The sequence below is a fragment of the Hydra vulgaris genome, chromosome 02 (genome assembly GCF_038396675.1).
Source record: "Hydra vulgaris chromosome 02, alternate assembly HydraT2T_AEP".
In the NCBI taxonomy this organism is placed as follows: domain Eukaryota; kingdom Metazoa; phylum Cnidaria; class Hydrozoa; order Anthoathecata; family Hydridae; genus Hydra; species Hydra vulgaris.
In genome coordinates, this window is record NC_088921.1 from 71,970,295 (window position 1) to 72,042,383 (window position 72,089).

At 27.0% G+C, this 72,089-nt stretch overlaps 2 protein-coding genes across 3 annotated transcripts; both read left to right on the forward strand.

Moving 5' to 3' along the window:
* The first annotated feature begins 5,464 nt into the window (after positions 1 to 5,464).
* On the forward strand, positions 5,465 to 58,100 carry LOC100206065 (phosphatidylserine lipase ABHD16A). Of its 2 annotated transcripts, XM_065791866.1 has the most exons (21): positions 5,465 to 5,606; positions 17,136 to 17,192; positions 17,282 to 17,348; positions 22,108 to 22,197; positions 27,880 to 27,959; positions 28,153 to 28,313; positions 29,053 to 29,126; positions 36,040 to 36,080; positions 37,390 to 37,485; positions 37,572 to 37,635; positions 39,893 to 39,942; positions 44,731 to 44,895; positions 44,979 to 45,042; positions 49,992 to 50,055; positions 51,885 to 51,941; positions 52,099 to 52,158; positions 52,597 to 52,673; positions 52,879 to 52,974; positions 53,289 to 53,335; positions 55,963 to 56,060; positions 57,010 to 58,100. In XM_065791866.1, exons 1-20 carry the CDS (start codon positions 5,511 to 5,513, stop codon positions 56,053 to 56,055), a joined length of 1,599 nt encoding a protein of 532 aa, XP_065647938.1. In that variant the 5' UTR covers positions 5,465 to 5,510; the 3' UTR covers positions 56,056 to 56,060; positions 57,010 to 58,100. The 2 variants fall into 2 exon arrangements, with proteins under 2 accessions (XP_065647938.1, XP_065647937.1); XM_065791865.1 differs by lacking the exon at positions 57,010 to 58,100 and having other exon boundaries at positions 5,481 to 5,606; positions 55,963 to 56,256.
* LOC100209600 (methylmalonic aciduria type A protein, mitochondrial) lies at positions 57,019 to 58,119 on the forward strand. Its single transcript, XM_065789770.1, has one exon. The coding sequence runs from the start codon at positions 57,019 to 57,021 to the stop codon at positions 58,117 to 58,119; it is 1,101 nt and encodes a 366-aa protein (XP_065645842.1).
* The last annotated feature ends 13,970 nt before the right edge of the window (positions 58,120 to 72,089 follow it).

Below are 72,089 nucleotides of genomic sequence, written 5' to 3' on the forward strand. Positions count from 1 at the left end.
GGATTTCCATTTAGTACAAAAGCTGTACTAAAAAGATTTTCTTCACTTTTAAGTTCTATACTTGTGTTGATTGTCTCGTATTTCTGTTTATAAATACTTTGGCTTGATGCTCCATCAAAACCAATCTTTTCATATAAAACTCCAAATATTTTGTTACCTTGACCACAATTAGGCATATCAATCATTTCAGTTATTCTACTCACAGTGTCAGTAGAATAACTGAAATGAGTAGAATAAATGAAATCTAACGTGCTTTGAAGTGTATTTACACTGAGAATATACACTTTGCAGAAATTTCAGAAAAGTGTATATTCTCAGGATAGCATTTTAATTTTTCCTCAAAAATATCGTGCAAGGTAGGATAAATATGTACATTGTGTAGAAGAGCTGAGTTTTTGATCATTTGATATTGTTTATCGCTGAGATCAACGTTCATTTTTAACGCAAGAGCTTCCTCTACACTCATATTAATGGGAAAGGTTTTATACAAAGTTTCATCAACTTTTTCTATCTCTAAAACATTAGAAATATATTGTTTTTTAAAAATAGAGGCTTTTTTTTTTCTCTAGCAACATTTTTACTTTTTGCAGAAGCTAAAAGTAGAGCTTCATGATGTTTAGTGGCTAGTTCTTTTATTTTTTTTCCTTTTGCTTTGCTCTCCAAGAACATTCCATTTTTTATGGGGCCTTCCAGAACCAAAATGGTTATTTTTCTTGTTCATAAGATTTCTTTGAAGCCAACGATTTTCTTTTTGTATAAATGTATCATAATTCGTCCACATTGTTTTAGTTTTTTTTCACCTTTGAAATAAATATTACCAAAGCAATCTTTACTTTATTTAAGTTTTCTTTGCGAATTTCTTCAGTATTCAGTATTAAATTCAGCTTTTAAACTATAACTATATGTTAATACAATGCTTTTTGACCAACTTTTTTTTTAGTAATGATTAAAAGTTTACATTAAAATATATAATTTCTAAAAAAACCTCGCCATAAAGCATAATTTCATTGCGATAATTAAACTTTTTTAGCTTTTAGTTCAGTGACGCAACGTAATTTTTGCAGACGTGTATGTGACAAAAAAACACTTGAATTATTTTTAAAGAGTAAAAGTTTTTTTACTCATGACATATATGTAATCTCAAAGATTCTTTCTAAAAAAAATATGGATATGTTTTGTTTAAAATATTGCAATAACTCGCCCTCAAATTTTACTCACTTTTTCAAATAATAAAAAGAACAAACAGTTGCTTACATTCATCAAATTTATCTACTCGGTTCAAATATTTTCTACTCAAAATTTATTTTAACAATAATTTTAAGGTGTTTAAACTATAATTAAAGAAATAAAACCTTTTGAAAAAAGAAATTTTTTAACACGAAATTTATCTCTTCCATCGTGGAAATAGCCATATATATATATATATATATATATATATATATATATATATATATATATATATATATATATATATATATATATATATATATATATATATATATATTGGGAGAAAAATAAATCTATGCATACCTGCTTACATTGGATCCATAAGTTAGTTTACGGTCACTCAGATATCAGAGGCAATTTTTAAGGCAAATTTTTTTCAAATGTGCTGTGACCATTCCAATGCTAATTAGTTATATATTATATTTGTGCCATACAAGTAAAAAAGAGTTAAAATTATGGTTAAACTATATGTGCTGGGCTACCCTCCAATTTTGAAACATGCTTTTTTTCTAACATTTTGTTTTTGTTTTGTTTTGTATATTATTAAGGTACACCATAATTTCTTTTTTCTAATTCAATAGATAAATGTTTATACTTTTAAAAGAGTCTTTTAACACTTGCTTTCTGTTAATACATTTGTACAATCTATTTTTTCCTAAAGTGTCCGGGTCTACCCAACATTCCCCTAACAGAAATAATATGCTATGACAAATTTATTTCACACAATGATTTTTCTCATTTCTAAATACTCCAAAATAACGTATACTAGTTTTTTGTTGTAGATGTAATTGAAATATCATACAACGTTAATGTCAACGAAATTACTTATTGAGAGTTTTTTTTTTTATTTAATTATTCAAATGCTCAGAGTTTTGGTAACTAAGGCATTTAATATAAATAAAACATCAATAAACTTATTGTAATATATATAGATACTAAAGTTAAATAAGTCTTTAGGTAAGACAACTTAAATTTTTCTTATTTAGTCTAGCTACTGTGGGACACCACTTAGGGTTATTCCTAACCCTAAGTGCTGTGGGTACCACTGCACTCTGGAACGGCCTTGCATGCTACTATTATAATTAAACTTCCTTATATTGGAAAAATATCTAATTTTAATGAACGCAATCTATAATTAAAAAAATTTATCTATATGCAAAAGAATAGTTGCAAATAGAAGTTGAAAAAAGTAAAATAGTGTAGAACAGTGTAGAATAGTGTAGAATATATATATATATATATATATATATATATATATATATATATATATATATATATATAATTATATATATATATATATATATATATATATATATATATATATATATATATATGTATATATATATATATATATATATATATATATATATATATATATATATATATATATATATAAATATATATATATATATATAGGAAAGGAATCTTTTGCGGAAAAAAATTTTGAAATTTTAAATGAAGTAATAAGCAATCTCACGGTGACCGATTTACAATATCTTTTAAAGATTGCGTTCATTAAAATCAGATATTTTTCCAATATAAGGAAGTTTAAAAGTATTGATAAACTTCCTTAGTCATGATATTAACGATCTTTTTAAAGTTTGAAAACTTTAAAAAGATCGTTAATATCATGACTAAGACTGAGACTAGTGTTGTTTATTTTATAAGCTTTATCAATTAAACATTTATCCAGATTAAATTTGTTTGAAAATGAAGTAGAACTAAAAAAGTTTTTGTAGAGTCCCGAGAAAGTTTTCTTATAAAAAACAGTGGTCAGTGGTGTATAATAATGATTACTGAAAGTAATGATTTACAGTAATGATTATCTTTTAAAGTAATCGCAAAGTAATGATTACTTGGTTTGTGGCAAGTAATGGAAAATGTAAGCATTACTTTTTTTGGAAAGTAATGAGTAATGGTAATATTAAGCAACTATTACTTTTGTTTTTTCCCCTTTTTTTGGAATCCTAACTCTGGTTAACATATTCCTCATATTATCATTAATAATCCTGATCCAACGACCATTTGGTTTACATTAAGATCGTGATAGCTAAAGCGATATAAAGTATTTAAATATATTTAGTAAATAAGTATTATAGCAAAGACAGTTTCATCGAGTGGTTATGATAAAGAAGATAGATCATGGCATACTAAGGCCATATTTGCCTGTTTTGAATTTATTTTATCGTCTACGCTTAAAGCAACAGACAATGTTGTTGGAATATGCAAGCTATGTCAAAAACATCTAAAAGATCTGGTTGAGTAGCAGTGTCATCCCGTGTTAGTAATAGTTACATCGTGTTAAAGTTATAATTTTTATTAACTAAAACTATCAAAATTAAAAATTTGTGAGTTTTTTGTGTACATATTTTTATTTAATATTAATAATTTAATAATTTTTTTAATACTTGCAGTTTAACTAAAATGTGAGACTTGAATTAATGTGTATTAATTATTGACGGCTTTTGTTTAATTGTAGACTGCACATCCATCGAAGTTGTCTGAATTGAAAATTGATCTGAAAATAAAACAAACAGAAGATTCAAGCAGAGGTACTATCAACAACCCAGCAAAACAATGTCGTCAAACAGATTTCGGCAAACCAACAGTAAAACATGTTTCGCAACAAACAGCTAACAAACTCATTCAGGATTTTATAGTTGTAGAAATAAAACCTCTCCGTACTGTCATATGTCTTTCTTTCAAAGCGCTGGTTACTGGGTAGTGTCCATCTGGAACTGTGCCATTTAGAGTTACGTTGACAGAAAGCATAAAGTCCGATTATGACACGATGTTTCTTGCAATCAAGGAACATCTCTGCAGTATTGATTATGTCTGTACTACTGCTGATATCTAAAGCATTCATAACTGAAGTTTTCTAGGAATGACATGCCACTGGATAAATCCTGTCACTTTGGAGCGAAAATATGTTGCTTTGGGTTGTTTGCGATTTAAAGGAGAACATTCGTTTGATGTAATTGCATCAGAGATACATCAAGTGCATCCACGTTATGCTGTTGAACAAAAAGTTGTGAAGACGTGCATGGATAATGCATCAAATATGATAAAAGCATTTCGTATCTTCCAGAGTGTCGATGTTGGTGAGAAAAACGAGGATCCGGCACCTGGGAAATCAGTTTTGAACTTGAACGGAGACTCAGAATCAGAGAATGACAACGAGGATACTGATTTAAGTGAGGCAACTGCATGCTTTTACAGTGCATCCAATTTAATTCTTAGCTCAACATACGACACTGATGTAACATTGTCCCCACACATGAGATGCTGCACACATTCTTTAAATCTGGTGTCAACCACTGATGCTGCAAAAGCATTAACAGGTAAAACTTATTAGCGAAAGCAACAACTCTATGGAACTTAACAAGTAGAAGTACAAAGACTGCAGACTTAGCATGTGATCTGTTTCAATTCCTGTTCAATGTGCCTTGTGTAACAAGATGGAATTATAAAGCCGACAACTGCTATTATAATTTTACAAGGTTATAACAACTTTAAACCCAATTGCTACTTGGCATACGTACTTCTAACAATCCAGTCAGTTCGAACAAAGCTCCAAAATGCAGAGATCAGATATAGGGGACCACTAAAAGAAGCTCTTCCACAAGGAATTGCAAATCGCTTTAATGATTACTTTGATAATCCACAATATTTCCTGGCTACAGTCTCACATCCAAAATTCAAATTAGCCTGAACAGAAAATATAGCCGTAAAGGAAAGAACTATGCATCAATTGAATGCAAAGGCTACAAAATTTGAAGAAAAAGAACGTTCTGACCAAAGATGGTCAGAACGTTCCAACTAAAAATAACGAAGATAATTTCCTTAAAAGTGAATCTTTTTAACTTTGAATATTTTGCTTTCCTTTGTAAGATTTTAGAAGTATTTTTAAGGTTTTCACGATCATAAGGATAGATAAACATTTCTAATTAATACGATAGTAACATGAATGAGATCAAAGTTGTGAAACGTTTTATGTTAATTAATATTCATACAAATTTGTATTATATGCTTCGCAGCCTTTGTACATGATAGAGAAATGAGTTGTGATTAGCGCCTTACGCTTTAATATGGATAGGTTCACGGATTTCAACCTGAAATCATAAAGAATTTTCATTTTTTAAGCGCAAAAGCGTCTTAAAGGATCTTTTTTTTAATTTTTTTAAATATTTTTATTATTATTTAATTTTATATTTTCATTTGATTCTGCATGCCTCAGTAATTTTATATCTTAATTTGGTTCCTAATTTCTCTCCTAGTTTATCATGTATAGTGTAGCAAAAGAAATTATTTTTTTTGTTTTGGGTCCAAGGTTGTATCGGATATTTCGTTTTGACTCAAATATCCAAAGGAAAGTTATCGTAAGTCAATTACAAAAATACATTTAAAAATATATATATAATATTATCTGAATATTACTAATATCATTAGTGTTATTAGAAAATATTAGTATGTGTTTTAAATTTGTTTGAAAAACAATAGAAGAGTTTAATTTTTTGTTCGTTTATAAATTTAAATAGTATAACGACGACAACACTGTTTTGCTTCCTTTCACTATTGTAAGCAAGAATCAGAAGTTTTATGTTTATATAAAATCTACTTCATGCTTAATGCTTTAAGATTTAAAAATAACGCTAAAATTAAAAAATAGTTAATAAGGAAAAATTCTGTTTTGAAATTTAAGTTCTAGCAGTTGTTTAAATGGCAGAAACTTTTTTGTGGAAGATGAAATTGTTATGTATTATCTAAATTATATTATTATATTATCCAGTGATTTTGTATTTTATTATATTTACATATATATATATATATATATATATATATATATATATATATATATATATATATATATATATATATATATATATATATAAATAAATATATTTATATATATTATATATATATATATATATATATATATATATATATATATATATATATATATATATATATATATATATATATATATATATATATATATTATGTTAGTGTATTCTACAAACAGAGTGCTCAATGTTCTAAAAGAACAGAGCAATTATAAATTAATAAAAACATTTATCTAATTTTTGATTTCTTTAACAATGTGTTTCACCATCAGTAAGAATTCTTCCTGATGAACCTACTGATGGTGAAACACAGTGTTGAAGAAAACAAAAATTAGATAAGTGTTTTTACTAATTTATATATGAATATATATATATATATATATATATATATATATATATATATATATATATATATATATATATATATATATATATATATATATGTATATATATATATATATATATATATATATATATATATATATATATATATATATATATATATATATATGTATGTATTTATATACATATATATATATATATATATATATATATATATATATATATATATATATATATATATATTATATATATATATATATATATATATATACATATACTTTATATGTATTTATATACATATATATACATATATATATATATATATATATATATATATATATATATATATATATATATATATATATATATATATATATATATATTTATAGTTTATATGTATTTATATACATATATATATATATATATATATATATATATATATATATATATAAATATAAATACATATAAATATATATATATATATATATATATATATATATATTTATATACACATAGATAGATTGATAGATACTATAGTGCGTTTAAACCCCTTTAGATGGAAAATCACATGAACTAAATATGGGATAATTAAACTTAAATTAGACTTAAATTAATAACAATTGATTATATATATATATATATATATATATATATATATATATATATATATATATATATATATATATATATATATATATATATATATATATATATATATACATATATATATATTTATATATATATATATATATATATATATTTATATATATATATATATATATATATATATATATATATATATATATATTTATATGATGATATCTATCATCCTAAAAAGTGATAAAAAAGTTGAAAAAAGAGAAAAAAGTTCTCTTATAAAAATGTTCCCCCTCTTAGAGAATTCTTAAGCTTCCGAGAGCTTCCGAATAATCTTAATTTGGTGAATCTTTAATTGATAATCCTAATATTGTGAACCGATAATCTTAATTTGGGTAATGTTGAATCGGGAATCTTAATATGGGGAATGGGGAATCTTAATATCTTGAATCAGGAAATGTCGGGAATCAAAAAAATTATCTTTATTTATCGAATATAAATATATATTATTATAATAACTTTGATTGTAGTAAATTTACAAGATCATATAGATGTTGTTTGTTTTTAATTCTTTTTTTCGATAGCGAATGTTTATTACAATAATTACATTGTTTTCTTATTGCCGATTCATCAAATTAAGATTCCCAATTCCCGATTCATCAATTTAAGATTCCCGAATCCTGATTGGGAAGCTTACTGATTTTCGGAAGCTTACCGATTCTCGGAAGCTTACCGATTCTCGGAAGCTTACCGATTCTATAAGAGGGGGGACATTTTCATAAGAGAACTTTTTTCAACTTTTTTATTACTTTTTAGGAAGATAGATGTCATCACATATATTTATATTTATATATATATATATATATATATATATATATATATATATATATATATATATATATATATATATATATATATTTATATATATATAACTTAAAGTTGAAGAAAAAAGTTAGGTAAGTGTTTTTTACTAACTTATTATTGCTCTGTTCTATAAGAACATTGAGCACTCTATTTGTAAAATACACTAACATAAATTACATATATATATATATATATATATATATATATATATATATATATATATATATATATATATATATATATATATATATATACATATATATATATATATATATATATATATATATATATATATATATATATATATATATATATTAGTGATTCCAAATAATCGTATTTTAACGTTATCCGGGTAATCGAGTATTTATTTTTTTAATTACCCGGGTATCCGGGTAAAGGAAAAAAAATTTACCCACACCATGTTGTGTTAATTAAATTTAAAATAAAATGCAACAATTTTAGTTTTAAATCTATTTTTTATTTAAAAAATAATACTTTAAAAATACAAGTTTGTCAACCGTTTCCATTTTCAACTGATTTCAGGTGTTTGTGACAAAAGCTGAAGCTACCAAAAACACTCTTTCACTTACTGTTGACGTTAGTTGTTTTGTCATTAATGCTGTAAAAAGTTTTCCAATAGAGGCACCTCGTTTTGAACAATCTTTCTCCCACAACTTCATTTCTTTTTCCAATGTGGATTTTCTCTCATTATTTTCTTTCGGAACAGTTATAATTAATTCAATTGTTTTTTGGAGTTCATCATAATTTGAAACCAAACCATTATTTGAAATTATTTCTTCATTTTCAATTGTTAACTCTGTATCACTCTGTGTGTTTGCAGGATCTTCATTGAACAGCCTTTTGAAGGTTTCTTTAGCCAATAAATGAATAGAACTTTTTTTTAAATAAGTAAAATGGCAGGTAATCTCTGGTTTAGGATAATTTCCAGATTGTAAAAAACGCAAGAGTGATACAACATCCTCATTTCATCTTTCTTCAATTCTTTTCTTCAAAGCAGTGAACATTTCCATGGCTAACTGCGTATTTATTTCTTTTAGTTTGTTTAGCAAAAAAATGCATACTCCTTCAGCTTTTAAAAGATTATTATTATCTTTACTGAGCTCTTTATTAGCAAGCTCAACCGGTTGTAAAACATATGATATTTCTTCTAAAACTTTGATATTTTTTTGTGAACATTTTTGCTGACCTAATTCCATTAGAGCCTTTTGTATACAATCGTATATTTTTATGAAACGATTTACCATTGGTATTATTGAGTTCCATCTTGTTTTGCAATCAAGTAGCAATCGTAACTTTTTGCCTTCTTGATCTATTATATGCTTTTCAAGAACACTGCTTCGAACTGAAGAATATTTGAAAAATTTAATAATTTTTCGTGTTTCATCAAGAATTTTGCCAATGTCTTCACGAAAGATTAGTAATTGTCTAACTAAATCATTTTGGAAATTTAAGTTACCATCAAAAGCAAATGCATCAGCTACCTCATCATTTTGTTTGGTAGTTTCAACACAATCATCATCTGCTAAATTTTCATCATATTCTAAATTCTCATCATCTTGGAAATTTGTATCAATTACCGCATCATCATTCGTAATTAAACTCCCACTTTTTTTATAAAATACATCAAGTACAGCAAGATGTATAGCATGGTTGTAGCATAACTGAGAAAATGGTAAAATATTTTTCCCATATTTTACCATGACTGATGCTCCATCATGTGTGGATCCGACGATATCATTATCCATTTCAATTCCATAATCTTTAAGTTTTGCTTTTACCAAATCGATAGTGGCATTGATAGACCCAAGACTACAGGTGGCTTTGTTGCTGAATGAAGAGTGATATTCATGAACCTTCTAACGTTTATATCACTCCATTCATCGACAGTAATACTGAATCTCTCTCCAGATTTTTTTTGCTCTAATAACGACGCCATTAATTCTTCTTTTTTTTCTTTATAAAAATCCATTATATATTTCATTACCGTTGTTTCACTTTTTGGCATTTTATAATTACGACTTGCTACGAAACCCCTAATGGCTTCAGATGAAGTAACTCCTTTGATGCTAAATCCATCTTTTGTCGCACATTTTGCCAATATTTCATTCAATGATTCTCGACTTATGAAATTTATTATTCCATTTCCAACTGATTTTGTGTTTTTCAAAGAAGAAGCATCAGTTTCATTTGTGTCGCCCAAATTTCTTTTTTGTAAAGATATGCTATGTAATTTTAAATGATTAATCATTCCAGTAGTATTAGATCCCGGACGTTGAATTATAGATTTGCATATGTTACAAACTGACTCCGAATTCTCTTTTTTTGTAAAATATTTCCATACCTCTGATTTTTTCGAAGACATTTCTGGGTATATGTAAATAAATCACTAAAATAAAAAATCACAACATAAAAATTGAAAATTGAAATTTATACGTATTTAAATATGCATTTATTACTTGAAATTTAGTACATTTTACTCAAAACACTTCACTTACCAAAGGCAGCTATATATATTAGAAAATTAAGTATTTATTTTATTTATTTCACAAATTTTTTTTTAAATATTTCACTTTCTTGCAAATTTTACGTGGTACAACTTCAAATTACAATTGTTATTTATTTTATGTAACTTAGTTAAAAAAAACTTTTGAAACTTAGTTAAAAATCAACGGTTGCTAAGCAACTTTATTATAGAAGTAAAAGAATAAAAAACGGTAGAATACCTATACTCGATTGATTAATAGTTAAATGAATGTGCAATATTTACATTTTTTTGTTTAAATATTATACTTGATACTCGAAAAAAATATTCCGAGTAGTCGACTACTCGGAACTTGCTTATAAAGTATTAATTACTAGGGTACTCGGGTAATCGATAATCGTAATTGGATTCCCTAATATATATATATATATATATATATATATATATATATATATATATATATATATATATATATATATATATATATATATATATATATATATATATATATACATATACATATACATATACATATACATACATACATACTGATTTGATTTTATACTGAATTGGTCCATCCTTAAAACAGTACCTGCATATAACAATGTTTCCAAAAAATGCATACTATGTCTACAAGAAAAATTTAAAATAATTACACATCAAACCAAAAGTTTATTAAACAAAAAATCAAAATTGATTTCTAAATGCAGATACAAAAATAAGTTTCTCCTACAAAACATAAAAAAATAATTGAGCTCAAATAATAGTAACATCAGATACTCCTTTTAAAAAATATTTAAAAAAAAAAGCATAAGTAATAATTTCTAAAGAATTCCTTTCATAATAGTATCAGCGAATTCCATAAATGTGTTTAAAGTTGTTAAGACAGGTGCGACTTATTGTAATTTAATTTTTAGTATAAATTGAAGTTTTATTAACTTGATCATTCATTTCTGATGAGTCTTTGATAAAATACACTGTTAAATAAAAAAAAAATTTATTACGTGATTTTCTACTAATATATATATATATATACATATATATATATATATATATATATATATATATATATATATATATATATATATATATATATATATATATATATATATATATATATATATATGTATATATATATATATATATTAGTAGAAAATACGAAGGGGAAGGGGGGGCAATCAACTTACAAAGATACAAGCATTCAATTTCTAGTATGAAACATACATGATTCATTTTGTAATGAATATACAGTTAAGGCCATTAGATCTTTATTGCATTTTGTTATGCTTTTACCATAAGATTCAAATTTTGATAGTGACTATCAAAAATGTGTGCCAGATTTTCCAGCAAATATACAATGTAATGGTCTTAAAATTGAATTAACAAAAATTAATTATATAAGTGAAAGTTGGTTGCCCCCTTCCCCCTTTGATTAATGCTAACCCAAACCCCCTCCCTCCTCCCCTTAACCTTAGTGAGGGGGGGGGGAGGTCCAGACTACATACAGACCACTGATTATCTATAATAAAATAGAATTTAAAGAAATAATGGTTGCATTTTGAAATTAATTTAGATATTTAGATATCAAGTATCTAAATATCTAAATTAATTTAGAGACCTTTATTTGAACCATAATGAAGGTCTCTAAAAAGTTACTGCCCCCTTTATTTGTGCCCCTATCTACTATAAAGACCAGATCAAGAAGAGGACTTATACTTAGTTGCACCCTTCACATAGGCCAGTTGGCAGATTAGAGGGGCACTGGTTTCTAGTAACACATTCAACGGTTGATGATTGAAAAGTAGGGTTACTTAAAAATGCTGGCATTTTTAATGTGGATTCAACAAGTTTATAATGTTTGCATTTTCAGATAGTTGAGTCTAATGGTCTTATATGCTGTTAATCTTAGATCAAAACAAAGTGTTAGAAAAATTTACAAGCATCTCAAAATGGCTGAAAAATGGACTTTTTAGGCGAGTAGACATATATAACGCGTTGTTTTGACCCAAGAAAACAGCAAAGGAAAAAAACGTATTTTTTTGTACCTCTACTTCATCAGCAGGATGTAAAGCTTTGGGATCTGGCTGCATTAAAACATTTCATCAAAAGTATTCTTCACCAACAATAGTGAACTTCTCTAGTCAAAATTAGGCTTACAAATTTTTGAAAAAGCGCCACAACCTAATTTTATAGGGAATTGTTTTTATTTTTGTTTATAAATTTTTAAACTAATCAAATTCTAGGTTTTATATTTCCTTAAATAGAGCATGAATTCAAAATTGTAAAATTTATCAAAATCAAACATTTCCAAAAATTGTTACGACATTACATACATAAGTACCGATTTTGAATATATGGATTTTTTAAAGAAACTGTTGTCAAAATAAAGTTTTTATTAAAAGTAATGTAACTGTGCTGATTCTTATCTAAATGCTTATAATTTGGTATCAAAAGATGGATGTAGCGTTGGGCTACAAAATCACAATAACCTCTACCCAAAAGATGTATTGACGGGGCTAGAGGGGGTGCTGAACCACCATCTTAACCACCAAAAATAAAGTATTTTTTCTATAGAAGAGTCTTTTAAGAAATTAGTAATTTTTATTTTACTGAATTTCTGAAAGAAAATTACAATAGTTTTAAAATTTATTTTTAAATTAATTTTCAAACTATTATATATAATCGTACCTATGGGGGTAGATGTAAAAACATCTAAACATTAAAAAAAAGGAGAGTAAGCAAAAAAAAAAAAAAAGAAATTGTTCACAAACACTAATTTGATCGTCAAATTATTATATATAATCTCACTGATAGGGGTAGATGTAGATATAAAAAATATATTTTAAAAAGAAAAAGAAATTACTCAAAAAAATGTTAACACACTATTACCATGGTTTGGAATTTACATTTTAAAAATCTAAATAAATACTTAAAAATCTAAATAAATAATTAAAAATAAATACCTTTTTCTGTGTTTGTTAATGTAATAGCTACTAAATTTAATAGAGTACAAAAAATTACAAATATTGAAGTGTACCCAACCAAAAAAATATCAGATTATGTATAATAATTTGTCTAATTGACAAATTATTATTTATAATCTTATCAATAGGGAAATATGTAGACACATATAAGTATTAAAATTAAAAAGATAGTAAACACAAAAAAAAACATCTTTAGATTTGCCATGAAATTTTTACAAAAATTCTCAAATACATACATATTGTTGGCGACATTATTTAGTGGCGATACCACTAAAGATTGCAACAAAAAAAATATTAAAAAATAACATAAAAATAACAAAAATAAAAAATCTTAGCATGTCATATGTAAACATAATTTTAACAGTGATAAAAAATAATAAAACAAATATTTTTATTATATTATTATTATATACTGCTTATAGGTTTTTAAACAAAATTATAAAAAAATATATTTAAGCAATTGTTTCTATATCTCTTCCTTACTCATAAAATCACCTGCTGGTTTAATAAATCTTTTAAAACAATGACATATAGCAAGTAGCTATTATAACATAAAATGTTAAGAATACCTAATTAATAAAAAAACTAATTGTATTACCTCTCTTTTAAACATTTAAAGCTTCTAAGTTGTTAAAAATATATTCAATATTGTTATTATTATCCAATATATTAATAATATAACTATTTAGAGTAGTATCAAGAAATACTAATTTTAATATATATCACTTATGCATTACCAATTATGATGCATAAGTGATTAATTATATTAAAATACAAGCTAAAAGTTTGGCAAGCGTATAGAAAATGTGTAATGGCTTATTAATTGGCTATATAATATTTTAATATCAGGCCTTGTTATAAGATTTCATTGTGTAACAAAAACGCATAAAGCTAATAAATTGATTACTTTAACACAGCTTTGATATTCAAAAGTTAATTAGCGTATTTTAAAGTAAAGCGTAATTAAATTTAGTTTAAAACCGCATTAAAAATCATTTGAACTAGTATAATAAAAATTACTGATGAAACCTAAATTTAGTATTTTATAAAGGTTATATTTTTTTATAATTTATCTGTTAATACAATCTTATACATTACATAATCTTTTGTTTGTTTATCACAGTTTAGTTTTTTTTTCCTTCTTTGCATTTAATGAACTAATTTTAATAAATATTATAAACAATTAATAGATAGATTTTATCAAATACCACTAACATATTTGTAAACATAATTTGTGTTCATAAATAAAATATATTGAATTAATAAGAAACAAACAATTTTAAATCCATTTGAGAAAAGGATTCTCTTAAAGAAAAACATTTCTCCCTTTTTAAAAGAAAAAATTTTTTTTTATTCGTTTTCACATATTTTAATTTATGATGAAGAGACTTGGAAAAATAAAATGATGAGATTCATCTTTAATAAATATTTAACTATTTTACATTCCATTAGAAACTTTTTACGTTTTTACGAAAATTTAACATTTTACGTGTTACTATTTTACATTCCTTCAAAAGTTTAAATTTTTAATATTTAAATTCAAATTTTTAATTTTTAAATTAAAGTCTTTTAATTTAAAGAAAAACTTCAATAATTAAACTTAAATAAACTTAAAATAATCAGTTACTCTAACAAAAAAATTCACAGTTGTTGCTAAATGTTTTTTTTACGATTTTATATTTTCTGAATATGTGTCACATAAAAGATACTAAAAGATAATTAAAAAAAAAAAGTTTTTACTTAGCGTAAAATTGCTTAACACATACGCAAATTGCTTTTTTTTTACAACTTAATATTTTCCAAATAAATATCACATAAAGATATTAAAAGATAGTTTAAAAAACAAAATAAAAAAGTATTTGCTTAATGCAAAGTTGCTCAACACAATGTGCAAATCACTATTTGTTATCTATTATTATATTATGTTATATAAAATAAAATGTAATAAAATGTAAATTATGTAAAAAAATGCAAGCTGTGTAACACTTAACAATGCTTGTAATGTGCATCAATATCATTGTGTTTCTATGCATTTAGATGGCTTATATAAGGCAAGGATCAAAATAGGTCTGGACATCAGCATCCTATAAACAATTTTTGAGACCTGCTAAATAAGTGCAACCAAACATTGTTCATTTTGTCAGTAAAAATGAACAATTGTTAGTTGCCCCCTCAGACAGGTCTCAAAACAGCCTAGGGATGCCAATGTCTGAAACTTATTCCAACCCCTGTATTTTTTTTTTGTTGTATATTTCTTCAGCTCATAATAATAATAATAATAATAATGAAAAACTGTTAAGATTTAATGCCATCATTTACAGACCGTCAAGAAAGTCAACTTCAATTATGTCTTAGCTTAGCTTTAAATAGGTTAATATTTTTAACTTCTATTGTTTCAAATAGCAATCTATTCCAGAATTGACCGTATGATTTGTAAAAAATCTAGTAAGTGACTGGGGCCCTGGCTCCGGCTAAAAACAAAGGTTTTTGCAAACCCGGCCCCAGCTAAACAAACACAATTTGCAGGGGTTACTAGCCAGGGCTGGATTTTTGTTGTTGTTGTTGCTGTTTTTTTTTATTTTGTTCAAGTTAAAATTTGTTATGAAAGTTTAAGAAAATATAAGAAAAAGTCACAAAAATAATATATACAAAAATAATATAATTCATAAATATTTACAATGACAATTAAGAAAGAACAAAGTAGATCAGATGGATATATGGTGTCTTTAAAAGATAGGAAAAGAAGCAATGATCTTAGAGAGAGTATGAGAGTAGTAATTATATTTATAGTGTGTATCAGAGAAGATGATAATGATGCCAATGATTAAGATGATGATGATGATCATTGTCATCATCATCATCATAATAATCTTAATCATCATCATCAACTGTATGCTTGATGATGATGATGATGATGATGATGTTGATGATGATAATGATGATGATGATGATGATGATATTATGATGATGGCGATGATGATATTATGATGATGATGATTATGATGCTGATAATGATGATGATGATGATGATGATGTTATGATGATGGCGGTGATGATATTATGATGATGATGATGATGATGTTAATGATGATGATGATGATGATGATGATGATGATGATGATGATGATGATGATGATGATGATGATGATGATGATGATATTATGATGATGATGATGATGATGATGATGATGATGATGATGATGATGATGATGATGATGATGATGATGATGATGATGATGGTGATATTATGAGGATGGTGATGAGTATAATGATGATGATGATGTAGAGATGATGATGATGATGATGGTGATGATGATGACGATGAGATGATATATATACCTATATATAAAATATATCATGAATTTTAAATAACAATAATATATATTTATAAAGATTAACAATAGTAATGCAGTCCTGGTCACAAAACTGGCCCCGGCTATGTTTTATCAGCCCCGGCCCCGGTTAAATATCAACCCTGGTCGCTTACTAAAAAAATTCCTCACATTTAGGGTTTACATATTTCTTGCCAGCATAAAAATGATGTTTGTTACCTCGAATATTTAAAGATGGACCTGAAATATTTAAAGAGAATGCTTTGGTGGTTTTTTCCAAGTAATTTTCTCAATATTATGATACCACTTATACATTTGTGTGAGCTCACCTCGTATTCTTCAAAAACTTCTGACTGATATACTACCTTTATATATTAGCTTTATATATTGTATTATAAGATATATTTAAAAAAAAAAGTAAAATAACTTATTTTGATTTTAGGAAAAAGAATATCTGTTAAATACATCAGAATGGATAGGGGAATCATTTATCAATACTGTAAGAGATTTAAACTTTTAATGCTCTAATTTATTTTATTAATAATTAGCTTGCAAATATTTTTTTACTTTATAAATATTTTACTTTAGGTTTCATATGCTTTAGCTGCCACTTATTACTGTTCACCAATAGTTGTGTATTATCTTTATCAAAATGGTATGTAATATTCATAATTTAAATTAATATTATAATTGTTAATGATCTTCACGAAAATTTTACATTTTATCTAAAGTGACTTTGTTTTCTGATATTGCAACCATAACTTTAAATATTGATAATAGTTTACATAAATATTCAAACTCTATTTGTTTTTATGCTATAAGAGCTTCTCTTTTATAACAAATGATTAACTTTATTTACAAACTTTATTTTTTAAATATTTTGATGGATCCAGGTCATGTTTAAGAAATAAAGCCTTGGCTCATTTAATATGGGTATATAATTATTTCTAATTTTATTTTGGAATTAATTAGTTTTGAAGATATTGTCACCCTCTTCAATAAAAATTAAACAATACTTATGATAAAATTTAGGTAAGTAACTAGGAGCTAGGTACAATTACTTGCTGGCAGTTGTTTCTTGTGCTTTTTATTGTAAAAAAACGGAAAAAAAATAAAATAAAAAAAATAAAATAATTATTTGTTTTTAAATAAATATTTTTATCATTCAGTATCTTTATCTAATCAGTATCTTTATATCATGTACTTATACATAACTTCGTTTTTGATATATAGGATAGGGTGGGGTAATATGGATAGATTTTTTATATGTAATAATTTTTATTTAACACAATAAAAACTCTCATTTTTCTTTACATTTAAAAGGCCAGGGGGAATAAAAATAAGCAATTACTTTTACTCAATCCGTCAGCTTTGCGTGAATAAAAACTTTTGCAATTTTGCTTAATTTTTATTTACGTAAAACAGAACAACTACTGAGTTAATTGCTTAACTTTACGTGAATAAAAGTTTGAGCAAAATTGCTAAAGTTTTTATTCACGTAAAGCTGACCAATTACTGAGTAAAAGCAATTGCTCATTTTTATTCACCCGGCCTAAAGTTTATACAACAAGGCTCAATTTAATTTTTAAAAGTCCTGGACAAAATGTTTGATTAAAACCTTGTTTGGGTAGGACAGTGTCCAATCAAATTTTTAAAATATAATTTTTTCAGTTTTATGGAATTGAGTTATGCTATCGAAATCTTTGTCATGTTATTCAGTTTATTTAGCGTTAGTCTAGTTAAGTTGTAGCTTCTTTCCTTATTATTTAGAGTATTTCATTGCAGATTTTTGTTTTTAATAAAATAGTTTCAATTTAATATTGTATGTTTTTTTAGATAGACTTATATTTCACACAGTAACTGATGATTTTTTTTTTTTCACAATTTGACAACAGTTGTTTTGATGTTGTAACAATTTTAATGCAGTTTAAAAAATCATTAGGTTACAAATAACTTTTAACCATTGATCTTTTTTATTTTAGTCAAGTTTTTATTTTACACAAAAGCTTTAAATAAAATATAAAATTAATTTTAATGATCGTTTAAAATAAACGCATTATGTATTAAATGTTATACTTAATTTTTTTTATTAGTATGTATGTATTTTTAATGATAAACATAAACGTTTGAAACTATTTTTACATGTCTTAAAATCTTTTAAAAGATTACTTATTTAAGTTACTTTAAATTATGAATAAGTTAAAAGTTAAATTAAATCTTCCCATAATTTAATTGCTTTATTTTTTTTTGTTTCTACTTTTACATTGAACTGTTTATAAGTTTGTTTAACTTCACTTACTAATTAAAGCACAAAATGATTAAAAAGTTACGGTTTTAGAAAGACTACATTACTTTTTTTGAACAAATTTTTTTTTTCAACTTTAAAAAAAAATGTTTATACAACTTAAAAATATTATATTTTTTTCTTTTCAATAATTTAATTTTACTTTTCAATAATTTGAATTAAATTTGTTCATTTATATTAGGTAACCAAAAAGTTCGTGCGGTTTTTGGTAATTGAATTGTTTTTAGCAATTTTTACAACACCCACATCGCACAAGGCAAGTAGCTTTGTTGCGTAGTAGAACGCGTGTGTCACGCGCAGTTGCTGCATATATAGTGTAGGCTTGTAACGAGCTTACAGGAAAGGTTTTGTGTAAAGAAAGGATGGCAACCCAACCAACGATTATTCGATCTTGCTTACTTGGTGTGGTGCATTACGAGCTGCTCCCAACAGGCCAAACCATTACTGGACTGGTCTACTCAGCACAGCTGCAACGAGTTCACGACCTGTTGCTTGTAAAGCAGCCTGCACTGGTGCACAGGAGAGGAGTTCTGCTTCTCCACGACAACGCGAGACCGCACACTGCTCGCGTGACTCAGGACAAGCTCCAAAGCCTTGGTTGGGAGAGTTTGCCTCATCCACCATACTCGCCAGACCTCTCCCCTACTGATTTCTATTTTTTCCTTTCCCTGGGAAATCATTTAAAAGGACAGCAGTTCCGAGACCAGGACGCGGTTGAAATGGAGTTGAAAGCTTTTATAGACTCAAAGGACCGAGAATTTTTTAGAAGTGGAATAAATAAGCTTGTTTTACGTTGGGAAAAGGTTTTAGATGCTAATGGTGACTATTTTGATGAATAAATGTACTTACTTTTGTCGTTTTGTGTGTTTTTATTATATACGGAAAAACCGCACGAACTTTTTTGGTTACCTGATATATCAATAATCATTAATCAATAAAACTAATTTGTAAAAGTGTTTTGCGTAACTTAAATTAAACGTTTAAAAAAAAAAAGTTTCAAAGTAATTTTTTTCAGATGCAATTAAAAGCGTAACAAAAAGTAATTTTAAATTCGAGTTTTTGTAGTTTTAATTTAAAGCTAATTTGTTTGCTTTTTCGTAAGGAATTGTTTTGCTTATTTTTTAGTTTTTTCAGTTTTTCTTAGTTTAAGTTTAGCTTAAGGTTTCCTCTTTCAGCACATTTCTGAAACCTTAAAATCATCAAAACATCTAAACAGTTGTGGTGAAGTTGTAAACAAAAAAATCATTTGCGTGATTAGCAGTAGCGTTCAATCGCATGACATTTCTGTCCAATTTTTATTTTGTAGAATTTAATTCCCATTGGTCAAAATGTCCGATAACTTTGTAAATTGATTGGACAATCTGAGATTTTAGCCAGACAATGTCTGATGTCCAACCGTTAAATTGAGCCCTGATACAATAACTTCTACGCTGAATAAAAAAAAAAAATTTTTAATAACTAACTTAATACTCCTTTTAAAACAACTTGGAGGCCAACTGTTAGTTGACCACAAAAGATCATGTGACCTAGTACCATCAGATTACTTTTTATGGAGTTTTTTGAAGAGCAAAGTAAATGCTAATAATCCTCAAGCCATATAGAGTTTAGTAAAATTGATTTGTTTTATGCCCCAAATTTGAAAGAAACCAAGCGACCATTTTAATTTAAGGTAGCCAAGGGCTTTTATATATTGATCAATTACAAAAATCTTTGCATGAAGTTAAGTAAAAAACAATTTTTTAAAAATTACACAAATTTTATTATAATTTAAACTTTAAATAAATTATTCAAAAAATTTATTTTTCCCTAATTTTTATCTACTTTGCTTTGAAGACAAAGAAAATAAAGGCTTATCAAGAAAATAAAGATTTATAAATGATCAATATATTGTGCTCAAAACTTTTAAAATGTGGGCTATGCTGGGTTTTTTTTTTGTGCTCTTCACTTACATTCACAAATTTATAAGCTCTTTTAATAATAAATGTCATAAGCTCTCATTAACATTTTTGTAAGCATAAAAAAATATTTTGCTGTAATTTTTATATTTTTACCTTAAAGGGATCCCAAACATTGATCCCAAACCTCCGAGACATGTTGATCCCAAACCTCCGAGACATGTTGTGTTCAAGTTAAAGAGAATATTAAAAATATATATATATTTGGGTAAAATTTTTTTCATTAAAACAAAAGAGTAAATGCATACCAAGAAAAACTAACTTTTTTTAGTTTTGTTGTAGGCCAAATAGTCTTCATAATATATGTTGCAATTTACAGACTTTATAGTTTATTCAAGCGCATTTTGTTCCTAAGAGTACATGACGTCATTGAATTTTTTGTTTGTTTCCATAATCGATCTTTTAAACAAACAAAAAATCAATGATGTTATGTACTAAAAGTCAGTTATTTTTGTTATGCAATTATTCTTTTGTTTTAATCAAAAAAATTTTGCCCAAATATTTTTTTTTACTATTCTCTTTAATTTGAACAAAAAATGTCTTGGAGGTTTGGGATCCCTTTGAGTATTTTTTAATTTCAACATTTTTTATTAAATTATTGGTAATTCACCTCCCGAAAGCCGAGAAGGAAAACACGAGGAAGCTACTTAATTGTGGTTATAACCCTCTCACAACCGAAACACGATCCTTGATGGACAAGACCGCTGCGCAAAAAAACATGTTGACAAACTTGTCAAAGTTCACATTTAACAAACATTTGAGGATATCTGAGGGATATCTGAGGATATTTTTGAGGATATCTGAGGATATTGAGCATAATGCCTAACATGACAAAGCACAAAAAAACAATCAAGTTGTATTTTCAAATACAAAAAGAAAAACAAATTATTTTTTCAAGCAGATATGTAGGCAGATATATATTCTATTGTAACTCTAATTTTCAAATCTTTGAAATAATTAAAATATGTTTATTTATATATTTAAAGTTTATTTAGCTGCTCTTGCATGTGTATAGTAATATGCCTAAAAGAGTTTTAAACATTAAATCTAAATTTTAGAATTTGACTGCAAGTAAGGTTTCAAACTTGTTTGTTTCAAATAAATTTTTTGATATTTTCAGTTGTTTTTTATAAGATAATTTTTAAACTGTTTAGGAATCTTCAATTCTCCTGATCAAATAACTTATTATTTAAAAGTGTTTTCTGTACTTCTAATCACTCTTGGTGCAGCTTTTTTATTAAGAGGTAAGATACATTCATATACTCATATATTTGTTTATAGATAAGTTATATATTTACAAACTTATATATTTATTAATACGTAAATAATATATTTATATCCTTATATTTTATTAAAAGGAAAATTATATATTTACATACTTATATATTTATACTTACATATTTAGGTGGTAACTTATATAAATATATACATATATATTTGTTAAGTGGTAACTAATATGTTTACATACTTATATATTTATTAGGAGGTAACTTATATGTTTATATGCTTATTTATCAAGATGTAACTCTTCTTTCATCAACTTCTGGAGTATCACAACATCCTTTGTCCTGTATTGTTAGTGACCTTTCTGATAATCTTACATCTAAAGTGACTCTATTTGCTGGTGACATACTTGAATCTTGATAAAAAGTAATCTTTTTTTGATTGGTTAGAACAGCTGATCTTGAATCTGATCTCTTTCTTTTGACAGCTTGGGGTTTGCAGTGCTTTTTAACCCAAGCAAATTTCAGTTTATATACTGCTAACAGTTATTGCAATATATATTTTTATATTTGTGAATGGCAACACTCTTACTAAGTCCTCTACTTTACGTCTTCTTGGATTATTATTCACTACTGACTTATCGTAGAGATCTTCAATTCAATCCTTTGCAAAGTTAGCTAAGGTTGCCACTCTTTAATGTGCTTGCCATTTCCATACTTCAGATTCCATTCTCTATCTCTGCAAATATCTTATTCATTCCTGTATGAAATACTGTTATCATACTCAGGCTGTTTTTTCTAATAAGGGTTTCAAGGGTTGAATTAAGCTATCGAAAATTGCAATATCTGGAAAAATATCTGGTCTTCAAAATTGAAGTTTATGCAAAACCATGTACTTTGTTTTCAAGAGGTGAATTAACTTACATTTGTTAGCAAAAAAGTTATAAAAAACTTACAACTACAAAAGTAACAACGCCCTACTCACTAACTGCATTTTAAAATTAATAATATAGTATTATTACTTTTATAACACACTTATAACTTATATAATTCATTTTATGTTCATACAGCATAAGTATTCCCAAATTTTTATCGAAGTAGAAAAGCATCTAGGAAAAAGAAAGTATATATTCAAGTAATATTTAAAACATCAGGAACATAAATACATGCATATTATAAGCAATGAAAGTGCTGTTACTTTTATAATGCAGTTAGTGATTTGAGTGTTATTACTTTTGTAGCTGTAAGTTTATTGTTTTGTTCTTTATAACTTTTTAGCTTACAAATTTAAGTAAATTCGCTTCATAGAAACATAGTACAAGTTTTTGCATAAACTAAAATTTCGACGGCCATATATTTTTCCAGATATCACAAATCACGATTGCTTAATTCAACCTTTAGATTTTTCTCTTCTTAATGACGCTCTTTCTCTTAGAGACACACTCCAAAAACATATTGTAAATGTAATAGGATCTGCTTTAGCTGCCAAGTTTGACCCACTGTCCCATTGTTGTAAGATTTCATTTTTGTTTTTTACAAATACTAACATGGTTTTTGCTCAAATGAACAATCATCTCTTGTTCCATCAACCTAAACTCTATATTGCGTGACTTGTCATTCAGCTAAGTTGCATCAGTGGCGTTCTGGCTCCAAAAAGCTCATTCAGGATTTTTCCTAAAATATTTATGTGGAATTTTACCATACATGCTCGGTTTGAAGGCCTATAAAAGGTATAAATGCTACGTTTTATAAAAGGTATAAATGCTACGTTTTATAAAAGGTATAAATGCTACGTTTTATAAAAGGTATAAATGCTACGTTTTATAAAAGGTATAAATGCTACGTTTTATAAAAGGTATAAATGCTACGTTTTATAAAAGGTATAAATGCTACGTTTTATAAAAGGTATAAATGCTACGTTTTATAAAAGGTATAAATGCTACGTTTTATAAAAGGTATAAATGCTACGTTCTATAAAAGGTATAAATGCTACGTTTTATAAAAGGTATAAATGCTACGTTTTATAATGGCATGTAACTTAGGGTAAACTAATTATCATTATAAAAAGAGCTGGTTTTTATCAGCATTGACATTTTGGTTTAAAAATGTAATAATGATAGATTAAAAAAAAAAAGAAGGTTCAAATGTTTAGGAGAACGTAAAAAAGTTAATGGATAAATTTAAAGAATGTAGAAAAATCAATGGAAAATTTTGATCACCTGACAGTTAATTGTTCGAAGGTTAATTGCTAAAACAATATTTTGTGTTAAAAAGTATTTTTTTAATGTTAATTGAACAATAGATAATCCAGGAGTTATAAATACTTTATTGATATTATAATTAGTAGATATCAAGTTTTGGATGAAATAAATATTTCCTGATAACTCATAAAAGTAAAAATTTTTTGAAGTGTTTTACTTTTTTTCCGAAAAAAGTGCATGTTTCTGTTTACAATAAAAAAGAAAGGTTTTACTAGATAGTTTAAATTATATTTGCATTCATACAAAAACACGAATTAAAATCTTTTTTCTCGTTTGTTGTTTAAAATAATTTTCATGCTTTAAAATCACCTATTTAATTAACTTTTTACAAGATAACTTGAAATTTTGATTTTAAAAACAAAGCTTTAATTTGTCGAAAGGCAAGTTCTTTTGTTAGTGGAACTAAATCTTTATCAAATAGCATGAATTTTTTAAATATTTAATAATAGATATTTTTTTTTTCTAAAAATAGATGAAATAGTAAAGCTTTTTAAAAAAGAAAATTTTTTAAATCATTTTTTATCATTTTGAAAAAATTTTGACCTCATAAATATAACAGATAACACACTTGAAAATTTTAACTTGAACCATTTTTTCAAATCATCCCATTTTAATAATTAGTGTTTGGCAAAAAAATCGATAATTAAATTTAAAGCTAAATAGTTTTAATGATAAAATATTTTATTTGAAAAAAATATTTAATATCAAAATCAGTGATTGTAGTTTCTTTAAATTAAATAGTTTCTAGATTGCAAATTCCTATCTGATCGATATGATCACTTAATTCAACCCTTGGTGCAGTTTCTTTACTACAACTGTTACTAGCAATTTATGTAATAAAAAACATTCAAAAATAATAAACAATTTTTCAAGCCGATATCAAATAATGTTTCCATTTTATAATGTAGATTACTAATATAATTGCGCTGAAAGTTTAACAATTTGAATCAGATAATTAAAGAATTTAATTTTAAAGCATAAGTTATGTTATTAAAAAAATATTTGTTGATCTTTTAAAAAATATAGTAAAAAAGTTTTTTTTTTCTAAAAGGCCCTTCTAGGATAAGAAGCTTAAGGCCCATGCGGGATATCTGTATAGCCTCTGGGGACAGCATGCCACTGAGTTGGATCCTGTAATTAAAAAGATAATGTTACATAAAAGAATGTGACATATAAAAGGTGATATGATATCAAAACATTTGATGCAATGACTAATTTTGTTTTAGTTGTCCTATTACTTAAAAAAAAGGTAATTGAATTTTGGAAGTTTTAAACCCATTAAGAATTCCACAGTATACCCGGTGCCATTGGGCTGGCTAACACCTTGATACTGAAAAAGCTAAAAAATTCATTATTTATAAGTGATGTTATATTTTTAAAACACTCATGTAAGTATTTTACTGCCAATTTTAAAATTAATATAACTAAATACTGGTTGTCGTTGCAGTTTAAAAGCAAATATAAAGAAATTATTTTCACAATAGGCAAATAATATTTATTTATAAAAACATTGACTGTGATTTACAAAAATAAAAATTCAGTGTATTTTGTAATAACTATATTTTAATAAATTATTTAAACTCAGTAGAAAGCAATAAATATTAAAAAAATAAAGTTTTATTAGAAAACTTTTTATAAGATACAAGTAAAATCCATTGCAAACAATTGGTAGATTTCATTCCATTGCAAACAATCGGAAGATTTCATTCCATTGCAAACAATTGGTAGATTTCATTCCATTGCAAACAATCGGAAGATTTCATTCCATTGCAAACAGTTGGAAGATTTCATTCCACTGCAAACAATTGGTAGATTTCATTCCATTGCAAACAATTGGTTAATTTCATTCCATTGCAAACAATTGGTAGATTTCATTCCATTGCAAACAATTGGTAGATTTCATTCCATTGCAAACAATTGGTAGATTTCATTCCATTGCAAACAATTGGTAGATTTCATTCCATTGCAAACAATTGGTAGATTTCATTCCATTGCAAATAATTGGTAGATTTCATTCCATTGCAAACAATTGGTAAATTTCATTCCAATTCAAACAATTAGTAGATTTTATTTCATTGCTAGCAATTGATTTAGAATCTTAAAACTAAATAAGCTCGCATAATAAAATTGTATTGTAAAAAATATAAATCAAACAAATTATAGGAAGATAAAGTGAAAAAGGGAATTAAAAAAAATCATTTTAGGACAAAATCAGAAAAATAATACTCTTATTCTTTTTTAACAGGTTTTTTAGCAATTTTTATTTTTGCAAATTTCTAAGCTACCATAAGTGTTGTGTTATTTTCAAAAGTAATGCCTTCTAGTAAAAAAAACATTTTTTCTGAAAGAACTTTTCTTTTCTTTTTTAAAGTTCAAAATTTGTGGTGTGGTTTGTACAGGTTTCCTACTGCCATATTTTTATTTAAATATGCCATTATAAAAGTGTATTGCGCTAAAAAACAAATTGAATTTTAAAGCCATATTGTTGTTATTTTTATTATTAATTGTTTATCACTTTAATATTCTTCCTGTTACTAAAATCAATTACTATTAATTGTAACAAAAGCACTTGAAAATACATCTTCACTTGTCAACAAATACCAACTTTACAATGAAAAATTTTTTACTGTTGCATTTTTTCTATTGTTATACAAATCAATATCATATATTTTCATAAATCAAACATATTTTAACCATATTTTTCTTTTCTTTTTTTTCGTATTTTTTATCAAATTTTAAGAGAGTTTAATTAAAATTTCAATAGAGTTTAATTGAAATTAGATTTTTTTCAGTAACTAATTGTGCAACAAAATTTTGTACAATTTGGCATTTTAAAATTTGTTAATAAATTTGAGGCAGTTTTTCACTAATTGCATACTATAAATATATTTCTTGAATTTTTTTTTGTGCTATTTTTTTCCAATGAATTTTTGTTTGTCCTTTTTCAATAAATAGCGAGCAAAGTTTTTGCTAATTTTTTAGTAGAAGTAAAACGGTATCTGATCAAAAGTATTTGACAGGAAAGGTTTTCCATATAATTTCCAAATATACAAATTTTTTGAGTTTCTGGCTTTTTTGCCTTATATTAATATTAATATTGTTAATATTTAACAAAAAATAAGATGTTTTATTATATTTTATTGTAATACTACAGTCAAGTAAAGAACAACAAAATAAAAACCATTTTTAACTTGAATAGTTATGTACAATTAGGTATCTAAATAATAATAAAAAAAAGTTTATTATTCCTTTTATTGTTTTAAGTCATTATTGGCATCATTTTTTTGTTTGTTTTTAAAAAATACTGAAGTTAAATCACGTCAGGTTCAGTGTTATTATTTAGAATTTTTTCTTGTATCTCTAGGAATTAAAGGAAATAAATCCTAATTATAAGCAATTCATTGGTGTCTTTTTCATTTATTGTTTTTCCTTGTATCTTTAGGAAATGGAAGGTTAATGAATCCCGATTATAAGAAATTCATTGATGTTTTAGAAAAGGCAAAGTTCAATAAGAATGACAGGGTATTTTTGTTTTATTAATCATTTACTAAATCTAGAAAAATGTAGAGTTATTAAACCATATTTACTTAATTTTTTATATTTATTTATAGAAATAAAATTTCATTGAGCATGTATTTGATAATAAAAAAATACTAATGCCTTTTAATAAACTGTTGATACTTGTTTAAAATATATTTTTAACATTTAATATTAGGCTTCTTTACAGATGTATGACTTTGATTTTGCCAGTTGGCCTATAGATTTTTCTTATAATGAATCATCTATTAAACCTGCTAATATTTCGGTAGAAGCTGAAAAGAAAAAAGAAAATGGATTTCTTTCAAAATTGTTAAATATTCCAATGAATATTTTGGAGTGAGTTTATTTAATTTTTAAATATAGTTTAAACTTAAGTCAATTATTTATTATATTTATATATAATAATTATACAAAATAATTAGTTAAAATTATTTGTTAGTTTTTTTGCTCAAAATAAAAATTTTGTTGTAAATTTAATTAAAAATATTTGAAATTGACAATACACCAATAGTATTTCATATTGTAAAGTTGTATTTATAAAAATTCATAATAAAAGAATATTTGTGAGTGATGTTTTTTTAACTATTAATAAAGCTTAAGTTGGGGTAAAGCATAAGTAGTGATGGCATTTATCTTGAGATATGAATGTAGTATTGTTCAGTGTTGATAGACTTACAACTTAAGCAAAAAAAGATTACTAGTACCATTATCTCTATCACCATTATCTCCATCACCATTATCTCTATGGAGCTGTTTTCTTTTTTTGAAGCATTAACTTGGCTGAGATAATCAGTTTTTATTGATTATCTCAAATCGCGGACAAGTTGGGTTTTTGTCATATACCTTATATATATTATTTTACCATATACATTTTATTCTTTCTCATCAATATTTAACAAAGTTTATTTTTATTGATCTTGATTTTCATTAATTTCTAGTAACTAATTTCTAAAAAGGTTATAAATATATTGTTTTATATTGTTACAAGTATTTTGTTTATTTTATACATAGTTATTTTATAAATTTAGTTATGTATGCTTAGGTTTTATATTCACATATATAATAATTTTTACAGATATAGTTTGGCCCATGGTTTAGCTAGACCGATGGGATATCCTGGATCAGTAAAGTTATTGCAAGCAGCTATGGGTAATATACATTTTTGTTTAGCTTTAAGTTACTTTAATGTTTAATATACTAGTAAATTGCAGGCCTGTAGCAACCGGGTGGGCAGCTGGGGCATTTGCCTCCTCCTCCCCTCCCCTCCCCCCTCCCCAATATTTTTTTTCAAATAAATAATTTTGAGTTAGTTTTTAGAAAAAGCAAGCGGTTACAAATTAAGAAATCAAAAAGAAAAAAAAGAAAAGATCTAATTTTTTATCCGAATTTTTGGTGTAAATTCTGTTGACATTAATTTGAATTATTTATGTTCACACATGAATACTTTTTTAACAAATAAAGTAATTACCAATTACAACTTTACTAACACAACATTAAAGATTTCATTGTGACAATAAGTGATAACTGCAAAGTCTCTGCTATTAAATCAAATAGCGCTTTAGAAGACAGATTGAATATATTAACTGATCCTTACCAGCCAAAAAACTTTTCCCAAAAGGAGAAGTAATGGTGTAATATGCTGTTTCTCAGCCACGTGGTTTAAAACTTATCTATGGCTCCATTATGACGTTTGTACTGATTCAGTGTATTGCATCACATGCATTAAAGCTATTTGTTTAAATGCTTTCTCTTCCTCTAAAAAGCAAATTGCATTCACCACAAAAGGATTTATTAATTGGAAAAATGCCTCAAATAAATATAGCGCTCATGAGATTTCTCATTCGCATAAAGAGGCATCATTGAGCGTTTTGAAGGCTCTCACAAAGTACGGGAATGTTGGGGCTATCATTTCTAATGAATTTCATTTAAAACAGTTCAATAATAGAAAAATGCTTTTAAAAATTCTTTCATACATTTGTTACGCAGCACGTCAAGTGATTCCGCTAAAAAGTGACTGGGACAAAGAATCAGGATCAGAGTTAAACTCAAATTTTCATCAACTACTGATGATAAATTCTGATTATAAAGAGGAAAGTTTAACAAAACGGTTGGATCGCAAGCAAATGAAATATACCTCGTCTGAGGTACAAAATGAAATGATAGAAGTATTTTTTCCTCTCTCACTACTGTGAATATATATATATATATATATATATATATATATATATATATATATATATATATATATATATATATATATATATATATATATATATATATATATATTCAACTTGTTTCTCCGTGCAGCGGCCTTGTTCGTTAAGTTTCGTGTTTCGAAGCTTTAGAGTTCAGAGAGGGTCATAACCACAATTAAGTAGCCTACTCGTCTGTAGTGGCCTTCTGCGCCTTGAGGAGGTGAATTAACAAAAAAAATATATACACACACACACACACACACACACACACACACACACACATATATATATTTTTTTTTTTTTTTTTTTTTTTTTTTTTTTTTTTTGTTATTCACTTCCTCAAGGCCGATAAAGCCACTACAGATGAGGAGGCTACTTAATAGTGGTTATAACCCTCTCTCAACTCTATAACTCCGAAACACGAACCTTGACGAACAAGGCCGTTGCGCGGATAAACAAGTTGAGCGCGGTACTACCAGGGACATGGTGGGGATCGAACTCGGAACCTCTCACTTATGAAGCAAGCGCTTTTACCACTACACCACTACCGCATATATATATATATATATATATATGTTATTTACATATTTACATTAATTATCAGCGTAAATTTTTCAGATAATGATACATAGGATATTGCGCGATATCTCATCAAAAATCCAGTTAGCAGATGAATCACAAGTCTTATCTACCATCATGGTAGATAAGACTTGTGATTCATCTAATCTTGAACAACTTGTTATCTGTTTTCGCTGGGTGGATGATGGTTTACAAATTCACAAAGATTTTATCAGCCTTTATTCAATAGAAATTCCTGATGCTAATTCAATCGTAAATATCATTCAGGTATTTATACTGAGATAATATGCAAATTTAAAATTTTTTTTACTATTTTGCGGGCTGTATGTTTTTACTATTTTATCGATTGAGATTTTTTATTTTTTCAGAAAATCATTGTTTAATTTCAGCTTTTGCATTAAAAACTCTTTTGTATTTACAGGATGTCATTATATGAATGAGCCTTAAACTGGATAATTCTTGTGGACAATGTTATGATGGTGCAGATGCTATGGCAGGTAAAAAAGGGGTTGCATCAGTGATAAAAACATTAAATCAAAAATACCTCTAAACACATTGTCATGGGTATGCCTTGAATCTTGCCATGGAGATTCTGTTAGAAATGTTAAACTGTTGTCAGAAACCTTTGGAACAATAAAAGAAATTTGTAAACTTGTAAAAAAATCTCCAAAAAGAGAAACTCATTTAAAAGAACTCCCTGAATTAAATGAAAATGAAAACCGTAGTGTTCATTCATTTTGTCCAACTCACTTGACTATTCGTGGGGAATCATACTAATGATACTTGACTATTCGTGGGGAATCATACTACGATGACCTGATGGATTTATGGGAGTGGTTGTTGGAAAATGTAAAGGAAACTGACATGATAGCGTATATCCGCAGTGTTATGATATACATGCAGCAGTTCAATTTTCTTTTTGGTTGTCTTTTAGGAAATATGATTTTAATACAAACAGACAACCTGTCAAAAACTTTACAGGATAGCGCATGCACTGCTGTAGAAGGCCAATTAGAAATGATCAGTCATTTGTGAGATTTTGGAAACTTGTCAAATCCTCCAAATTATGATTACAGTTTGAAGATCCTTATATTCCAACGAAGAAAAGACGCCCTGCAAAAATAAAAAGTTATTATACTGGTAATACCACGTACTATCCTGAAACAACGGAGGAGATATATTGAAATATTTATTACAAAGCTCTTGATAATGTAGCTGAAACGATAACAACTTTTTTTGATCAGCCAGATTGGGTTGTTTATCAAAATATGCAACAAGTTTTCATGAATGCACTTAACTGCGAATCCTATGACAGAGAACTCGTCAGAGATGTCATTTTTGAAGTATTTGAAAATGATTTTAGAAAAGATAAAATGATTGCTCAATTGCAAATTCTTAGGTCCTACTTAAAAGAAACAGTCATAAGTGCAAACAAATTAGTTTTATTTTTACAAAGCTTAAATGCGGGTGAAAGGCGTTTCATGTCTCAAATGGTTATTTTGGCGAAGCTTTCTCCTGGTTATGCCTGCAACTAATGCCGTAAGCTAAAGATCATTTTCTGCTTTAGAACGCATAAAAATCAATCTTCAATCAACAACAACTAACTAACGCTTAAATCATATTATGTTGTTGAGCATTCAAAAAGATAGGACTGATGCAATCGATATGATTGAAGTTGCTAAAGAGTTCGTTGATTGGAAAGAAACACGCTTTAACGTTTTGGGCGTTTCTCCAAATACAATATTCAATGTAAATCTAAATATGTTAGCAAATTCATCCAAACATAAAAAGCTGTGGGTTTACCTTTTCTGTCTTTTGAATCAAGTAGAATGTAAAACAAAGTTCCCTTTATTATGCATTGCAATCAAAATCATAAGGTTTTATTCTGATTCACCCTTAAAGTATTTTACCTACCCAATAGTATTGCCCCTCCCCCCCCCCCCCCAATATAATTTTTGTTCCTACGAGCCTGTATTGTAATTAACAAAATGGGCTACATAAAAATTTTTTTTAAAAAATTAAAGTTAAAGAAAAACGCTTTAAAAGACTAAATTAAAAACTTATTGTGTCTAATATGTAATGACGAAAATAAAATTAAGTGATTATTGACTATTTAAAACTATAAAATTAAATTGTAAACAAAAATTTAGCCAAGTAAAAAAAATTAATTTTGAGTTAAAATGTTTATGGTCATTTTCATAAGGCTCCATTTAAGTTCTTCAGGTTCTCATGTTTCTTATTTGTGTGATGAATTTTCCTTATATTACCATTAAATTCACACTAAACTAATCTTGTTAATTTAGCGCAAATCAATGATTCAATATTAGGCATATGAAGTTAGGCTGCTCGGTTGAACTGCTTGGAAAAAACCTAACATTAATAAGATTGTCTTGGGCACCTCAAATATGGAAAAGAAATGATATGATCCTGTAAATGTTTAAATAATTCCATTTAAACATTTACAGGATTTTTTAGAAGTAAAAATACAAAAACAGTCATAAAATAAATTACTACAGAGTTGTGGCACAAAATTGAGCTCAATTGCTTGCTTAATTAGTATGATTCTATAAATCATATTAACTAAGCAAGAGTTTGAATAAATCTATCAAAATAAAAGGCTATGGAATTTTTTATTAAGCTTTTTGACATGTTTATTATCTCTGAAAAAAAATCAGGCAGGAGATAAAAAATTTTGAGGGGTTAAAATTCAATCAGTTCACTTCATTTTGCGAAATAACATACTGAGGAAAGATAATAAATTTCAGAAATATACAGACACTTATTAGAAAATATGATGTACAAATTCAAAAAGTAATCAAGGATATGCACTAATATAATGGTGGATAAATAATTATTATGGCCTATTACATGATTTGGTTATATAAAGTTTTAGGCTCCAGTAACTTGCTCCAGTATTATATCACAGTCTTATGTTGCTGTAATTTCTTAAAATCCAAAATGTTGCTGTAAATTTAAGTAAGGATTAAGATAATCATGATCACCCAACTGCTGGTAACTACTGTGTCTTGTGGGATTTCCTTTTCTAAGGCTATGAGAAGCTTGATTTTTTTTTTACTCAATATGCAACTTATCATACACATTTTTGTTGAATACTCGATATGAAACTCATCTTTTGTTGAATACTCGATATACAACTCATCTTTTGTTAAATACTGGATATGTAACTCATCTTTTGTTGAATACTCGATATGCAACTCATCTTTTGTTGAATACTTGATATGCAACTCATCTTTTGTTGAATACTCGATATGCAACTCATCTTTTGTTGAATACTCGATATGCAACTCATCTTTTGTTGAATACTTGATATGTAACTCATCTTTTGTTGAATACTTGATATGCAACTCATCTTTTATTGAATACTCGATATGCAACTCATCTTTTGTTGAATGCTCGATATGCAACTCATCTTTTGTTGAATACTCGATATGCAACTCATCTTTTGTTGAATACTCGATATGCAACTCATCTTTTGAGTATTTTATGCAAAAATACGCAATTTTTCTTAGTTTAAAATAAAACTTTGTTTTTAAATAATGTAATTTTTATTTTGAAATTTCTTCAAAAATAAAAATAAAAGATCAATTATAGTTATCAAAAATGTTAAATTTATAAACAAAAACACAACTGTTGATTGCTCCCTAACTTTGTTTTTAAAACAAACTATATTGGTTTTGAGTGTTGAAAATCATGTTTTCATAATTTAGGTTTCTTAAGAAATTTTTGTTATAGTTATTGTTTAAAAGATTTTTAATGTGGTTTAAATTTAAATTTCATTACCACATAGCACTTTAAAATACGTTATTGACGCATTATAACTTTTAATAATATAAAAATCATTTCTTAAATTCGCATTAGTATAATTTTATATTTATGTAATGCAGGGGTCAAAATAAGTGTTAGACATTGGGGCCCCTCTGACTATTTTTGAGACCTGTTTGAGGAGGGCAACCAATCATAATTCATTTTTACTAAAAAAAAACAAAAAAATCATTTGTTGCCGTCCTCTACCAGGTATCAAGAATGGTCTGAGGGGCAGCGAAGTCCATTACCTATTTTGATTGCTGATATAATGTATAATTAATCAACATTGATAAAGTTCACCTCTTTAATTTTCGTTATAAAACATAATATACAGCTAACAAAAATGAGAATATTTTCTACATGTTTATTTGCTTTTATTTAATAATATTGGACTTTATTAATATTAGAATTTATAATTTATGTAGTTTGGTCACTTTGGTTTCGGTGCCTACTCTGGTTAAACAATAAGGAATTATGTCTGGGTGTGTAACTGACTATATCAAGGCTTGAATTAAGTGATTACAAATTTCAATGTCCGGAAATATTTCATTTTTTATTTCATTTCCGGTCATTAAATTCTTAGTTTATTAAATACATGAACACTGTTTTAATGAAATGGTCAATTTATCATATTGCAAAAATTAATGAAAAAATAAAACAATAAGTTTACTACTGCCAAAATAGTAACAGTCGAAACTTACATTTTTTAATTATTGTTTTTTTAAACACCAGGTAGTTAAAGGATTATAATTTAAAAAAATGCTAAAGCTATTTGTGCATTGTATGAAACAATAATATCGATTTTTGTTTAGGGGGAAAGTTTAAGGAATTATTTAAAAATTTAAATGTTTTAAATTAGAAACTAATTTATTGATATTAGAAATAATGATAAAAAAGATACATTTTAAAATAATTCGTAAGAGTTTTTTTGTTTTGTTTTAAAATAATTTTAAAAAAGTTTAAATTAGTTAATATATTTTTAAACTCCTCTGTCTTCAATTTTGTATACACATCTGCAAAAGAGTTATGAACATTTAATTTATAAGAAAATAGTAAATAAGATTTAATGATTTCTTTTATTTAAAATATTTGATCACCGCTAAATTCCTTTAGACTGTTGTGATAAGCGGTTGTTTTTTAATAAATATATCGTACTTTATTGTGCTTTATTTATGATTAATAAATTGAATTAAAATATTAAATTTTAATGGCAATTCATGATCACTTAAATTGTGCCCTTTTTTTCCCATACTTTTTCTAACTTTTTTTTACATTTTTATTTATGATTACAAGCAAGTTAATTTCTAATTTATCGTTTAAGCTTTTTACTTTTGTCTATGTATCATAAATTTTATTTCCACACTCTCCTAAATAAAAATTCATTACAAGGTCTATACTTTTGTTTTATTCCACACTCATTTAAATATAAGACATTCAGTACAAATTTAATACTTTTGTTTTAGCACCTGCTATACATCAAGGTCGAACAATCCTGATTGAAAAAGTAAGTGTGTTTTTTTATCTATTATTTTTAAACTTACTGCATTTTTTGTAGTAAAATCATGATAAGTAGTAAACAAAGTTTTTTTCTTGTCTTAAAAATTAATGTTGTTGCATGTTTTTTATTTATTTTTACTGTGAGATTTTATTTATGAGTTATTTTTGCCCTAGTTGCCAAACTTTTTGCCTCATTTGCCAAACTTTTTTTATTTTATGCAGTCTTCAGCAATTATCTTTTTCTGGATATTTCCGGAATTCCTGATATTTTTTTCAACTTTAAGTTTTTCCAGATATCCAAAGCATTTTCCATACATGCAAGTTTAGGTATATATTTTTGTAATATATTTGTTTTTTACTTATCACTCTTAGAAAAATTATGAAAAGTTTGAAAAAAAATTGAAACAACTCAGATTAAAGCAAAATTAAATGGAAAATAAGGGAAAACTTATTCTGTATTTTTTCTGGAATTTTTATCCAAACAATTTTCTGGAATTTTTATCCAAACAATTTTCTGGATTTTCAAAATGTGACTTGGATGATCTATGAGTCTTTTAGTGTATTTGGAAATTGTGATAAAATTGTGCATTATAAACATTTATGTTTTGGTAGAATATATTTGTATTCATATAACACTAGGATGCACTTAAAATAGTATGTTCAAAAGGAACACATAGGTATTGGTAATAATAGCTTGTGGATATTACATGGGTTGAAAATAACCCTTGCAAATTTAATGCATTGCTAATGACTCTTGTTAAATCCATAGATAATGATCTTTTTATATTTAATGCATTGATAACGCCCCTTGCATGTTAATGAATTGGCAGTTACTCTGGAATGTAATATAGTTAGTAGTGCTCTTTATAAGGATAAATGTGTCGAAAATGATCTTTTTAATGCTACATGTGTCAAAAACTATCTTTATCATGCTAAATGTGTCAAAAACGATCTCTATAATGCTAAATGTGTCAAAAACTATCGTTATAATGCTAATTGTGTCAATCTTTATAATGCTAAATATGTCAAAATGATCATAATGACAAGTATATTAAGATAATCTTTTGAATGTTAATTAATATCATAAAGTTTACATTATAATTTTGTACATATATAAAAAACTCAACTCAAAACTAACTTGAAAAAAGACAAACTAATAACAATGAAGTAGTAAAAATTACAAAAATAGCTCATAAATTTTGATAAGAAACAAATATTTTTTTCCTTAGTTATTTATTTAGTGAATGATATTCGGTTAAAATTGTAAGCTAAAGATGGTAACAAAATTAATAGAAAATTTTTAAATTTTTTTTAAGAATGGTATTCGATCAAAATTGTTAGCTAAAGATGGTAATGAAATTGATACAATGTTTCTTGACAAACGAAAAAACAATGACAATGGTAACACTTTGGTAAATACATTCTTATGCTTGTGTTTTTCTATTTATTTTAATGTTGTTGCTTTTTTTGTCTGGAAGTTATTACAGTTTTATTTTAGGTTATCTGTTGTGAAGGTAACGCAGCTTTCTACGAAGTGGGATGCATGGGAACTCCACTAAAAGGTATTTAATTGTTTTTCATAAAAATTTGTTTAGGTTACCTTAACTTTAATCACTTGTCATGTCCAATTAGGTTTGGTTGTTGTTGTTTTTTTGCACAATTAATTGTTGCTTTTTAAAAAAACCTAAAAGGAATTTAGACCAAAGTATTTTTATTGTAATAGCATTACATAATATCCATTAGAGGTTTGTGATATGATATCATACTTGATATCCATTAGTAATCTGTGGTAGGATAGCATTATATAGTATCCATTAGTGTTCTGTGATGTAATAGCATTACATAATATCTATTAGTGGTTTGTGATATATATCATACATGATATCATATATACGTTCATATTGATATAAATTGTTATATCAATATAAACTTATACATACTGTATAAGTTCATATTGATATAATAGTTTCTCATTTGGTGTTGTTGGCTTAGGTAAAAGCAATACTTATAATACCATTTTTATACATAATTAATATTGTCAGAGTTACTTTAAAGGGTTTGTTGAAAACAAGTTTGATAATTATGATAGTGATTTTTACTTTGAAAATAAAATAATAATATTACTTTATTACTGAGTGGCTAAACACTTTTTGGAATGGCCACACTTTTTCAGGTGCTCTACTTGTTATCTACTAAAAATATCTTTCACTACTGACCTCTCATGAAAGCCATATATCCAATCAATTGCAAATTTAGCATCTGCTAAGTTTACCTGTGTGAGTTTACCTAATTTTATTGTGCTGTTTTTTTATTCCTAATTCTTTATTTTTATCTTATACCTCAATGTTCTATCCTTGGTCCTGTTTTGTTTCTTATCTACATTAATAATCTTCCTGCTAATTTTTTCTTTTAAAGTAGCTCTTTTTGCTAATGACTCAACTTTATACTCCTGTCTGAATAAAAGTCTTCTCTTTTCGATTGCTTAGAACAGGCAGCCGATCTAGAATCTGATCTCACTTCTGTAACAGATTGGGGCTTGCAGTGGTTTGTGAATTTTAACTCCAACAAAATTAAGTTATTTACAGCAAACAACTATTGCAATACTGTCAAAATTCCTATATTAATGAATAGCAACCCTGTCACTGAGTCTTTTTCTTTATGTTTTCTTGAGTTATCATTGACTGCTGAACTTTCATGGAAACCATATATACAATTGATCGCTAAATAAGCATCTGCTAAGGTTACTTCTCTTTATTGTGCTTGCTATTTTCCTATTTCTAATTCAATTCTCTACTTCTACAAAACTCTTATTTGTCCTTGTATGGAATACTGTGTGATATTTGGGCTGATTCTTCTAATGATGCTCTTTCTCTTTTAGACAAGGTCCAAAAACGCATTGTAAATGTAGTTGGACCTGGTCTATTTGCTAAGCTTGAGCTTCTTTCCCATCATCGTAAAGTTGCATTTCTCTTTTCTACAATTGTTTTGATTTTTGCTGCTTAAAGGAGCTATCATCCCATCAGCTAAACCTCATTCTCCCTTGACTCGTCATTCAAAGGAGCTATCATCCCTAGTTCCATCAGCTAAACCTCATTCTCCCTTGACTCATCATTCAAAGGAGCAATCATCCCTAACTCCATCAGCTAAACCTCATTCTCCCTTGACTCGTCATTCAAAGGAGCAATCATTCCTAGTTCCATCAGCTAAACCTCATTCTCCCTTGACTCGTCATTCAGCCAAATCTCATTCTTTTACTATATCTGTCCCAACATGCGTTTAAAACTTTTATTTATCTAATTTTTCTCCTGCACTTCAATTCACTTCCCCAACACTCTCCCATCTTCATGTTTTCTTGACTCATACAATCTACAACTTTTTAAGTCTGTCAACTGTTTCCTTGCTTTATAACTCTGTTCTTTTTTCTTCTTCTAGTAACTCCTAACTTAATAGTGTTTGTTTGCAGCCTTGTTGGGAGTGAATCTGAATTAAAAAAGAAAATTTTTTTTTTTTAGTTTTTTTTATGTTAAAGTCTATTTTCTACTCCTCAAATACTCTTTTTTACCAACCAAAATTTAATCACAAGCGGCTTGTTTTTTTTTTGGAATACTCTCCTATGTTTATATATTTCTGATATTTACAATTTAGAGTATATAGCAAAGCTCTCTTTGCATTTCTTTGTTTCTTTGTTTCTTTGTCTTTTATATTTCCTACTTTTAGATTCAATATTTTTTGTCTTTAGTCTTGTTGCAAGTAAGTTTAATTGAAAAAAAAGTCTCAGTTAAACTTCCCAGGTTCATTAAATTTTTTTTACTAATTTAGGAGGTTATTCGGTATTAGGATGGAATCATCCAGGTTTTATGGGAAGTTCGGTAATTTTTTTTTTTTTTAAATAATCTTACAATTTGTTTTTAATTTTAATTTTATACCTTTTATACAAAATAATGTGTGCCTTTATTTTTATTTATTATAAATATAATTAAAACTTATAACCTAAGTTTAAGCAAAATATAATAACAATATTTTAATCTTGCAGATTTAAATTTTGCATTAAATTATTAAATTAAAATTTTGCATTAAATTATATTAAGTTAAAATTTTGCTCTCACAATAAGAATATTAAAAAATTTTTATTAAAAAATTCAATTTAATAAAAACTATTTGGAAATGTAGTTATATCTCTGGTTTGGAAAAATTTCAAATTGTTTGACAGTGCATAATAATCATATCATTTAGTTAAGTACTGAATTTAATAATTTACAAAATATTAATTAGATAACACTTTAAAGCAACTAACTTTGTACTTTGCAAACAATGAAAAAATTTTGGGCATTTATTTAAATATTTATATACATTAGCTTTTCTTATTTATACTTTATTTAAGTTGTCACCTATTTGCTTTACCTTGACGTTATGTTTCACATTACATATTACATTTCGTCCAGTTTTTTGTTTTAACAAGTTTAGTCAACTTTATGTAGTCAAATGGAAAAGATAGTTTGAAATAGTAATTTTTATTTTTCATGCTGATACGAAGTACACAACTATTAAGTTGCAAGTTATTAATAAAAAAAAGATAAGAGAGGTTAAAGATTTGCAAATAAAGCAGGTCCAACTATGCTTACAATGCGTTTTTAGACCTTTTTTAGAAGAGAAAGAGTATCATATGAAGAACCAGACCAACTATGACAACAGTATTCCATACAGGGATGAGTAAGAAGTTTGTCAAGAGAGAGAATGAAATCACAATAAAGAGAAGCAAGATATTGGCGATCACAATAAAGAGAAGCAACTTTAGCAGATGTTAACTTTGCAATCAATTGTATATATGGTTTTTATGAGAGGTCAGTAGTGAATGATAATCCAATAAGACATAAAGAATTGGATAAGTTGCCATTCATTAATATAGTAATGTCGTTAATATTGTTATAGTTGTTTACAGTAAATAAATGAGTTTTGTTGAAGTTAAAATTCACAATGTACAATAGAATTCTACAACACAGCAAATTACAAATTCATATACAAAAATTCATGAGATTTAATGACTTGGAACATATTGTTTTTGAGACCTGGAGTCCTTGTTGCCATTATAGATTAGGACACCAGGTTAAAAAATTGCTTCTCTAATCTAAAAATCCTAATATTTTTTCCATAAGTTTTTTCCATAAGTTCCTTTACATTATTGAAATTCCTGGATACCAAAAGTTTTTTCCATAAGCTTCTCTACATTATTAAAATTCCTGGATACCAAAAATTTTTTCCATAAGCTTCTCTACATTATTGAAATTCCTGGAAAAATAAGTAAAAAATAATAATCTTTTTGTTATTTTCAAATCTTTAAGGGACTCAAGATTTGAAAATTACAAAATGGCGCATCCCTGATTATTAAGGAGTAAGTCATTGGACTTTAATAGACTATTTGATTAAAGACTCAAAAACCTTGCTAATAATAGAGAGAAAATTGAGTGGACGATAGTTGTAGGGTTCAGAGTATTCCTAAGACTTTTTAAATATTGAAACCACAGATGCCATTTTCCAGCAAGCAGGAAAACAAGGTTTAGTCAACCACTTAGTAAATAGTTCAGAGACATTCAAAGAGAGTTCTGGATAACACTTTTGTAAGACTTTGATAGAAAAGTTTAATTGAAGAATGATTTTAGCAATGAATGAACACAACAGCCATTAGATTTACAAGTCAAATTAGAGGAAGTTCTTTGCAAAAAGTTCTGGCTTATCTTTGGGAGAGGTAAGAAGATCAGATCCATGAATTAAAGATGGGTGTTTGACTTTTTAATGACACTTTTAAATATTTTCTAAAAGACTTTAGAGCCTAACTTCTGAGATAAAATACAAGGTTTAATTAACTGGGAATAGTGGAACTTAGCATCAGATAGCACCTTTTTACATGGATTTCTTGCAATAATAAATAGGCATATGTTCTCAAGAGAACTGTTCCTGTGAAAAAGAGATAAATAAATAATTGCAATAAGATAGCGACTGCTTAAGAAAGTGACAACTACAGAGTAGAATGAGGCTTGATTTGAAACCTAAAAGAAGCAATAAAGGTTTCCTTACCCGCCTTGATCCAGGAGGTTTTGTAGGTGTTGCATTAATCAGCAGAAAAATGAAAGACTTTTGCCCAAAGACCGTCAGGAAGAAAATCACAAAAAAAGTGCCAGCAGGGTCAGTGGTACTTGTGCCAAACCATTTAGTGTGATGAGCAATAATGTTACTAATAACAACAATATTGGCATGAGTGACAGAATACTGAAAATTAGTGTGAGCATATGCAATATTGTTGTAGTCACTAGTTGGTAAACGAGCCAACACTACACCAGAGATTCAAACAAAACACACAAAGATACATATAGTAACTTTAGGGTAAGTAAACACTGAACCAGTGGTTTAGACAGAACACAAGTATACATATAGTAACTTACAGGTGAATGAATATCACGCCATACAGTCAGACAGAGCATTCGTATAGTAACCTATAGATGAATGAACATTGTACCAGAAGTTCTAATAGAACACAAGAATAAAAAGTTGATTAATTTGCCATTATGTCCTCTTTTTTTAAGACTTTAGAACTTGTTTTATTGTTAGTTATTTTTTGTTATAATAGTTTAAAAAATGCATTTATTTTGATGAAAATCTTTTATTTTAAGTTTATTTTATTTAAAGATATTTTATTTTAAGAAAATATTTTATTAAATATTTTATTTTAAGTTTATATATTTTAGGACATTTTATTTAATTTAATGACGTTCGTTTAATTTATGAATATAAACTATTATCACGAATATGTTATAGGTAACTGATAAAACCCTTTATTGTTTAAAAACACTATTAAAAAGAGTTCACAAAAAAAAGAAAAAATTTAATAACAGTTAATAAAATAACCAAAAACCAACTGTAAAATTATAAGAAAATAAACAAATATTATGTTACGCTTTATGAAAAAAGTATTTTTTTCAAAATAAAATTTAGTTCATATTTGAAAAAAATGATAAAAATGATTTCACAAATAAGAACTAAGATTTTATTTGTAACTTTTGATAAAGTGAGAAAAAAAAACTGTTTGTATGATTTTTAACGCGTTAATAAAATAACTTTAATTACAATGCGGTACTTGAAAATACGATAGTGACTCTATAATAATATAACTAATCTAATATAACTTCTAACAGTACAAAATATATTTGCTGAGTTACTTTGAAATGCGTTACGCATTTTCGTTAGGCAGCGAAATCTCATAACAAGGCCTGATATATATATGTATATATATATATATATATATATATATATATATATATATATATATATATATATATATATATATATATATAACAAAAATTATATACAAAAATGCAATGCAGTGTTAGCTTAGTTGGCGTTAATGTTGTAGATAACAAATTTGTTTTCGTGGTGACGTTTCGATATTAATTTATTTTGTTTATTCAATAGGTAAGATAATGATATGGTATTTTTGGTTAAACCACCGTTACATAATTTTTTTCCAGGTTTAAATGGTTCCGCTCTATCAATAATCTTTCACATAAAAATAAAATTTGAAAATGCCTTTTTTTTTCATTTCCCAGATATATTTAGAAATATATCTGGGAAATGAAAACTTGGTGTGTATATATATATATATATATATATATATATATATATATATATATATATATATATATATATATATATATATATATATATATATATATATATATATATATATATATATATATATATATATATATGTATATATATATACACACACACACACATAAATATGTATATATATATATATATATATATATATATACACACACACATAAATATGTATATATATATATATATATATATATATATATATATATATATATATATACACACACACACACACACACACACACACACACACACACACACACACACACACATAAATAGACACATACACACAAATATCTTTGCTTATTTACTAAATATTTACTCCTTGTTGAAAGGGCTAAAAGAAACAAATTTAATTCATTAATAGAGAAGTGGTGGAAATTTTGGACCCCAATCAAGAGGTTTAAGGTTCAAATCCACCCTATGCCTCTTAAAGTACTCTGCTCACTAATACATTTAGCTCACTTTTATTTTTAAAAGGTTGTCTTAAATCCTAATATTTTTTCAGATAAAGAAGAAAAAAAAAGGAATGTTTAGAATAAAAGAATTTTTTTTTTAAACATAGGTAGTACTTTTTTTTAAACGTAGTTAGTACCTAAACTCAATTCAAATTGATGTGTGTACCAAAACTCAAAATGAAACATCACTAACATTATCTTCGATGTATCATGAGCTGCTAAGTTCGTATTTTTTTAATGCTATGCACCATATATACTTTCAGCCTTTTCTAAACTATTATATCACCCTCTATTCTGTTGTGCTAATTTTTCTCTCTAATGCCACTCTTGATAATGTCTTTTTTTTTTCTCTCAAGCCACTTTAAATATTTTTATGTAACCTTTTATAATCTAATATTCAAATTCAAACTCAAGTGTTACTATCTCTACAAAAAGCTAATTAGGAAGTGTAATTTACATAAATCTTATCTCTAGTGTGTAAATTTTGTGTGTGTAAGCGTTTATAAATTAACTGCAAAATATTTTAAGGGTACTCCAAGTCCATCTTCAGAAGGAAATGCAATTGATGTTGTTGTTCGATATGCTGTTTCAAAATTAGGTTTTAAATGTGAAGACATTGTTTTGTTTGCATGGTCTATAGGAGGTTATGCAGCCTCTTATGCAGCCATGGTATATCCAAATATCAAAGGTGTGGTAAGTGTTGTTTTTCACACTTTATAAATTACTTAGTATTAAATTTAATGTTTTTGTTACAAATCTGATCAAATCTACTTAAGATACTTGATGCAACATTTGATGACATCACCTCCTTAGCCATAGCAAGAATGCCAGCATTTGCATGTAAGTTTAAACATGCATTAATTTTAATCAAGTATGAGTTTAAATATAGTTTTGATGTTTGAATAAGCATTAATTAACATTAATTAGCATTAATTAAATTGCAAAAGTTTTTCTTAAATACTTTCATACGGTTTTTTACAATTTAATGCACATGGGATTGAAAATCTTTTGTTTTTAATAACAACTCAATACTTCCAATTAAAGCACATTTGCACACAAATCATCTTTTGATAATAATATTAAAATAAGAATAGTTTTAACATAATGAAAATAACCAAAGTGTATAAAAATATAAAGACAATTTTATTTTCCATTACCATTGTTAAGTTAAGGTTTTCTTTTTTAATTTTTTTCCAAATCTTTATTTGTACAACAGGCTAAGTATAAGCAATAAAAATATATATGACAAAACATAAAAGGCACCTTGCTTAAAAACTGTGTGCACTTTGTAACCAATAAATTCATGACCTTCAAAAATTTAAAGGGTTGAGAACATTAGTGTTTATTTAAATGTGTAAAGGTTGTTTTTTTTTTTGTCATTTGTTAAATATGCTATCTACAGGTGTTCTTGTGTCATAAATATTGATGAACTTTAATTCAAAAGCGAGGGAAAAAATTCAAAAAACTTGCATAAAATGTTAAAAGAAATAAAAGCGTAAAATATTTTTATTTTTTGTATTATAAAAAAATGGAGAAGAATTTAAAAATGCATATCAATAAAGTAATAATAATAAATGGTAATTATTATCATTTATGATATATATTTATCATAATCATTGTTATTTTTGTTAATAAAAAAAAGTATTTATAATAGTTATTATAATATTTATAATAAATATTTAAAAATACCTTAGTCACTACGAACGAGAGCATAAAAATAAATTTAAAAAAAAGAGGTTACATTTATCATTGTGCCAAAATAATGTAATGTTATTTTTTTAATTACATTTTTCTTTTCTATTGATTGATAATTGCCATTCTAACAGTTGTTGTAACTTTTTAATATGATTTGCTGTTTAATGTGATAAATGAAAATTATTGTGCCACTCTTGCTCCAAGTGTAAACATTAACATTTGTTTTGTCAAATTGATTAACTTTATTTGAGTGTAATTTTAAAGTCAATTTAATTTAAAAGATATAATTTATAATACAATATTATAAAGTATTTTTCATTATAAAATATTTAATTTTCATTAAAATTATTTAATCATAATTAATTTCATTATAATATTCAGTATTATAAAGTAATTTTTCATTTCCAAAATGTGTCCTTAAAATTTTATATTTTAAAAATATAGGTTGTTTTAAATTTAATGCATTTCTATTATTCACATTTCTCAATATTATATATATCCATCACCCTAGATTGTTTATAAACCACCATATTAATCACCATGTATGAAATACATCATAAAATGCAACAATCACTATATCTAAAATCAGCTTTAAAAGCCAAACTGAGGTTGGTATTACCTATAGTAATACCAACCTCAGTTTGGCTTTTAAAGCTGTTTAATATGGTGGTAAAACATAAACAGTAGCCAAAACATTTGGAGTACTTAGATTAATGATAAAAGATGAGATAAACGGGCAGTGACAATCAGGTCTTGTGAGATGAAAAAAAGTGTTTTCGAAAAGAACAAACTCTTATAAACATTGGATTTTTTTTGCATTTATTCAGATTTAAGCATTTTTAGCAGATCATGGATTTCAATTGACAACTAAATAGTTAAGGTATAATGCTTATTTATATGCAAATAAATAATATTTTCATTGATTATTTCAAATAAACTTGCCTACTACCTGGCATAAATCACATGGCTGGTTTCTGGACCAGGACATTCCATGTAAAATCATTCAAAAAAAATTTTAACTAAAAAGTTACATAGGTTGTTTAGATATTGACATTTGAAATAATGCTGATATAGCATTTTTATGGTTATCTGAAAAGACAACAAACCAACTTTGCTATATAATACTTTGATAATGGGGTGGAGAGTTTTTTCTAAAATTTAGAAACCAAATAAATTTTTGCTTGAGGAAATCAAAAGTTTAAATTATTTAAATATAAAATTATTCTGAAACATAAAGGTAACAGGGTCTAAAAGATTTAATATGAAATGATTTTAAGCTTAGATCTCTTATGTTGACTCTGCGCTCCAGAAAGACTGTCTAAAGCAGGTGCAGAAAATTTTAATCAGGAACAAGAAATTTTTTTAAAAATAGAGAAAAGGCTGCAAGTTTTGCTTGCAAATTGGTGCAAGAAACCAACCAGTACTTATTTAGGACTGCAATTAGATACTTTGCCAACCATAATGACAACTATTAATGCCTCCAGGGATAGTGTACCTCAATTTTGATTTTTAAATGATGATTTGAAGCCATCAAGAAACTTTTCTTTTTAACTTCACTGTATTTCACAGGAAGCTTTTTAAATGTAGGTTTTCATTGAGTAAGATATTTTTATCATTTATATAAAGTATTTAACCAATGACTAAAGAATAAAAATGCTTAGTCTATTTAGATGACCATAAAAGTCGCTTTAAAAACTGTTGAATTCTGTTATCTATTAAAATATTTAAGTTATACTTTTACCTGTTTATCCACATAGCAACCAATATCTGCAATTGCTTGATACACACTATAAAGAGATTATAAAACAAAAGTGGTTAAAAACTTGGTTCAAACAACTTGCTGAAAGATCATCGGTCTCTTTACCTGATGATTAATTCTATCTTGTTTTTAACAGTGTATGGGAAGAGATGGTCATAGAATGAAGACTTGTATCTGCTTATTGTTAACTTTACTCTTTTATAACACTGTGAAGAAATAAATGAATGTTTGCTGTGAGGAAACATACATACAAAAAAGGTAAAGCATTTAGAAATGGTAATAAATACAGCAAGGATTTGCAAACTTTTATTTACTAAAATTAATTGTTCGTTCTCTGATGAAGATTTTAAACCCAAAATACACAAAACCTCATTCTGCGCACATAACAAGCACTGAAAACATTAGAAAGCTGAAACAAAAGCAGCAAAAAAACAACTAAAGAATAGTGGAAATTTCTGGATGTGTTTTCTAATCTCATACAAACAAGTGAATTTAAAAAAATGTATTTATTTTCCAGTCAAATAAAAGCTAGTGATTTAAAGAAATTCTTGACAAATCAATATCAAGCATGTGGTTTGAAGAAAAAGAAATTTATTTTCGACTTGAGTTTAAAATCATTATTCAATCTGATACAATCAAGTATATCAAAAGCTAATTACAGCAACAACAAAAGTAAATTTCATTTCTATGTGTGCGGTATGGCATAGGTGTAATCATCAAATTCAAAAAAGTTTTTAAATTTTTAACTCATTTGAGATAAAAAATATTCTTCTATATTATTTACTAGTATAAGGTAAAAGCTTTTTTTTAATTAGTATAAGATAAAAGTTTATCACGTTTGATTGATAACATTAAAGCAACTAAAGTGGCAAAATTGCTTTGGCTTACCCTGTATACCCTGCTTGGCTTACCCTACATAATTACAAATCCCAGTGGGCCAGTAGGTGGACAAAATGGGAAAAGTTTTAGTTACATAATTTTGGAAGCTTATTTATTGATAATTTATTTATATTAAATCCCTTGGTTACCAGGACTCTGAGCATTTGAATATTGAAATATAAAAAAAAAAACAAGAATTAATAGTCTGTGCGGCATGTATATTGTAATATTAAATTTTTAAATACAAAATATTTTGTTATAAGAATTATTTAGATATGGTTTTATTAAACTTAGACATTCATAGTTTTCTCTGAAAGAGCAAACTTAGTATTTCAAAACAAAGTATTACTAAAGATTTATTAAAATTTATTCAGCCAAAAATGGCTGAATTTTAAGACGTTGATTTTAGGCATGCTGTTCAATGATTTGTTTACTTGTATAAAAATAAGTGGAAATGTGCAAACTATACTGTCAAAAATTTTGAAAAGAAGTTAGTTAACTGGCTTAATGAATATTTTATTGTCAGAAAAATTGTCAATAAACCAACTGCAAGTAGACATGGTCAAAAACTAGTTACATTTGATGATAAATCTAATAAAACTAAAAATGGTGTGTATCTAGCTTACTTGAATCTCATTCATCTAATGAATTATTTTTTGCTGCTAGTAAAAAATTAAGAGATGGATCTATTGTTATTGCTGCCAAGAACATTTTAAATATTTCAAATACAGATAAAGCAAGTAAATATTAAACAGATGAAGCACTAGCTTTAATAATTGATGCCAGTCTGACAAAAGCTTCCTATCAATTGACTAGAAGTGAAGCCTTTGAGAAAGAATATAATATCTACCCCGCTTACAATGATGTCTGGGATGCAAAATTGAAATGTTATCCTGCAAATATAATAGTGGAGGACTATTCAGCTTCAGTTCTTTTAAAAGGTTTAATGATTCATACTTTGCAAAGAATCTATGCAGTCCATAGCAACTAAATAAAAAAAAATTGTCACTTTTATAAGAAGTGTGATCTTATGTTGGTACTCATGCCAAATTAAGTGAAGATAGCACTCGTAAAATATCTGCAAACACCAAAAATAGGTTGTTGTTAAGCTAAAATTAAGGTATTCATAGCAACAAAATAAAAAAGTATTACCTTCATAAAAAGCACAGACATCATATTAGTACTCATGCTAATTTTAGTGAATATATCCTAATATGAAATTAGTTATGAAGTTTGTCCAGTAAAAGTGAATTCTGGCCTACTGTACAAATAAGAAAAATTATTCTCAGAAATTATTTTGTTAGTCTACAAAATTAGAAACTTTCACTCAGTACTAAACGTAAAAAAAGAAAAAAAATGTTGAATATTTACCATGATTATAACAAAACTTGATTATTTTTTTTACTCTTTGTTAATTTTTTAATTATGTGTGTAGCATTATGCTTGTTTTTTATAGCTAGCATTGTTTCACGAGTTATTAACAACTATATGAATCTTAACAATACCAGACATCTGATTAAGTGAGTCCTTGATATATATATATATTTTTTTTTACTTTATGGTTCTTGTTAAGATTTTGTTAAAAGCAAATATGTATGTATATATATATATATGTAAATTATGTTAGTGTATTTTACAAATAGAGTGCTCAATGTTCTTAAAGAACAGAGCAATAATAAATTAGTAAAAAACACTTATCTAACTTTTATCTTCGACTTGAAGTTTCACCATTGCTGGATCATCAAGAAGAGTACTTTGCTTTTTATTATTTTTACATTGCTGGATCATCAGGAAGAGAACTCTTCCTGATGATCCAGCAATGGTGAAACTTCAAGTCGAAGATAAAAGTTAGATAAGTGTTTTTTACTAATTTATATATATATATATATATATATATATATATATATATATATATATATATATATATATATATATATATATATATATATATATATATATACATATATTTATATATATATATATATATATATATATATATATATATATATATATATATATATATATATATATATATATATATATATATATATATATATATAAAACGCTAACTGGTTTTTTTAAATATTGTTAATGCAATTTTATATGCATAAGCTTAGTTTTTGTGCTTAAAATTTATATATATACATACATAAGTACATTTAATTGTTTTTTGTATATTAATGTGCAAAATATTTTGTTTAGCAGTGATTGGTATTATGTAAACAAATATTATATAGAATTGATTGAGTTATTTGATAAATATTCATATGAAAAAATACAACTTTTTGGTAGTAGTCAGAGTTTTATGCCTGGGGGTAATCATCAGCCATATATTTTTAAATCAAGAAATTAAAAAGTTTTTAAAAATGCGATTTAAACAGTTCAATAAGATCTTAAGTCAAAAAATGATTACATGAATGTCTTAGTCTAAATTTTTTGAAACAATTTGATATTTTTCATTAATGAATAATTTGCACTGTATTTTGGTAATTTGGTTGTATGCTTAACATTGTCTGATTAATTATAATCTAACCACAACCTAACCCTGAAGGGATTTTGATTATCATCTTTTAATTTCCAAATGTCATTTAACAGTTCACACTTTTAAATTTAGGTTTCACACTTTTCACACTTTAATATATAGGATTATTAAAAAATATTGCTTAACATGGTTAGCATATATCAGTTTAAAGGGTGTTTTTGGTCAGCATATATGATTGTATTGTATGTATGATTTTTTGATAATGTTATCATCAGGGTTATCTGAAGTGATAGTTACTTGTTATACAATGTTGTTTGTCAACAGTGGTTGAATAAAGTTTTTGTTTAGGAGTCAGAGAGTTGAGAGAGGGTTATAACCACTATTAAGTAACATCCTCATCTGTAGTGGCCTTCTCAGCCTTGAGGAGGTGAATAACAAAAAAAAAAGGGGCTACAAGATGTTTGACATGCTTAAGATGTTGAATTTTTTGATTAACAACAGTGTTACTTTTTTTTTTGTTTTATCAGTTTTAGAAGATGTTTTTAAGATTGTATTTTGTTTTGTAATGAAAACATCAAAGAGATATGAAAAACATGTTTCCAAATGTTATTTAAATTTTGGTTTAACTAAGGTTCTCAATTTGATCATGCTTGGGTTACATAAATTTATAAAATATATTTTTTCAAATTAGTATAATAAATTTAGTTTGAATTTTCAAAAATAAATCTTTATTCTACAATATATTTACAATTAATTATATTACTATGAATTTTATGCTATACACATAAGTTTTTATGTTACAATTTTTGAATAAAATTGATAAAAGATTCATTTCAATTTTTTTTTTTTTTTTTTTTTTTGGTAAAGGTATTCTGGTCCAATTCGACTCATTAAAAGGTTACGTGAAGAGATTATAACAACAATGTAAGTGATATTTAAATAGTTTTGTTGTTGTGATTTAATTGAGCCCATAGTTTTAGCAACTGATTTTTAATATTTACAATTGTTTTTCTATTTAAATAAGTACAGCATAACATTAACATGGTTTTTAATTTATTTTGTTTTTTAAATTTATTTTCAGTCCTCATGATCCTTCTACTAATAGATGCAATTTTTTATTAGAGAAGATTTTATTGTTTAGGTAATTTTTTTAAATTTCTATTTAAGTATTTTACTTTATTATTGCTTAAATTGTTTTTTCTGATTACTTATGAGGTAGTAAATATAAAACACTACAATAGAAGGGTTGGGCTTCTACAATTGTCACTACCACCTGCTCCCTTACTTTCATTGACTTTATAAATAATATTGTTATAATTCAGCATATAATAATAATTGATATTTAGCTCATTCTGTTTTGTTTCATAACATCACCAATCAATCATAAAGTGACAAAGAAACTAAGCTTTCTCATCACTTTATAATTAACTCACCAATCAGTGCTCAGCTACTTTTTAACTTTGGCTGTATATAGATGACCACAGCCCTTATAATATTTGCTATAACAACTTGCATGCTAGATGTGATATGTATTTATGTAGGCATTTTTTACTAAGTTTTTTTGTTATAAATCTTTTAGATATCCAAATGTAGTTACAAAAGAAAGTATAGAAGTGCTTCACTCTTACCTTTCAGTGGATAATGTTGCTTCTCAAGGTAATGTGTTGTAGTAGTTTTTAACTTAGTAGTAATTTTTAACTTTTATTTTTATTTATTCATTTTATATATATATATTTATTCCATAGACATTTATCTTAATTTATAGCACACGGAATAGTTTCAGCAAGCCTATTAACAATTATTCTATATTATATTCTACATTATATAGCATGATTTTAACGATAACTTTATTTTAATGTAGCTGCTATTTTAAAAAGTCTTGGCTATGATAACAAAAATGATTTTGAAGATCGTTTTGCAATTAAAGAAGATCGGCCTAGTTTTCCTCTTGACATAGGTAATATAATATTTATTAAATTGAAATCAGAACTCTTTTTGGTAAGTCAGACTATTGGCTTATACTAGGTTATTGGCCTATATTTTACATATATCTAATAATATCTTAAAATAATTCAATAAAAAAAACTTGAAACAAAACTATGCAACTGGTTTTTGAGCTATTTATTCTTGACGCTAGAAAAAATTAGGTAAAAGGTAAAATTGTTTTTTATTGAACGAAAACATGCTCTTAATAAGAAATTTCAATTGCAGTTTTGATCTTGTAAGTTTTAATAAAAATCTCAAATAATGATAATGCTTTTTGTTATTTAGGACGCACATGGTCACAAAAAGAAAAATCTAATGCAACTATTTTTTTGGTAAAGCATATTAATTATTATATATTAACGCCTTTTTTTTAATGCCATTTTTAATTATTTTAAATTAAGTTTTTCTTTAGTAGTTAGTTTTTTTAGTAGGTGGGTGAGTATTTATACATTTTTTGAGCGTTTACAATTTTTTTTATTTTTTGAATCAATACTGTCTGAATAATTTGTTCAGAAAATTTGTTTAACATATATTTGTTGAATGAAAGTACCTTTGTTTAACAAATACATAGTTGTTAAATGAATAATCTGATTTAGCTTGTTTGAATTGGTTTATTTGTTTAACAAGTAAATATTTGTTGATCAAGTATACAAGAACAATTATATTTGGTCAAAAACAAATAAAAAAATACCTGATAAAAACACATTGTTATTTTTGTTAGGTAAATTCTTTAATTAAAAACAAACTTTGTTCTAGAAAAGTTGGTATTTTATATTGTAAATTTTTTAATAAAAGTATTTTATTAGTGGAAATGTCAGCGACGTTAAAGCTATCCTAATAATGCTCATTTTTATTACTTTTTTTCTTTTTTTTTTATCTTCTTCATATTCTGACACCATGATTTCCTTCAAAACATTACTATGTTGTTAATACTAAGATTAGTTCTTTGTTTGGATAAAATTGTTCCAGCAGTTGAAAATACTTGTCCCATGATAACTAGTGAAGCTGGGATGTGCACAATATTACTTCTTTAGACTTCTGAGATAAAGGAATTCCTTTACAGTTGGTCTTCCGATATTCTATATCTGTGTTGTTGCCTACTACTATTTTATTAACATATCATGCCACCTCACACTTAGCATCAAAAAATGAATAGTTTTTATCTCTAAGTTTTTTCAGATTTTTTCCATATAGCTTTTTTACTGTACTGTTTGAAGCTTCTTCCTTGTACAAGGTCTCATCTTCATAGGGCATAGTTTCATCTTCAGATGGGATCTAGATGACTTGCTCTTGCATGTTGTTGACGCATATTAAGTATGACTTAGGTCATACTTAATATGCGTATCTTTGAAATTGTTGTATCTTTTTTCAGTTGAAAACTCAGGTGCATTATGATCACAATCAGAAAAACATTGTTGAAATCCTCCGCGAAGATTAATTCCAACTGCATTCATGTGACAAGCAAAAATAGGTTTTAAATTTTATCTAATATATTGTATATCTATTCTTTTCCTTAAATTTTTATGTGCACTAATTTTATTATTGCCTCTATGTCAGAGCTTAAAATCTGAAAATTTTCATTGACTGGATAAAAATCTAAAGTATGTCATTGATTGGATCAAAATATGAAACATTTCATTGATCGGATCAAAAGAAACATTTCATTGATTGTATCACTTAAACATTTCATTGATTGTATCAATTCATTTGATAATATCTTGTTGATATTAACTTTATTATTATATTACAATGATATTAACTTTATTAAAAGTGGGCATCTAAACTGTAATTTTACTTGAAGTTTCTTGACTTCAATACCCTTCACACTAAAAGTAGTAAGGATGCAAATAGACTTCTTTCTGAAATTTGTCATTGCAATATGTTTTGATTTATAGCAAGTATGCATTAAATTAAAAGCAGAAAAATGCAAAACAAAAATAAAATGTTTAAAAAATAATTTCCTCTGTCAGAAACAGTTTGATATGGAATCGCTTTCACTCATTTTATCAAAAAAAAAAATTTTTCTGACTTGCAATCCTTTTCTATGCTTTTTCTCTGCACTCGTAAACTTTTTATCCATTCGCTTAATGTGGGAATTATCTAACTTTGTTGCCACAGCCTTTGAAATTTGCCCTTTTAAGCTAAAGTGTTCTAAAAACCTTCAGTATTCCTTTCCGCCCATCATTAAAATGAAAAATAGCTGAATGTACACCCATTTCTATGGTTTCCCTGCCTACAGTTTTTGGTAAATTTTTGTAAATAATATAAAGTATAAAATATTACTGTTAGGGATAGGATCAGGGTTAGGATTAGGGTTAGGGTTAACAGTACTGTTACAACTTATCAGCTTATTTATCTGTCTGAGTCATGTTTGTGATTTTAAAATGTGATATTTAGACTGCTAAAGGCATAGCAGATGACCCTAACGCTGACTACCTCATTAAATAAGACATATATTTGAGAGGAAAATAAAGAAAAAACTTCTGTTTACGGTAACTAGGAACATTGCTATGGGCTTTGATGCTACCTCAGAGTGTTTTAATGTGTAAAGTGGACCAAGAAATATTTTTTATTGTTTCCAATGTTAGTTACATGAAAATAGACATATCAAAGGGTGAAGTTTCACCATTAAAACAATTCCCCAAATTTTTTTTCTCAATCATTATTTGCATCCCTACCACCTTAATGGCCAGGGTTTTGTAATAGTAAAACTGCTTTTACTGATTCTCAAAATTTTTGCCTTTCTCTATCTTTTACTCAGATAGATAACTTGGAGTCTTGTTTTCCCTACAACCCTAATCACTTCCTTACACTTCTTGTTCTCCTTTAGGTGGTTCACATTATTCTCTCATGATCTCATTCAAATTTAATCTTATACTTCTTTATCAGACTCACCTTATCATAACACTACCACCTAAAACCTTTCAAATGGTTCTGTAATAAAAATTTTATTTTTTAGGCTATGAAGTATCTGGATCATTTTGATGCTTCTCATTGTGTTCCTCTCCCTTCGCAATATTTTTTACTGCCATGGCAACATAAGCTTATTTGAAAAATGTAAATATTATTTATATTTCTATCAAAGTATTGGAATATTTTTAATTTTTTAATTAATAACAATTATAATCTCCTTTGTAATTAATTGAATTAACGACAGTAATACTTTTTTCTCTTTAAAAGAACAAGCGTTTAGTTTTTAGCTGTTCATTTAATTTTTTTTTTTTTTTTTTTTTTTTGTTTAATTGATTTTTAACTTTTGAAAGTCGTTTACGTTTTTAATTTCTCGTATTTTTTAACTTTAAATTCTCATGATTTTATCCTTCTATACCTGAAGATTAAAGATTTTATCTTTCTATACTTGAAGATTAAAGGTGCTTAGAAATTTTCACGTAGAAAAGTATTACTGACTAGATTTGTGTAATTTTTATTAACTTGTTATTTTCCAATAAAAAATATTTGAAAATACGTTTTTGCATACAAAGAGTATGCACTTGGTTGCGAGGTCACGTAAAAATTTTACGTAAGTTACGTCTTGTTAAATTTTAGGAATTTTACAAAAATTTTCTGTAACACGTAATTAAAATTAAAAAAAAATTTTAAGTATATATTAAAGAGTTATACATTGAAGACAAATCAGTTCAACTTTTTTTGAACGTTTTTTTTTTTTTAAACGTTAACATTAAAAGTTGTTACAACCATTTTTTTTCCTGCTTTTAGTTTTTTACTGAAAATGTCTTAAATTTAATTTAGCAGTTTACCTTATATTAACTTTCTGGAAAAATCTTTACCTCGGCATAGAGTTTTGAAAACAAACCTCTTGCTTATACCTTCTGTCTACCTACGACTCTCCTTTTTTACCCACAGCTATCCATTTTTTTGAAAAGGGACGCTATTGATGTATAACTCTTTAGTTTTTATATTCTTGCCACTAATTTGATATTTGTGGATTCAGTTTATTTTTTTATTTTTATTATTTAAAAATGGTATTCAGAACATTTTGTTGCAGGTTGTAAAAATGACATATTTAAGAAGATATCTAAGCTTGTCTACTTTCTCTGGGAAATTTAAATCCTGTATGTATTATAGTTATGAAAGTAAATCAAGGTTAAAAACAGTTGACGAGTTATTTGAACAACTTGTAAACGGAAATCGAGCTTCGCTTGCCACTTCAATAACTTTAATTGAATCTACAAAAGATAATCATAAACATCGTGCAGATAATCTGCTTTCTAAAGCACTTTCACATCTTAAAAAGCTCCAAGAAAGTGGCAAGTCGACTTTTAGGATAGGGCTTACAGGAGCACCTGGAGCTGGCAAAAGCTCTTTAATTGAGAAATTTGGAAAAAAACTTACGTCTGAAGGTCACAAAGTAGCTGTACTTGCAATTGATCCATCGTCTGTGAAAACCGGTGGATCTTTACTAGGTGATCGTACTAGAATGATTACGCTTTCGCATGATCCAAATTCTTATATTCGCCCGTCTCCAACCGCAGGAACTCTTGGTGGGGTAGCAAGAAAAACCAACGAAGCAATCATACTCTGTGAGACTGCAGGATACGATATTATACTTGTAGAAACTGTTGGTATAGGTCAATCGGAAGTTGCTGTAGGAGATATGGTTGATATGTTTGTACTAGTCATTCCACCAGCTTCCGGTGATGAACTACAAGGTATTAAAAAAGGAATCGTAGAAATGGTTGATTTAGTATTAGTTAACAAAGCCGACGGCGATTTGCTTCCTGCAGCAAGGAGGATTCAAAGTGAATATACGAGCGCTCTTAAGTTATTAAGCAGACAAAACGATATTTGGCATCCAAAAGTTCATTCTGTTTCATCTTTGCTTGACGAAGGTTTTGGTATAGTTTGGGCCGAAATGACAGAATTTAAAAATATAATGCTACAAAAGAACTTATTTTATTTTAAACGCAAACAACAATACAAAGCTTGGATGTGGAGAATTTTGAAAGAAAATATTTTTGCTTCATTTACAGAAAATGAAAAGATTCTCGAACAAATTAAAAAGCATGAACAGTATGTCGAGGAAGAGCTAATGACACCAAACATGGCTGCAAATAGCGTAATAAATTTTTTTAAAAATGAAAAGTCATTGAAGTAATGTGTATATATTTGTAAGTGTATATGTGTTTATATATATATATATATATATAGATATATATAGATATAGATATATTTATAATTGATATATATATATATATAGATATAGATATATATAATTGATTACTTTTAAATTATTTTTATTGCTGCATTTTGCGTTATTTGTATTATAACTGTATAACGCATTCGAATAATTTTTATTTTTTTGTACTTGTAGATTCTTAATTATAGTTAAACACAAAAAAGTTTTTTGAATTTATTTATTATTAATAAAAAGTTATAGAAATAAAAAATAACCTTATTATGATTATTGTCTGATCTTGTTTTTGATAATAAATAAAACTTTTTAACATCTAAAAATAAAGCATTTGAACTTAATAAGAGTGGGAATAGCTTTCTTAAAGTTAGCCATTATGCTATGATAAGGTTATTTGTAATTTATTTGCCTGTGTTAGGTATTTCGATCAGCCGTGGCGCAGTGGTAGCGCACTTCCCTCAGAAACGTTAGATCTGTGGTTCAAACCCCAACTCCGAGCAAGTTTTGCGACATCGGTTAGAAAGGAGGCAAGAACTTCCTATTAAATCTTTCGCGGTGCTCCGTAATAAGACCCTAAAGACTTCTTGAGGGCACCTAAAATAAAATTGGAAAGTCTTTATATAGTAGTTGTTGTTGGGTAATAACATAATTACATTATATAATAATAACATTATTACATAATTTAAAAAAAGTTTGTAGAATTTAATAAAAATTGTTTTACATTTTGACACATTAAAACAAAAATCTTTCACACTTTAATGAATAAAATAAACCGTTAGTTGCTTTTAAATCAAGTATTTTTAGGTGCTACAAGGAAATACTTTTTTTTTATTTTCCTTTTTTAGAAATTTTTTGTTTTAAAATTTATTGCAAATGTCTTGAGCAAATAATTTTCTAGATGCAAAGTTGAAAACTGCAACTTGTTATAATTTAATTGTCGACAAAAAAAATTTTCCTTAAAAGCTGTTAAGGGGGAAACCCCCTCTAATTTTAAAATCAATTTTTAGAAAAAAATTTTTTGTCAGATCAACAGCATATATTAAAAAAATGCAAAAAAAATGGTAACCTGTTGCTATGGAAACCATAAAAAATTGCCAAAAAACAGGTTTCACGCCGGCCAATATTGTGGGCAGGGAACAAAACAACCCAAGTTAAAATTTTTATATGGTGTTTATATAGAGTAGAAGAGTGTTTTAAGGTGGTTATCAGGTAAAAAAAATATTTTTTGATTGCCAACTTAATCATGTACCAAAATTAGTTTAAAAGAAACATACTTATTAATATAATTAAAATCGCTTAAAATTTTTTTTTTTTTTTTTTTTTTTGTTGCTGAATTAGCATTAAATGCAAAAAAATCAATGAAAAAGGAAACAACATTTTCTCAGCTTCTTTATGACATTATAAGCTAAAAATTACAACACTGTTAGATTATAGTGTAATAAACAAAAGTTTACTAGAAAAACTAAAAATATTAATTATTTTTAAAATGGCAGCTTTTTCAATATTAAACAAAATTATTGATACAAAAACCCCAGGTAAAATATTAATATATTCAAATGGAAACAAGTTTAAGATTAGTTCTAGTAAGCTATTGTAGTTCTATCTATAAAGAAACAACCCTGAAAATTTGAACTCAATTGCTTATCTGGTTAAAAAGATATGAATGATTTGCTCTTCGCAGTCAGGCAAAAAAATACAATTGAGAAATCAAGCTTCAAAGTTTAAAAACAATTTATTAATTAAAAATTCCCTGAAATATAAGAGTCAACTCCCTCTTTTTCTTTTTCCTTATCAATATAGCCTTTCCTGATACATCTCCTTTTCCTTCTAGTCATTTTTTGTTTAGGAGTTAAATTTTTAATCGTGTTCTTTACTCTTGATACGTCCTTCTTCCACGATCCTTGGATCATAAAACTTCCAGGGGCAAGCTGCAAATGTTTAAAAATTCTTGTGAAACCTCTTAAACCATCATTGTAATTTATTACAGCTGAAGCAACACCCATATCTAGTACCTTTTTTGTAACAAAAATGTTTTTTGGGCACTTTTTCAAAGAAAAACTCGTTTAACTTTGCTAAGTTTAAAACTTTTATTCTTTGCCATAATAAAACCTTTTTTAACAACTTCAAACTTTTTCCTCTCTGCTTAAAAAATAACATCAAAACATACTACTTTGCTTTATACCTCTAGTTCAAAAGTTTAGTTAATTATACAGACCCAAGAAAATAAATAATTATTTAAATCTCGTTCTAAGGATAATATATCTATAAAAAAAAATTGGTTGCTATGAGGTTGCTAAGTAAAGTTTTTTTACTCTTACCAACTAAAACAATTTTTTACATTTTTTTTATTAATAAACCTATATCATGTTATATATGGTTGAAAAGCCAATTAAATTTTACACAAAGTTGGCTAATAAACTAAGAAACACTTTTTTTCACAAAAATCGCTATTTTTTTACCTGATAACCACCTTAAGTTGGACAGAATTTTTTTTTACAAATATAAAATCAGGTATTTTGAAGTCAATGTGCAATATTCAATAATATGGTACTAAAACAGCAAGTGTAAAAAAAAAATAACCATTCAACTTAAAACACTATACCAGTTAAAAAACAACCACTGAAAATTTTAGAAACGGCTCTTGAATGGTTGGCCGGCGTCTTAAATATTTCATACTGAGAATAAAGCAAATTAACATTTTTTTTATAAAATAACACCAAAAAATGTATAAAAAAGCAATCATTAAATCTAAAAAACAGTATTTAAAATCCTCCTGGTTCATAAGTTATACCCTCTTTTTCCAAATTTTTGTCATTTTTATAAATTTTTTTTGCTCTATTTAACTGTCGCCTCAACTTATTCTTTTCATTCATTCTATATTTAGATTGTTTTATTCTTTTATTGTTTATTTTATTGGAACCTTTAATCATGAAAGCACCTGGTAACATATTTAATTGTTGAAGCTTTCATACCAATATTAAAATTTGCTACCGCATCGTATACACCAAATTTCAAATTATTGAGTGACACATACCTGGTCTTCGGTAATCGGTCCCAAATTATACTGTTGAACGATTTATTAGCGTTTTGAGTTTTCCCGTGTAAACATTTTTTAAGTTCTTAATCTTTGCTAAGATCCTCAAAAATAGGTCTAATTTTAAAAATTATGTCCATTGGAAGACCTGGACCTGGTTTGTAAGTGTTGGTTTTATTTGCTTTATCAAAGTTGAACTTGCACCAACTATTAATGCCGGTAGGACACTGAGGAAAGTGCAAGTTATTTGTTTTGGAAGATGCAACATGAAATAACGTAGCCAATACGCTTGCCTTCATACCTGCTAAGTTTCCAGCATTTTGCCTTATAGCAACGCCAAAGAAATTTTGCAGACAATCGATTACTGCATCTGTAAGACAACCACGCCCACCGAGACCTTTTTCTCTTTTTTTTAAATTTCGTAGTCGTGTACCAACACATTTTTGATAGTGTCCCACACATTCTAACTTATCACCTTGAATGCCAGGGTAAGTATCTATGACATTAATGAAACTTTTACTGTCCCTGTATCCTAAAAAATTCACATATCGCAATTTGTACTTTGTAGTTGTTTTTACCTTTGTAATTGTTTTTACAAATGTGAGAGTTCCTCCATTGGGCATACGCTGTAGGGTTTGTTTTTAAAAGATCTTTCCTTAAAAAGCAACCTTTGCAGAACCTGCACATTGGTTCGACATCCAAAACCTTTCCAGTGTCCATTGATAACGCAGAAAAGACACCATTTAATGATAAAAAGCCTCTTCTCTGCCAAGTACCATCACACGACACACCAATATCAAAAACTTTATCATTAGCAGCATGTTTACGCAATTCTGCTACTTCATCAAACATGGTACCTTCAGCAATTTTTTGTGTGACAGCACCTAGTTTCACAGTTAACTTATCATAATTATTTTGAGTCAATGGTTATGGCGTATTCATTAAAGTGGTGAATATTTTTATACCAGAATATCCCTGTCCAAGTGCATATACTGATCTTCAATTAATATCATATCCTCTGTTACATTGTTTCGAAATATAAAACTCATTTTCATATTTGCAGTTAAAGCACTTGATAAGTAACTTTGAGGCAAGTCCTTTTTTGTCTTGCGTTTTTTCGGACAATGTCAAGGACGAACACTCGCCACACTGAGGACATGCTACAGCACTAAATATGTCAGATAATATAGAGCAATCTATAATCCTATATCCAGATATTTTCATTCTTGTCCAAGCTCTAGAATATTCAATTGGCTTTACCTTCTTCACAGATACAGATGTAGAAAATAAATTTAATCCAGGTTCGTTATTTACAGAGTTATTATCGACAGTTGTAGTATTTGAAGCAATCAAAATTGTTACAGAAGGATTATCATTTAAATCCATTTCAATATTTTCTTTGTCAAGACTGTTAAATTTCTTCCCTAAGAAACCTCTCCTCTTTTTTTTAATTATTGTTCTCGATTTTACTCTAGGCGCCTTATTCATTTTTTTCAAAAAATTAAGAAAATTGACAACTTTAAAAGCTTCAGAGTAACAGAAAACTGTAATCTGACTTGATAAACCAGACTTTTTTCGCTCTCTGGATAAGTAAAGAAGCCAAACCAAGCATTTTACTGCAGCTATTTAAAAATGCACATTAGTTATTAGGATTTTTTATAAGGTGTTACACCGTTGCTATGGGCGTTGCTATGGTATAAATTTTGAGGTACCTTAAAAAAATAAAACTTGAAGGATTTAATGATTAAAATCAGTAAGCAAACAAATAATTTTGAATTCTGCATACATTAAAAAGTATAAATAAGTAAAAATATTTTTTATAAAATTTGGGTAAATTTAGAGGGGGTTTCCCCCTCTAAATTTACCCAAAATGTACCAGAAATGTAAAGTTGCTATAGAAGTTTTCAGTTAAAATAATTATTAAGAAAAATAGGTTGTGATTTTTTCTAACGTCCCGGGCATTTCGGCAAACAAACAAAACAAACATGACTTCAAAGTAATTTTAAGCACAAATGCTTCTTAAGTTTAAAAAAAAAAGGTTTATGAGAGACTTTAAAGAACCTTAATCATTCATTCAAAAGCATAATCATTGATTTATGTGTTTTATATATTTGCTCTTAGATAAAAGCTATTTATATTTATACTTATATTTATTAAGCTTGGGTGTTTGATTTTTCTGTCTAGTAAATCCGTTCGTTATGTTAAAAACTTTAACGGACGGAAATAAGGACAACTTCCGTTAAAAAATTTTTTGTAAGTTTCCGTTATTTTCCGTTAATTTGATTGATTAACTATTTTTTTTATTTTTTAAAAAAAAGTTGAAATGTATTAATTGTTCTAGAGTTTGTTTTATACTTTGATTTCTTTAATTTAAAGCCCTTTTTTTTTGTCACCAAATTTCCATCAAATGAAAGGCAAAAAGTAAATAATTTTATACATTTACTAAATGTGATATTATTTTAAAGCTATAAGCAAATGCTTAAAACATGTTTGTTCATTTGACAATCTTGTAACTTAAGTTTAGAATTTAAGTTTTAAAGTAAAGGTGATTGTGGAATTTTTATTTTGTAAAAAATATCATGTAAGAAAAAAACATTTAAACAGTATTGACAACACGTAATTTTTAAAGTACCCTTTATAAAATGGTTTCTTGTTTAAGGCAATTTAATGTGTTATTTTAAAGCTATAAGCAAATGCTTAAAACATGTTTGTGCATTTGACAATCTTGTAACTTAAGTTTAGAATTTAAGTTTTAAAGTAAAGGTGATTGTGGAATTTTTATTTTGTAAAAAATATCATGTAAGAAAAAAACATTTAAACAGTATTGACAACACGTAATTTTTAAAGTACCCTTTATAAAATGGTTTCTTGTTTAAGGCAATTTAATGTGTTATTTTAAAGCTATAAGCAAATGCTTAAAACATGTTTGTGCATTTGACAATCTTGTAACTTAAGTTTAGAATTTAAGTTTTAAAGTAAAGGTGATTGTGGAATTTTTATTTTGTAAAAAATATCATGTAAGAAAAAAACATTTAAACAGTATTGACAACACGTAATTTTTAAAGTACCCTTTATAAAATGGTTTCTTGTTTAAAGCAATTTAATGTGTAAAAAATAAGTTACTGTAATTAAAAAATTACTTTCTTCATTTCTGCATTTTTGGTCTCCTAATGTGGAATTAACAAAAAGCAATATTTAAATGATTAAACTAAGTATACAACATAAATTTTTGCTTACCCACCTCAAATGCTTTTGCTTACCTCAAATAATGAACTTTATTATTGTTCTAAAAAAAATTACAATTAACTTTGTTTGCATAGATATAAAAAAACTGTAACAGCATACAATATTTATTTTCTAAGGGTTAACATGAGATTAAAACCACGCGACCAAATAACTTAAAACGCCACCACGCATGATTTTCAGCTATTAGAAATAGATGTCTCTAATAATTTCTAAAAAACGCCAGTATTCCACATTACGTTCCACAATCGGCACTCTTTTATTAAAAAAAGTTAAATATTCTTAAAGACTCTCGTCGATAAACTTAAATTAGTCAAGCTAGTTATTTAAGGTTGTTAAGATATTCCTAAAAACCCGCACAGTCTTTTCACAGAGCACTTTTTGCTTCAGAAAACCGTGAGGTTTCATAAAGATTAAATCCTAAAAAACCTTATACTTGAGTGGTATTAAATTGGAGTAGCATTGATAATAAATCAGACTTTCTCTTCCTCTCCTTAATTCCACCTCCCTCTTGTTACAATCTGGATCAATCGCTTTAGAGATTTGAATATATTTAGTTCCATGGAATACAACAGTAATTATTTAGAAGAATCATTTATAGGTTACCCAGTATTGAAAATATTTTTAAAAAGAATTTTTTTTTTTTTACCGCATAATTATTGATTTTGTAAAAAAATAAATAAATTTAAAAATTATTGACAATATTAACAAGACTTACCCCTAAAAGTAAAAAAAAAGGAATCGAAATAAATACGAGTAACAAAAAATCAAAAAAAAGACTTTTAAAATATTTTTTACGATATTTTTGAAGACCCTTTTAGTAAAAGTAAAAATTAGAAGAAAATCTGATTAAAACAATTGGTAACTTGAACCTTCAAAAAATGTTTAAAAAGTCTTCTTTGAATTTTTTTTTTTTCGGATTCCTTGCCAGAAAGTGTTGGATTTTTGAGCTTATTCAGTCGTCGACACTTTTTTTAGTATCGCTATAAGAAGAAAGTCATTGCTCACCCATGTGTGTCATCAATCGGAAAAAAATTTAATCAGAGGTAACAATGTCTGGTGAATACAACGGATGTGGTAGGACTTCCCATTTGAGGTTTTCCTGGTAGTTTTTTACAACATTTGCAACACGGGGTTTTGCGTTGACATGTTGTAAAATAACCTTGTCATGGTTATCTTTTGGTATATTGTGGCCTTTTATCCTTCGATGCTTGGCTCAGCTTGATCAGTTTTTGTCGGTAACGGTCTGCTTTAATTGTCTTTTTCAATTTAAGCAACTCATAATATTCTACTTTAAGCTGGTCCCACTAGATACAGAGCATGAGCTTGGAACCATAAATAATTGGTTTCATTTACTATTAGCTTTACTGCATAACATTAAAAAGTTATGCAGTAAAGCTAATGGTAAATGTTTTGCTCTTTCACGTATAAGAAATTTTTTATCCCGTGATAAATCTATTTTGCTGTTTAATGCTTTTATTTTGTCTAACTTTTCTTATTGTCTTCTAATTTGGATGTTTTGTTCAAAAAAAGATGACAAACAAATAAATAGAATTCATAAAAAAGCTATAAGTATAGCCGATAAAAGATTTGATTTGTCCCTGGATGAATTATTAAATATTGATAAAATATTGATATAGTCCAAGAATCAATCTAAAAAATTTGAGATTTATTATGATCGAAACTTTTAAATCTATTAATCGTCTATATCTAATATTTATGAGAAACCTTTTTACTATAAAAAACTTTACGTATAAACTCCGTTGTAGCAAAAAACTCATTCTACCTCTAAAGACTCCATATATAACGATTCATGCTGTACATTATATAGAGTCACCTCGCTCTGGAACACTCTAAATAATGAGACCATGTCCGCAAAAAGTCTTGAGGTGTTCAAAAAACATAACAAAAATTGGTATGGTAATAATTGCGTTTGCAAAATTTGTCTTTTTTTTATGAAATGTGTAAGTGTACTGTCTATAAAGTTAAATGTGTTGATTTAAATTAGTTTTAGTGTTAACTAAAACTTCAATCTTTCAAGTTGATTTTTACAATCTTGTGAAAATCAACTTGAAATAAAGTTTTTAAATTAAATTAAAATTTCGCTGTAAATATTGATAGCTTGCTGGGCTTAACCCAAACTTTTCTGCGTTTTGGGTTGTTGTAACGTCTTCAACTTTCGTTGCCGGTAACAATTTAATGCAGAAAACTATTTTTATCGGTCGCGCGACTGTTTTGTGAATAATTGCTTTTCTATGTCCCTCGGTTTTAACTCATTCAGCATCCAATTTCCTGTTTGGCTGTTGGTTGATCAATTCTTAATGCTTCTGCAAGCTCTTTCTCTACCTGGCTAGGATCACCATCAAGTAATGCCTTTATTTCGGTATCTTTAATCTTTTTCTCACCACCAGGATCTTCTTTATCTTCGAGATCAAAATTACCACCGTTGAATTGTTGAAACCATGTTCATAGTTTCATATTGTTGTGCCTTAAATTTATTTGGTTTAATAGTCTTAAATGAATGTTTCGATAATTTTAGGAGTATGTTAATTACGCAACAAAACTTCGCCTGTTATTTCCAATGCAAACACAACGTTGATCCAATATCATGTTTTTAACAACAATATAGATAAAAGGCCTAATAATGACTCAACTAAATACAGTTTACACAGATACATTGAGCAAACGTATGTAAAATCATCGCAAAACATTATTCTTTTTCCGATCTAAACCAAGTGTTCATCTAATATAACCCAACATATAACCCAACATTATTTTATTTCCATATAGCCCAACATTAATTTAATATATGAATCATCGTTGATACAATGTATACAACTACAAAGTTGCGAAAATACAACTCAATGTTGCGAAAGGTTATTTATTTTAAATAAAATCTTCCGTAAATATTGAAATATCAAACCACAAGCAATTCGCTATATATATTATACTAATTATAATATTATGTTTACTGCTTAATATTAAAGTCAAAAACACTGTAATAGTGTAGCTTACTAAAACTTAAACAGAAACATAAACGCTGCAAAGGTAAGCTGCAGTTGCACTGAGAATATAGAAAAAATTATAAAAAACCACAACCGCAAAAATTATCTTCCCAAGAATTGAAAATAAAGATGCAAAATGCCCCCTGAATGGTAAGCGCAAATCCAAAAATATTATATATAAATGCGTCATCGCAGCAAAAAACCAACCCAACAAAGTTTATATCGGATTAACGGAAGGTGAGTGGAAAACCAGATACAACAACCACAAACCAACATATTAAATACAAAAATTCTACCGCCCTATCAAACTATGTCTGGGATTTAAAAAACAATTTAAATGAAACCCTTATGCTAACATGGTCTATTCTCAAGTCAGTACCCCCCGACTCGAATACTTCCAAAAGATACCCACTATGTCTGTATAAGAAATTTACTATTATATCATATCCAAAACCTGAAGAATTGTTAAATAGCAGAACCGAAATTGTATCAAAGTGCTGCCACGAAAATAAATTCTTATTAAAAAATTACAAAGCTCGCTACAAACCTGACTAAAAATAAAAATAACTATACTAATCTACTCCATATATCTCTAGGCTAACTAATAAATTACTCACATACACAGCTTTTGTAATATATTTCATAATATTATATATTTTTTTATATCAATTTTAATTCTTATTTTATTATTTTTTAATACACAAATAATACACATTAACACATAAAAAATATTTTAAACAACATTAAACATATAACTATTTCACAATTATTAGCCAACTAAAAACAAATTAATAATATTATTAACCTAACTACTAATCAATTTCTGTCCCGTAACGATCTAAAATACGAATGAATCGATGTATACAAAAACGTTTTAAGTCATAAAAACTATTTTTTCGGGGAACGAGAAAAATTTATTAAATAGAATTAATTTTTTCTTTTTATATTAAAAATAGTTTTTTGTATACTTTAGCAAGTTTATTTAGCGAGTGATGTTTACAAATAAGCTTCGCAGCAGGGTTAAGGTTAGGTTTTTATAACTCGCCGATCAAAAGGGTATCCCAAAAATAAACTCTAGGTTCGTCATTGCTAAGAAAGAATAAGGAAAAAGCAGAGGCTAAAAATAATTGATTTTTTAACTATTCAAATAATTATAATAAACAATTTAAAAATTATACTATCAAAATAACTGTAGAATACAAAAATTTGAATGATTAAATAAAACCAATGGGCATTCACTGATGGCATCATACAGGAAGTCGAATAATTATCTTATATAAGGCCAGGATAATACAACTTATATTAACAATTTGAATTTGGGTAAATATGGCCCGATTAGTTCTTATTGAGTGCTTGTAATGTTTATGCTTAGAATAAAAGATATTAAGCATTTTGTTAATAATTAATATTTCATTTAAAAACCAACCGACTCTTATTTGATCAATTTTTATTCCAATTTTTAATTATTAATTATTTTAAATATTTTGCTAATACACACTCAAAATAGATTGAAAAAATATTCATGCTATATATGCTATTACTTTTAAAAGTAACTGCACGTATATGCTATATGGGGCTGTTCAAATAATACAAGAGACTTTTTTTGCTGTTTTTTGACTCCCCCTTCCCCCCCTATGTGTAATTAACATTTTAAACAATCCCTCCCCGCTTTCTTTGTGACGTGACATTATTTTAAAATAAATATATTTTTGAGTTTGTAATTTTTTGCAGAAAGTTTACTATTTCGTTGTGATTAGAATTTAAGTTTTAAATTCTAATTTTAAATTTTGTCATGTCTCAGTCTAGCTAACCACCCCTTTTCCCATGTGATATTTGGTGACACTTTCACACAACCTCCCCTCTTCCCCCTTCTATCTAAGAATTTCATGTGTAATTTGAATAGGCCCTATATGCTCTTGCTATACTTTTAAATATAGCAACAACAACAAAAAAATTTAAGTCTAAGTAAAGGTAAGCCATGCCTTTAAAAAAAGATGCATGCTCGGCCCTCGTTATAAAATATTTGCCTTAAATTTTGCGTAAGTTTTTGCGTTAGTTTTGCGTAACTCATGCGCAGCCTTAACTTTAAGCAAATGCTGCGAAAAAGTTGTGAATATCAAATAGTTAGGCAAAATATAATCTGCGTAAGTTTTTCGTAACCTTTACTCAGATACGCAAGAGCTACCCAAAAATTGTGAATAAGCAACTAGGTTAACAGCTTTATTTTTTTATTCCCTATGCTATATTCATAATTTCATTCCAAAACTGTAAAAATAATTCTTTTTTAGACTGACCATGCTACCAGCAGCATTGATAAACTCTTGAGTTCAAGAAAGCCATCTTCCCTTTCAAATTTTTTAACGGTCTTAGAAGAAGAAGACGTTAATGGGGTGAGTTTGGGAAGCATTATTATTTTATGAAAAACCTTCAGATATTAAAAACATATTCTTTAATATCTGCAGATTCTAAATACATATCATTTAGTATCTGCAAATAATAAAAAGATACCATAATTCTAAATGTTTTTTTAAATTTAGGATCAAGAGGCGATTCAACTGTGCGATCTAGCAGTTAGAAACAACCCCGCTTTGTGGAATAGGTTTTATTTAAAGTCGAACGCCATCTAGTCATAATAAATGGATTAACTCAAAATCCAGCCCTTTTTCCGAAAGATTCAACAAACAATAAAAGTTTATACCTCCGTTATTCACAAAACTTCTCTCAACGGATAGAAGATTAACAGAGACTGGCTTATCTGGAGTGGAACTGCAAAAGCTTTTTTTTTGCTCTATTTTTAGACAAAAGCATAATTTTGGCCCTGGATTTCAGTCTTTCCTCTTGATGTGGAATGGCGGAATAAAAGATAATTGGCAAAAGCTATGAGAAAAGATTAAAAGCCACCAGTGCACTGTTCAACACAGAAATCACTACATTTTATTTTAGTACACTGTTCAACACAGAAATCACTACATAGTCTGGAAATCATTCTTTGAATTGATTCAGAACTTGAAAAGTCAATAAGAAACGAGGTATCTAAGTAGTATAATATTTTACGCAGCGTCCTGGATATCACTATCTATTTAACTTCAAGAAACCCAAGTTTTTGAGGTGTGTTAGCAGTTTATGTTCACAATTTTAATGTTGCTTGGAATATAAATCTAGATTTTTTTTTTTTAGGTGCCCCAAGAAGTCCTAACGGTCTTGTCACAGAGCACCGCGGAAGTGCATTTAACAAGGAAGTTCACTCCTCCTTCCATACCGTAAAACGCGAAAATATGTCCAACGCTCGTTTTGAACCTCGATCTTCTGCTTATAAAGCAAGTGCTCTAACTACTGCACCTGACCTTACATAGATGTAATCTTTATTTTACTATAAGATACAGAATGGATACAGCTAAAAAAACGGATACGTTTCGTTCATATGGTGTTCTCTATCTCCTTCTAGTGATGAAGAAAAACTTATCCTGAAAGAAAAATGCAAAGTCCTGGCAAATCTCTACGTAAATGATGTAAAAGAAGAGGGGTTGGTTGACGAAATCCGTCATCTAGATGTTCTGAAGCGATCAAATTCTTTTGGAAAAATTGAATCTCTTTCTTCTATCAAGTTGCTCAACAGAATCTACCAGAAAGGTCTTCAATCAATATTTTTTTCGATCTGCATTTTGCTTCGCATTTTAATACAATACCGGTTTCAGTGGCTGAAGGAGAACGCTCTTTTAGTAAGCTTGTTCTCATCAAATCCAAATTGCGATCAACAATAACTATAAAACGCCTCACTAACCTTATGGTAATTTCAGTTGAAAACAACCTTGCCACGACTTTATCGAACGAAAATGTCATCTCTAGTTTTGTATATAAGAAAGCCAGCAAAGTAAAATTAGTGGTCAAACTATTGAAGGTTAAAATAACTGTTGAAGGTTAAAATAACTGTTGAAGGTTAAAATATTTCATATTTTTTTGTTTTTGTTTTTTTGAGAGTTAACAAACAATCTCCAAAAAGCCGCAAATCAATTTTTAATATGCACAGTGGAACAAAATCAAGTTTTTGGTGCCAAAATTATTTTCGGAGTTTTTTTTTATTAGAATAGCTATATTTATACATAAAATGCATAAATAAAGTAATAAACGCGTAATTATATAATATAAAAAAAAAAAATTTTTAAATTAAATTTTGGTGAAAAGTACGAAATATTTTTAATGGACAACTTTTATCAGTGTAAACATCAAAAAATTTACTTTTTCAGATACCTTTTTTAGATTTATATTTTCAGAACTTATATATTATAACAGTAATAAAAGATTTTGTAAGTATATTTTGCGTACAAAACATCTTTTTTACATGTTCAGTATTTCTCATCAACTGACCATTAACCGAAGACCAATGTTTTGTTATTACTTTTTTATTGCAAAACGCAGTAAAATATTTATGATGCATTGCTATTTACAAACATTTAGCATGAGATTTACATAATCAAATGTTTGGAGGATATTGGAGGATGGTTTATCTGATATCTAATAGCATTCAACGCATATAAACTAATGATTACACTTAAATATATTTTGTTATTTAAGTGCCCCAAGAAGACCTAACGGTCTTGTCACAGAGCACCGCGGAAGTGCATTTAACCAAGAAGTTCACGGCTCCTTCCTTA

Excerpts from the sequence above, each read along its gene's own strand:
- LOC100209600 (XM_065789770.1), top strand. The coding sequence starts at position 57,019 with ATGACATATTTAAGAAGATATCTAAGCTTGTCTACTTTCTCTGGGAAA.
- LOC100206065 (XM_065791866.1), top strand. The coding sequence starts at position 5,511 with ATGTATAGTGTAGCAAAAGAAATTATTTTTTTTGTTTTGGGTCCAAGG. Across the intron at positions 45,043-49,991 it reads AAGAATGCCAGCATTTGCAT|CTAGCATTGTTTCACGAGTT; the intron begins GTAAGTTTAAAC and ends TGTTTTTTATAG. Across the intron at positions 53,336-55,962 it reads CTAATGCAACTATTTTTTTG|GCTATGAAGTATCTGGATCA; the intron begins GTAAAGCATATT and ends TTTATTTTTTAG.